General features: G+C 54.6%; 3 protein-coding genes and 2 long non-coding RNA genes across 14 annotated transcripts in view; 2 read left to right on the top strand and 3 right to left on the bottom strand.

Annotated features, from left to right (window-relative positions):
* Positions 1–5,664, bottom strand: part of Ccdc34 (coiled-coil domain containing 34) — an 11,711-nt gene extending 6,047 nt beyond the window's left edge. The window contains exons 1-3 of the mRNA XM_003464995.4: positions 5,291–5,664; positions 2,785–2,917; positions 897–1,004 (exon numbers count right to left, since the gene is read on the bottom strand). Of these exons, the coding sequence (XP_003465043.3) occupies positions 897–1,004; positions 2,785–2,917; positions 5,291–5,646 (597 nt within the window). The 5' untranslated portion in view covers positions 5,647–5,664. The remainder of the gene's footprint in view (positions 1–896; positions 1,005–2,784; positions 2,918–5,290) is intronic.
* A 3,513-nt stretch (positions 5,665–9,177) lies between these two features.
* Positions 9,178–40,687, bottom strand: Lgr4 (leucine rich repeat containing G protein-coupled receptor 4). 3 transcript variants are annotated; one of them, XM_063256761.1, is made up of 18 exons: positions 40,425–40,686; positions 28,448–28,519; positions 25,349–25,420; positions 24,433–24,504; positions 21,870–22,085; positions 21,293–21,364; positions 19,884–19,952; positions 19,383–19,454; positions 19,218–19,289; positions 18,670–18,738; positions 18,380–18,451; positions 17,439–17,504; positions 16,712–16,783; positions 15,131–15,202; positions 14,762–14,887; positions 13,862–13,977; positions 13,634–13,717; positions 9,178–12,531 (listed from the first exon to the last, which is right to left on the bottom strand). In XM_063256761.1, exons 1-18 carry the CDS (start codon positions 40,604–40,606, stop codon positions 11,204–11,206), a joined length of 2,904 nt encoding a protein of 967 aa, XP_063112831.1. In that variant the 5' UTR covers positions 40,607–40,686; the 3' UTR covers positions 9,178–11,203. The 3 variants fall into 3 exon arrangements, with proteins under 3 accessions (XP_063112831.1, XP_063112834.1, XP_063112833.1); XM_063256764.1 differs by lacking the exon at positions 40,425–40,686 and adding an exon at positions 31,837–32,311; XM_063256763.1 differs by lacking the exon at positions 17,439–17,504 and having other exon boundaries at positions 40,425–40,687.
* Positions 40,688–40,933: 246 nt separating this feature from the next.
* LOC106026523 (uncharacterized) lies at positions 40,934–46,528 on the top strand. 8 transcript variants are annotated; one of them, XR_001200158.3, is made up of 5 exons: positions 40,934–41,277; positions 41,663–41,776; positions 42,041–43,516; positions 43,737–43,973; positions 44,391–46,528. It is a non-coding gene; the product is annotated as an uncharacterized LOC106026523 (long non-coding RNA). The 8 variants fall into 8 exon arrangements; XR_010049903.1 differs by having other exon boundaries at positions 40,934–41,776; positions 42,041–42,155; positions 42,528–43,516; XR_010049900.1 differs by having other exon boundaries at positions 41,663–43,516.
* Positions 45,322–51,647, bottom strand: Lin7c (lin-7 homolog C, crumbs cell polarity complex component). Its single transcript, XM_003465007.4, has 5 exons — positions 51,533–51,647; positions 48,545–48,663; positions 48,177–48,248; positions 47,419–47,628; positions 45,322–47,032 (listed from the first exon to the last, which is right to left on the bottom strand). The coding sequence occupies exons 1-5, from the start codon at positions 51,567–51,569 to the stop codon at positions 46,877–46,879; spliced, it is 594 nt and encodes a 197-aa protein (XP_003465055.1). The 5' UTR covers positions 51,570–51,647; the 3' UTR covers positions 45,322–46,876.
* LOC106026524 (uncharacterized) lies at positions 50,589–61,550 on the top strand. The gene is made up of 4 exons (XR_001200161.3): positions 50,589–51,361; positions 59,952–60,035; positions 60,897–61,000; positions 61,088–61,550. It is a non-coding gene; the product is annotated as an uncharacterized LOC106026524 (long non-coding RNA).
* The last annotated feature ends 6,845 nt before the right edge of the window (positions 61,551–68,395 follow it).

The raw sequence follows: 68,395 nt of genomic DNA, 5'->3' as shown, positions 1-68,395 counted from the left end.
CCGGCTCCTAATAAAAACTAAAACCAACAACTGGGGACGCAGTGACAGCTCTGGGTTCAACCCCAGTACCCCAGTGTGTGTGTGAGAGAGAGAGAGACAGAGACACAGAAACAGTAGTACTCTCCCAGGGTCTCAGCAACACCGGGACCCTGGGTCCGGGCCATGCGAGGCAGAAGTGAAGCCTGCAGCAAATCTGTTCCCATCTGGGAAACCCCAGGAATTGCAGGCTGGGTTCAGCTCGCAGGTGCAGAACCAGCCCAGCACATGCAAGGCCCTGGGCTGGAATCTCAGCAACACCAAAAATAAAGAGCAAAGGTACACTCCCCTCCGTCACCAGCCCGTGCTTATTTTCCTGTCAAAATGGATGTGTTTTCCTCTTGTGATTCTCCACGGAGAGGGACATGGCATGGAGCCAGGGAGCCCTGGGGTCTGCTGCACATTCTGGAGGGACGCACTGCCAGGGACAGAGGGACCAGAGGCACTGGGGCTGTCAGGTGACTCCTCCCTCGGAAGGAGGAGCCTGGCCGGGAGACCCCAGGGGGTTGGGAGGGAGAGGGCTGAGGCACTTCTGGGGTCTCAGAGTGGCTGAGAAGCCACACAGGGCGCTGGAGAGTCTGGGGGACCTGCGTACCTGTGCCAAGTGTGGGACCAGAAGGAGTGTGGTGATGTGGTGGGCGAGGAAAGGGGGCCGTGGGCATAGGGGCACCACGGGGGCTGAAACTCCCAGGGCTCAAGGACTGTGCTGGCACTGGTGCTGTGGGCACCATGGGGAGAACAGGGAGCCGAGTGGAGGGGATGGCCACAGTGGGCAGGGAAAGAAGCTTCACACTGAGCACTGCAGGCCACGAGAGGAGCCGGGCGGCTGGGGCAGGGGCCCGTGGGCTGTGGGGCCTCACCTGTGCGTCCTTGCCCCGCAGCCACTCCCGGCGCTTCTCCGCTGCTGCCACCTTCCTCCGCTCCCACTCCTCGCTCGCCCTCCGCCTCTCCAGCTGTTCACTCAACTCCTGTGGGTTTGCGTGAAACAAAAGACATCACTTAACACATGCACCCAAGCGCTCTCTCCATGGGGCCAAGCTTCACGGAGTGGACTGGGGAGCCCTGTCCCAGAGCGATGCTGAAGGACGGCACTTGAACACAGCCCCCAGTAAAACCCTGAACCCATTTCCGCTGAGGGAGACCCAGAAAGAGTCACTCTGCAGTTTTCTCCCTGATTTTACAGCTGCTGGGGCAGAGGACACAGCGCCGTCCCACCGCAGCTTATTCCACCCTCTCCAGCTGGGGCAGCCAGGCTGGGGTGCTTCTTCCGGAGGCCCAGTGATGCCTGGGGCACCACTGTTACTCGGGCTGAGTCGCAGGGAGCTGGCAGGGGGAGCCGTGCCCCTCCCACTTCCCTGTGCTGCCCGGCCCAGGTGATCCAGGACCGGGCCCAGGACCACTTCTCGACTTGGTGCTGGGGCCCGGGGCTGCACTGCAGGCCCTCTGTCCTGAACTCACTGCCCAGCGCTGACACCTGTACCCCACAAGTCCAGGAGACGGTGCCTCCTCCAACAAGCACCTGTGGGGAGCCAGCGAGGGCCTGGGTGCAGCCCCGGGAGCCTGCAGAGCCTGGTGCTTCATCAGCTGCTTCCCTTTTGCACCTTGTGGAAGACAGGAGGGGAGGGAGGGAAGGGAGAAGAGGACAGGCCAGGAGCAGGAACACCCAGAGTTGGGAATGGACGTCAATCCCACCCTATCATGGTCCTGGGAAGAGAGGGTCTGGGAGGCCACGGCTGCGGGGCCGGGAATGGGGCACAGGAAATGAGGGTGCCATGCCAATTCCCTCTATAGGGAAGAAAGTTTTTTTAAGCCCAACACTGAACTCCATGAAGTGAGAAAACAGTGACAGGAAAGAGACAAAGACACAGGCCGATCATTCCAACACAAATGAGGCTGAGGCAGGAGGGTCACCGTGGGCTTGAGGTCAGTCTGGTTTACCTAGTGAGTTCATGGCCAGTGGGGCACAGTTACTAGAGGGGACTAGACCCTGTGCTCAGGGAGACCTGGGAGGGAACTAGATGGAGGTGGGCGGGTACATTCTGTCTCCACAGGTCTCTGTGGTGACAAGACCCGAGTCCTTGTGGGCACTCCTGTGCTGTCCACAGCCCCTCATAGTAACCTTTGTGCGTTGTGTGCTCTTACGATTTGCTATTTAGAACCTAGCAACAACTACATTTGTGCAATGTGGTACCTTGAAGCTCAGGATCTAAGCTCACAGTCTCAATTCCTTGTTGGTGTCTCTGAGGTTCAGGCTGGCCTTGAACTTCCTATACAGACCAGACTGACCTTGACTCACGGTGACCCTCCCGCCTCAGCCTCACTTGTGGTAGAATGACAGGCATGCATGTGGCCCCCGTGCCAGCTGCGTCCCCCTCTGAACACTGCCCAGCCCATGCGCAGGTCTGCCCCGGAGGTACGCAGGGAACCAAGCCGGATTCCCAGCAGCTGCACGCAGTGTTCAGAGGGCCATGAAGTCGATGTAGCCTGGAGCTACATCTCAGCAACACCACCTCACCTCCCCCAGGACCTCAGGACCTCGGCACCTGCAGTTGAGGGCTCTGGGGAGGCTCAGAGTAGGGGCGCAGCAGCGTGGGGTGATGGGTTTGCTGCTTAGTCCACAGGGCAGGAGCATGGAAGACAGTCCGCTAAGACCGTGGGGGGTGGAGTTCCCATAGAGCATGCCCGCGCACGCACCCAAATGTGGCTCAGCCCCCTCCCCCATGGCTCTCGGAGCAGCCTCTTCCTCACCTCCAGTGCACGGCGCTGCAGCCGCTCACGCTCTTCCTTCTCTTTGCCCACGAACCACAGCTCCCACGGGGTCAGGTGCCCGTTGGCCACACGCGCTGCCGCCCACTCTTCCTGCCCCTCTTCGGGGTCGGAGCTGCCCGAAAGAGAAGGCAGGCGTTTCAACCACTGCGAGCTTTACCAGGTTGTGGGCCTGACAGACCCTGAGGAGGAAGCCCATTGGGTGGCTCCATTATACAGCTGGCTGTGTATTTAGCTCCACATGGCATAGTACTAGGCTGGGCCCTGCAGTGCACGTCTGTAATCCCAGCACTCAGGGGGCTGATGCAGGAGGATTGCCACAGTGTGGAGGCCAGCCTGGACTCCAGAGAAAGTTACAGACCAGCCTAAAATACAAAGTGAGACCCTAGCTCAAAAGTAAGCAAATAAATTTAAGAGGCAAAAGCCTCCCAATCAGCATCAGAAAGCGAGGCTGTCAGCCCCACAGAACACTGCAAAGCGCTTATCACACAGGTTGGCCCTTGTGGCAAGCAACTGCCTCATGGCTGCTCTGCACAAGTTTTTCTACCTTAAAAATTCACTCTCTTCATTTTTTCCCACTGCTGCTATTCACTCATTCACTCATGTCCTTGTGGAATTTCTATTCTAGTGGGAAAGAGACACTGCCCATGTCTTATTTCTGCTTTCCTTCTTGTTCTTCCCTGTATTAGAGATAAACTCAGGGCTTTTGTACTGAGCTCTATCCCTAAGCCTTTTGTATTTTGAGAAAGGCTGGATTTGAACTTGAGATCTTCCTGCCTCTGCCTCCCAGAATGCCAGGATTCCAGGCATGCACTGTCATGCTGGGCTAGAATGCCTGTTAGGGTTTGTGTCTGGCTGTTCCCCCAAAAGCCTCCTAGTCACAGGGGCAGGCTTCTGGAGTTTGTGATTGATTCGAGGCCCAATGCTGGCCTTATGGGTGTGAGTGGTTATACCTGCCCTGGGGCAAGTAGCTTGCTACAATATGAGGGACTGAGGGAGTCTTCTCTCCATCCTCCTATTTTGCTCTTGTTGCATTTGCTGCTTCTGCTGCCACGAACTGCTGACCCTGTACCATGTGCCACCCTGTCATGGAGCTGGCCGATTAGGGACTGAAACCTCCACACACTGTGAGCTGAATAAACCTTTCCTTCCTTCATGTTGAGTGTCGGGTGTTTTGTCCCAGCAACTACAGAAAAGTAACTGAGTCAGTGCTCTCATCTATTCCCCCAGCCCTGATTTGTACTCCAGGTGAAGCAGGCTAGCTCAGTAACTTCCGACCAGACCTCCATCTTGAGCTCCAGACTCCGAATTCCAACCACTCCGCAGGCCAGGCGCTCAGCTAGCAAGCTCACCTGTGTGGCCATAGCCCAATCTGTGCCAAGAACACCAACCAAGTGCCTGAGGCTGGAGAGAAGACACCAGGCCCATACAACTCACGCCCTGCTCCCACCAAGGACTGCTGGCAGCCCCAAACAATGTGAGCCCCAATGTGAGCTGTGACCCTGCCCTGCCCTTCCCTCACCCCCAGCAGCTGGGCACCAAAGCTCAGGAGCAGGGAGGAGTCAGGGCATTTGCTGAGAGGAGGGGACTGTGAGCAAGGCTCTGAGGCATTGGCATTAGGCTCCCTTCTCAGGGAGGCAGTAAGGGATTCAGCAACACATATTTACCAAGCATCACGCATCCGCACCAGCCACCACAAGGTCTGCAAGTTCCTCTCATCTCTGCTAAGCCACCTCCTAGAGCCCTGATTCAGGGATGGGGTAAGGAAGGTGACTTCTGCCCAGGGCACTGACCAGGGCTTTGGGGAATCGAGACACAGGCACACTGCATGGTCACACAGTAACACATTTAGTTCTGTCCCACAAGGCTGCAGCTGTTGGCTCAGAAGCTCACGCAAGTTCCTCATAGCTGGCTCTGTACCCTTCAGGCTGTCCAACCATGTTCATATGTAAAGCTTCTCCAAGTCCCTGAAATGCACTTTAAAAGTAGCCGGGATTCTTTCAGAACTGAAGACTCTCTCTAGAAAGGCTCAGACGAAGGACTCCTGAAGCCCAGGACCTCTCCCTGTGGCTACCACTCCGTGGACCAGTGCCTTCCTGATCTCCAATCCCACTCATGTGCTTATTTCTGCCCGTCTTTGAAAAGCTTACGCTTGTAAGCATGGACTCCATCACTTCATAGGATTCAGCCTCCCCTTCCTTCCCTCTCCTATGAGTGCCCTACACTAACGGAGCTCCTGCCATGTACAGATATTGCTATAATCCCAGCACCCTGGAGGCTGAGGCTGGAGGATCACCGCGAGTTGGAAACCAGACGACTACAATGTTTTCAAAAAACCCTTTTTCAAAAAACCAAAAATCCCAAACAAAACAAAACTGACCAAGAATCCTGGTTGTGTGTGGATAGGACTGGTCCCGGGTGCAGGGAGGCCCGCAGAGAGATCACAGGTACAGAAGGGCCTTGGGACGCGGCCCCGGCCTCAGTTTACCTGCCGCGGCCCGGCGCCTCCACGTCGCCTGCCTCGTCCTCGCCGTCGCTGTCCTCGCCGTCGTAGTCCTCGCTGTGGTCCTCATCGTCGTAGTCCTCGCCGTCGTCGAACGGGAAGCCCGGGCGGCCGAGGGGCGACAGCAGCGACAGGGTGGAGTCGCTGTAGCTTGGGGGCGGGGAGGGCGAGCTCCCCACCGCCAGGTCCTGGGCGGGTGAGCTGAGGCCGAGGCTGGCGCCCGAGCCAGGCCCGGGGGTGGCAGAGGAGCGGATACGGCGAAGGGGCGACGCCACCCGACACCGTCCCGCCGCCTCCATCGCGCCCGCGTTCAAACCGGTAGCGCTGACGGCAGCGGCCATGCCCCTTCCCGGCGGGCCCCGCGCGCCGCGCCTGGCCAATCCGGGCCGCCGTAGGCCACATCGCCATGGCGACGCCTGGACGCCGCGAGGCTTCGCTTCGGGCGGCAGAGAGTAGCGTCCCCCCGCTACCCCGCCGTTTCTGGGCTGCGCCTCCGTCCCGAGGTCCTGTCCCCGCCGGCGACGTGGACGCGAGTGTGAGTGTTTTTTGTGTGCCCAGGAGCGCGTGCCTCGCTCTTCTGAGACAACGGCGTGGTCTGAGCGTGTTTGGGCCTCAACTCAGGGGTCCTCCTGTGACAAGCCCCCGGGGCAGGTGATGCCCTTGTGTCCCTCGCTCTTTTGGGGAGGAAAAAAAAAAATCACATTTGAAATATGCCGCCATATGCATTTTGTGAGTAAAGAAAAAAATTGGGGGTGGGGGGAATCATGGGGACGCTTTTCAGAGTTGGGAAGGGAATAAAGATAACAAGAGAAGGGCGACGGATGTTTAACCATGCTGACAAAATTGTGTCGTTTTACACCAACAAGGCTTTTGTCTAGTTCACGGTGTCAGCTCGTGGTAGAAATATTGAGAAGTTGAATTGGACAGTGGCAAAGCAGCACACAAAACTGGTTACTGATGGAAGAGTGACAGAGTCTTTGATTAAATTTAAGTCTTCCAAATTTAGCTTCGGACAATCAGGGTAGAAACAGTAGCAACCAAGGACAGAACAAGCTGAAGCTTTAATGAAATGAGACACCGTAGCTGTAGCTCAGCGTCAGAACACTTGCCTAGCATGTGCCACGGCCCCGGATCCAATCCTCAGCCAGAGGGAGAAAAAAAGACACTACTTGAACGGAGTATTTTATTAAAATTTCAGTAGAAACAATGGAAGAAAATTGGAACGATCCAAGAGTAATAAAATAAATCAAAACTGACAGGCTTTTTGTCTTTTTTTTTTTTTTTTTTTTTTTTTTTGGTACTGTGGGTCAAACTGGACAACCTTACACTTGCCAAGCAGTCGCTTATGCCACTGAGCTAAATCCCTGAGCCAAAACTGACAGTGTTTTACTCTCTCCCAGTTATTCAGCAGGGACCAGTCCAGTTAAAAACTTCCATTAGAACATCTCTAGGGTTAGTGATAATATCAAAGGGACCCGGCTCCTTTAAGGCTTCCCCTAGAGAAAAGCTTGTAGCAGACCTTGTGGGCACATGCTTGCGATCCCAGCACTCTGAGGCTGAGGCTGGAGGATTGTAAATTCAAACTCATTTTGGGCAACTTAAGACCCTGTCTCAAAATTTAAAATAAATCTCTGGGACTATAGTTCATTGTGAAAACCCAGGAGGTTTGATCCCTAGTACTGTTAAAAGAGGAGAGGGGTTCTGAGGCAAGTTTCTGATAGATATAACTGAACTGGGGTTCAGCAGGAAAAAAATACAGGTTTTAGTGTAAACAGATTTGGACTTGAATCAGTGGTTCGATTTGATAGATTCACCCAAATAAACTGTTTCAAGCCTTACTCCTCTATAAACCGGGAAAAGAATCTGCCTCAGCCATTTACCTCATTAATCCTCAAGGCTTCCAGCTCGGGACCTGAGGGCCTGATGGTGAACAGTGCCACTTAAATTCCCAAGCTTTCCCATTTGGGTCTAGTGTCACACTTGTTTTCCTCATTACAATATTTACTAGACAACAGATGCCCTTTCTTTGATGCTTCAAGGTCACCATGGCCAACAATGGTGTCACCTGCATTGATACTGAAGCCCGAAGGGCTAAAGCAGGTACCCGGTGCTGGCCCCAAACATGGGTGAGTCCTGTGGTCTCGTACTGCACCCTTCCTACAGTGGCTGAGCAGCCAGCATCAAGACAGGTAGAACTCTACTCAGGTGCATACATGAGTCTCTTAATTTTTGTCTTTTTGGGACAGGGTCTTGATATGCATGCAGTTCAGGAAGTTCAGGCTGAGCTCACTTTGTAGCCCAGGGTGGTCTCGAACTTGCAAAGATCCTTCTGCCTCAGCCTCCTTAGTAATGGAATTACAGGAGTGCACCGCCATGCCTGGCAGTCAAAGTTTTGGAGACAGGGTCTCCATGTGTAATTCAGACTGGCCTTGAACTTGCTGCATAGCTCTGGCTGGGCTCAAACTCATAGAAACCCTCCTGCCTCAGCCCTGAGTGCTGGGATCACAGGTGTACACCACCATGCCCAGTGAGTCTCCCCTTAAATTTTACAGAATAGACTTAGTAACACATTCTATTACTGCTCACTCACTTTAACTTCTGTGATACAGCTATTTTGATCTAGTTCTGTGGCTGCTGGGAAGTGACCTTTACCCTAAAATTCGTGTCTGAGAGGCTGTGGCACAAAGATCACAAGTTGGAAAAACTCTGGGCCACACAGACCCTGTAAAGTTTTAGAAAAAGTTTTTAAGATCTGAGGATACAGCTGAGTGCAAAGGCATTGGGTTTAACCCCAAGTTCCTCAAGAAGAAAAAGTGGTAGCATACTAGGGCTGGGGATTTAGCTCAGGGGCACAAGTGCCTGCCTGGCAAGTATGAGCTCATGAGTTTGATCCCAGTACCAAAAACAAAACAAAACAAAACAAAACAAAAAAAAAGAAACAAAAGAAGAGAAAGTGGAAGTGGAGGGAAGGAGACAAAGGACCACATTCTCCAGAAGTTTTCAAACAAGAATGTGTAGTCCTGTGGCCATGACCACACAGCACTGAAAAATGAGTCCCTTGGATGTGGGGGCACTCACATGGGCAATCCCTGTACAATCTGAGCAGGAAGCAGGTGTGTGTGTGTGTGTGTGTGTGTGTGTGTGTGTGTGTGTGTGTCGGGATTCGCTGCACGCTGTGAACACTGTCAGCGCAGGTGGGACATGACAGGGACTGTTCTGTGGCTGACATTTCAGATAGTAATGAAACCTGGGTGGAACTCCAAGGAATTGGGTGCTGGTCCAGGTCTTCTTTGAAGGAACAGTGTTTCTCTTCACTTCCTCAAACTCTTTGCTTTCTCCTTCATAAACCTAGGACTCCAGGACTGTGGACACCGAGGGGCAGGTGACGACCTTGCAGATCAAGCAAGGGAAAGGGGTTGATTGTCTTTGAGACAAGTCTCTCTGTGTAGTTGAGCCCACAAACCTGCCTCAGGCTCTGGAGTGCTGGGCACCACCATTCTGGGCTTACACAGGTTTTAAATATATGTTTTTTTGGGGGGGAGGGGTACTGGGAATCGAACTCAGGACCTTCTGTCTGCCAGGCAGGTGCTTGTGGTGCCAAGCTGCACCCCTGACCCCAACCATCGAGTTTTAAAGAAAAATGTCATTGATGGGATTCTCTTCAGTTTCAAGATGTTTCTCAAGGTTTAGACTTAGAGTAAGAACTTGTAAAACATCGGCAGTGTTCTTAAATATTTATAGATGAGCATCAAAATACTGTCTTTTATAGTCATTTCCAACATTTCTTCTAATACTTTTTACAATTTTAATTTGATCACATATTATTAAGTAAATTCGTCAACATACCTCATTACATATTTAGGCAAAATAGATTGCTTTCTAGAAACTTTAATAATTCAAAACACTGAGTACAATATTGCATATGATACCATATGTGTAGCAAAAGTTACCACATATCTAATGGATCTGCTATTCTATTTTTTAAATGAAAAGAAATCAAGTTTCTAGTAACCTGCAGGTTGGGGAAAACAACTTTTCATTACGACTTTCTTACCAAAGTATGATTTAATATTGATCATATGTGTCAATATACAAACAAGATAGCAACTTTTAAAACTTGGAACTAGCTATCCTTACAAAATTACATCACACTGTAAATAAACCCCTCCCCCACATTTTATACAAACTACATGATTTTGATATACAAAGATTCTGTTTTAATTACACTGACAATATACAATCAGGATTATTTACAATACCAAAAAGTCGATGAACCACAGCTGAACATCCTGCTACTGGCAGCCACTATACTTCAGGAGGTAGCTTTAGTGAAACGAAAGGAAGAGGCCACGGTTCCCAGCTTGTGTTCTAGAACTAATTTACAGAACGTAACAATTCATTCTATGCACATATGTACAGTTTCCTTACTGAACTGCAATCCAGATTCTGTGTCTGAAGACATGCAGGAGAACCAGTGTGGCAGAGGCTTAGCACTGTTCACAGATGCACTGAAAAATCAGAATGTCAGACTCCACATGGTAACATCCGAAGCCCGTAATTAAGGATCAAATAAAGTTTAATTTTTAAAGACATTGGGCTCTATGTTATTCCCTCTTCCCCCACCATGACGTATCTGCCTTGTTTAACTACAGCTTAGTATCTGAGCATTGGGGATTTTAGGGAGGGGTTTGTTTTGTAACCCAGACTGGCCTTCAACTCACAGGAATCTACCTGCCTCAGTCTCCTGAGGCCTGGGATTACATGCGTGAGCCACCATGTCTAGCATAAGCCAATATCAGGTAGTTTGCTCTGAAATCAAAGCATGGGGAAAATGTGTGGAAGTCTGCATATAAGGGAAATCTTAAGGTCAGTCTGGCTCACTAAGAAATAAATGCTTTGGGTTTTAATTACTCATTTCTTCCAATTATACAAGATTATTTACGCTGGCACTTTGAACTCTTAAGAGGTGTCGTACCGACATCTGGAGAAGATCGGAAAGCGTTTATGACTGGGCCTGGTACAGGCCGCCAGGCCTCGCAGGTGCCAGTACAGATCTTCACCTACAGTCTGCGAACCCAGACGGCCCCCATCTTCCCGCTTCCTCTTAGTGACTGCCAGACAGGAGGGGGAATTAGGAGGGGAATTAGGAAATACAGGGGCCCAAAACAAATGTTCTATGAAAATAAAAACCCTCAACAGCTGTTAATGTTTTAGAAATGCGCTGAGGTCTACACTGATCAACCCCGTGAGCGGGATCTGCAACTCTTCTGTGCAGGGCACAAACGCCTAGCTGGGGGCAGTGTCCTGTGCTCTCAGCAGGGCTCACAGCAGCCCTGCAGCCAGGTATCCTGAGAGTAACGGTGAAACTTTAGATGGAATCAGCAAGACTTTTCTCCAGTTGCATAAAATCCTATTTTAAAAGTTTTTAAGCTGGGTATGGCAACACATGCCTCTTATCCCAGCACTGGGGAGGCTGAGGCAGGGGGATCGGTATGAGATCAAGGCCAGTGTGGGCTCCAGTGTGAGTTCAAGCACAGCCTGGACTACACAGCAAGACCCTGTCTTACCCACCACCTCCCAACAATGGCAGCTTTTAAGAAATATTTAACAGCTGTTGTATCTTGTGCTTAACTCTGAAATACTGCAGACTTGCTCCTTAGGGACCAGGAAAGCCCACTGTTTCGCACTGTTCCTAACATGCGGAGTCCTTTGCAAGACGCATTTGTTTCCAGCATACCCACCGCTGATGGTTGCTGTGTCTGTCATCAGCTGACAACTCCGGCACCAGTTCTCCAGAGGTATCTGCACAGAGAACGAAACTGCCCCATTCCTCCCTGGGAGGCCGGCCCGGGAGCCATTGTGGGCTTTTTCGGGTTCAGGAGTAGGGCCCCCGGCGGCTCAGTCCCGGGCCCTGGGCAGATTGTAGGCATAGCGCACCAGCGGGAAGCCGCGGCTTTGGTAGAAGCAGGCGCGCCCGCAGGCCTGCACCTGCTCCGAGCTGTCTGAGACAAACGAGTCCTCCTCGTCCGCGCAGTCTGAGGGTGCCGACTGCGCGCCGCTGCACTCGAACCAGGAGCCCTCGGGCCTGTGGCAGGCACCGGCAGCCAGGGCCGGGCAGCTGTGCGCGCGGAGCAGGTGTCTGCAGGCCGGCAGGGGCGGGGGCCGGGCCAGCAGCAGTGCCTCGCAGCAGCCGCAGGCGCACACGGCTGGCAGCGCCCGCTGGGGGCAGCAGGTGGTGCAGGCCGGGAGCGGAGTGCGCTCCCCCAAGAGGCTCCCCGCGGCCGGGGGTCCCTGCAGGCCTGGCCCCATGCCCCCCACGGCTCTCCCACCTCCGGCGGCCCGGGCCAGGCGCCTCCGAAGCAGGGCCCAGTCCTCCCGGAACTGCGGGCTAAAGAAGACGTAGAGCACCGGGTTGAGGCAGGCAGGCAGTGGGAAGAAGATGAGTGTGACCGACTTGGCGATCTCGGGGCTGACAGGCACAGCGGAGACGAGTGGTGCGAAGGAGAAGAAGGCGAGCGGGCAGAAGAGCAGGCAGTCGGCGAAGATGAGCCAGGCCACGTGCTGTACTGCGCCGGTGCGCGCGCGCCCCAGCTCGGCCTTGCCCAGCGCGCAGTAGAGGCGCGTGTAGGCAGCGGCAGCCAGCAGGAAGGCCAGCGCGCCCAGCAGCACCAGCGCTGCAGCAAACCCCAGCGCCGGCGCCTCGGCCGCGGGGAACGGCAGACACAGTGGCGACGCCGGCAAGGGCCCGCTGCGCACCAGGGGCACGCAGCCCGCCGCCGCCGCACCCAGGAAGGCCAGGCCTGCGGCTGCCCGCACCCGTGCCCGCGCCCGCCGCCGGCTCTTGCGGCTCCGCACTGGGCCCCGTGCCGCCAGGCTGCGCTCCACGGCCGCCAGCGCCAGCAGCAGCACGGCGCTCTCGGAGGAGAAGATACCCAGGAAGCCGGCCGCGCGGCAGCCGCTGCCTGTCTCCCACCAGACGCCGAAGTCGGCGAAGCGGCCCCAGGACACGGCGTCCAGCAGGCTGAGCATGCCGGTGTAGACGCCAGTGAGCAGGTTGGCTACGGCCAGCAGGCCCACCAGCAGCTTGGAGGACGAGGGCGCCACGCCGCACGCGAAGGTGGTGACAATGACCAGCAGGTTGGCGAGCAGGGCCACCAGGAAGATGAACCAGACGGTGAGGCGGATCATCCAGCTGCCCAGCAGGTACTCGCAAGGCTTAAAGGCGCCTGCGAGGTGTATGGAAACAGAATGGCTTGGGAGAGCCCACACTGCTTCGGTCCAGAGTGGTCCCACCCGCCCCAGGTGGCACCGCGACCAGAAGGGCACCAAAGCCTCCTGCCCACCCCTTACCCATCTGCGGACTACCGAGGTGCTGAGTTCCCCATTCAGATAGTACACACGCAGCCCTGGGGAGTGCACACCGCAGCGGACTAGTGAACTGCCTGGCACGATTCTTAGTTTTGATTTTTGAGACAGATCTTGTTATGTAGTACACATTGGCTTTAAACTCACAGTGATCTTCCTGCCTCAGCTTCCTGAGTGCTGCAGACACAGGTGTACCCTGCCAGGCGGGCTGACATTGGGGACTCTGAGTTATAAAACTAAGGCTCAGCGCCTCCTGTGGCACCTACTAACAAGGGCAGCTGGTTTGCAGCTTAGCATAGTTTAGCCACAACAGTCCTTTACTTAGTGACCTGTCTTGCCTAGAATACCAGGCAGATGGTGGCGTGGGCATCACAGTCCAACCAGCTCAGTAACTTCCAAGACTAGGTCCAAGGTAGTAAGTCAGAAAGGAAAGGAAAGAAAGCATGAAAAACAACAACAAAATAACAAAAAGCATTCAAAGCCATTATAGGCTGGTAGCAAAAATTAGTCTTAAAGAGTTAAAAGACCAGTTGGGCATGGTGGTGCATGCCTGTAATCTCAGCAATGGGGAGGCTGAGGTAGGCAGATGACTCCCAGTTTGGGGCCTATCCGGGCTACATAGTGAGTTCAGTAAGCCAGAACTGCATAGAAAGACCCCTCTCAAAAAATCAAAAACGAAACTAATCAAAAATGGAAAAGCAGCATTCAGAAAGCCTCTCTCCCATCACAGGACCCCCCCCCCCCCACCTGCCCCGGCCCTGAAAGCCTGTGAATACAGATGTGGCCTCTAGGAGTCCGGCCCTGTGATTTTTGCGGGATGTGGCCCAGCTGTGGGGCCCAAGTACACTTTTGGAGGCAAAGCAGCTCCTTGGGCTCCACCCAGGGCTCCACTGGGCAGTGCGGGACAGGGCAGCGCGGCAGAGGGCGTGCACGCGCATCTGCACGGAGCAGCACAGTGCATACCTGTGGGCGGTGTGCAGTGGATGATGATCTGGCCATGCTCCTGGTGCTCTGCGCTGTCTGTGCTGTTCCCCACGCTCGCAGCAGCTGAACAGAGGGTACAGGTGCAGTCACACTTCCCTCCCGCCCCCTTAGCCCGGGAAGGAGTGCGCATGCCAGCTCGGGAAGGCCTGGGGACCCACAGGTCACCTGCCCGGAGCGGTGCGCCTACCCCGCCACCTGAAGGCCTACCTTTCTCCTCGCCTGCACCGTGGTCCTGCAGGCTGCTGTCCTCCGTGTGTAAGCTTGCGTAGGAGTCACAGCCCCAGAACGCGCAGCACTGGTAAGCATACGGGACGGAGAGAGACCTGGGGAGAAGTCAGAGAACCCGCTGTAAAACCTCCCGTGCTCCCCACGGCAGCCGTCTCCTCCCCAGCCAGGCCTCGGTTTCCCAGCCGGGAAAGCGCTCTGGAAAGCGCCAGGGACGATCTCAAAGGTCCACCGTGTGTCTCCCCTTCCTGTTCTCATTTGGACTCCAATGCAGCCCTGTTTAAAATTTCCTGGCAGCACTGCAGTTACAAGAAAATTGCCATGCTCAGTGTTAGAGGGAACTGGTGGCTTCATTTGAAGTCAGTATCCTAGGTCACTGTGACTGTGCCGTGAAGGAAGTGACTTTGTTCACAGTGGTGCATTTATCTCCTTTCCCTTCAACAGTATTTGCCAGGTTTTCTCTACTACATTTAGTGAGGTCTCCAACGTCCCTCTGAAGTAGTACGGCTGGATTACACGTGTGTGCCACCATGACCGGCTTCGCACTGTGTTAGTGTTCTGCAGGTTCACATTTATGTGGCTTCAGACATCTCTTAGGTAGTGACAAGTTCATGACAAGTTCACGATGTGATAAATTTCTGTGATCAGTTACATGATTTCTGTGACAGCAGGGAGGATTTCAGTGCATGTTCTCAACAGCTATGGAGGAATGCTCACGTTCTGCTTTTTACCAAATTTGCAAGGACAGAGACAGAAAGCATTCTTAAATTACAGCCTCCCAGAAAAGGGCACTACAGCAAAAAACCCCAGGACACGCTATAATTTGAGAGCCTACCCTAACTTTAACAGCAGCAACAAAAAGACAGGTAATCAGAGACACACCTGAGATTCACGAAGTCTTTGGGTGCCAAGGCCCCCTTCATTTCCACGTTGCCCACCAGTTTTAGCTGATTCAGCCCGCTCAGGCCCTCCGTGGGAAAGGAGGTCAGGGCGTTGAAACTGAGGTCTCTGAAATGCCAAGGGGACTTGGGGTGAACTTCTCACAATGCGACTGCCTGAAAAGCATCTGTAAACTAAGCGTTACTCCCTATGTGGGGTTCAGAAGGGCTGAGGCGACAGATGCAAGGTGCATCTTGCCATTCGAGAAGCCTGGCACCTTCCCATTGATGCCGGGGAACAGCAGAGTAGACACACACTTTGACCCCTCCGAGGTCACTGTTTACTGAGCTCCCCAGAGGTCTGTCCACTTACAGGTTAGTGATCGCCCCGAGCCTGGCAAAAGCACTGTTGTGAATTTCATGGATCTGGTTTCTGCTCAGATCCCTGCAATGTAAGAGCAGCACGTTAACCTTCCCACAGAAACGCTGAACACAGCTCATTACTTAGGCTACGCTGTAAAGCTGAGGCAGTGACACAGCGGCCTTGCTGCCAGAGCCCTGTGGGCCGCCCTTCTGCTGTGATTAGCGAGGGCCTTTCCCTGACCACTACTTGTCTCCTAGATTGCACTCTGAGCACCGATGCTGGGCTGGCGTCCATCAGAACAGGTGTGACTTTTTTCCATCTTATCATTCTAGTACCAGTTCAAAAACAAAAATGATATGCAGTAACCTTTGGTCCCGTGAGCTAGGCAAGAGGGACCCGGCTTTAGAAAAAGCTGCAAATAAAAATGGGTTTCCTATTATTTGCCTTCTCAAAGGTTAGCGATAGGGCCAGCCCTGAGGGAAGACAAACAGTCAATAAGCAAACAAGTGAATTCCAGGAGGCCTCAGATAGCACTTTCTGGCAGGCGGGAAGTGGAAAGCTGTCAGCCAGGCTCAGACCCAGAGCCTGCAGTGGGGTAGGGTGCTCACCCAGACCCCACAGATGGGCCTCTGTTGGGGTGCAAATCAAAGCCGAGGTCTTCATTGTCATCAGTGATCTGGGAGGATGCTGGTAGAAGCCAGGGCTTCCCACTGGTACCCTAACCCAGACCACTAGTCCTAAACCGAAACTCTAAAGCATAACCCTAACCTGTACTGTAACCAAACATTAACCATAATCGCTAACCTTAACCCCCACAACCATAACCCAAACCCCTAACTGTAACCCTAAGCCCCAAACTGTAACACAAAGCACTAACCATAACTTTGCCCCCAAACCATAACCCTAGCCCCTATGTAAGCCCCAAATGGTAGTCCAAGCCCCTAACCATAATCCTGACCCCTAAACTGTAACCCGAACCCCAATGCTACCTTCATCCTAACTATGACCCTAAACCCAAGAAAGACCCAGAAAGCTCACAGCCAGCATGGTCTAGCGCAGTGTCCTGCTGTCGACTGTTTCCTCCCTATCCCCTGCCCTGTTCCCCTCCAGGATGGGATCACCCAGAGCCCACACAGCAACACGCCAGCCTGCTTGTTTCCTCACGGGGAACCCCTTGGAAAAGCAGATCCCACCTCTGTCGCCGTGCGCACATGAGATTTCAGTGCTCCCTTCCACTGAGTTGTCGGAGCTTGGGCCTCCGTGTGCTGGGTCTCCTAGTCCCCCATCTCCCACTGCTGCCTGGGACAGACCCAAGCTCAGATAGAGGTCTGCACAGGCCCAGCCACGCTGCCCAGGAGGGATGGCCCTGCCTGCGCCCCAGACCTTGGGAACCTCAGAGTGCAGCCATGCCACGCAACAGCACTGGCAGTGTCACCCGAGCACGGTGAAGGCTCTGTGAAGCTTGGAGCGGGAAGGCCCCGCTGCGGTGTCCTGTGACGGAGACCTTGCTAAGGACAGCTACTAACAGGAAGGTTGTCACACGGCCCGATTCATACTCGGAAGAACACTCTGCTCTCATGGGTGACTTACAGGAGCCTCAGGGACACCAGGCCTCGGAAAGTATCTTCTCCTATTTGGTAGATCTGATTGCGTTGCAGTGAACTAAGAAAGAAGAGAGGGCGGGGAGGGGGAGAGGATGAGCCGCACTCTGTGTCCCCAAGCTTTCTGTCCATCTAAGACCCCACCGCGGGAAGCAGCAGTTAAGGAGAGGCCTGGAGGTCCTCAAAGGCTCTGTGTGCGGACTCCCTGGTGTGGGAGGGGGAGGGGACACAGAGAGACAGGGCCCGAGACATCAAGAGCAGGGCAAGGAGCACAGGCGCTGGTGGCACCCCTGTCACCCCAGCACTGGGAAGCTGAGGTGGGAGGACTGCCTTGAGCTTGAGGCCAGGCTGGGCTACACAGTGAGTTCAAGTCCAACCTGAACTGCACAATAAGACCCTATGTCAGAGAAATAAAAATAAAAGATGTGTGTGTGGGTTCACACGGCGCCGGTCACCTCCCATGTGACTCCTAGCAAGGCTGTCCTGTGGCGGGTGGGGCGGGGAGGGGAGGCAGTATTCTCCCTGGTCCCCTCTACAGCCAGGACCGATGTTCTTTGCACGGCTCCCCACCCTGGATGGCTGTCAGCAGAGGGCTCAGTGGGCAGAGCCAGAGGCCAGCTTTCTGCCCCTGGAAGCCCTGTGCTTAGCAAGGCCATATGTCCTGACCCAAGAAGCACCCATCCTAGACAGGAACTGCTCAGTGAAGCCCAACTTACATCTCCTCCAGGGCATGGCAGCCATCAAAGCTGGGAAGGTCCCTGATGCTGTTGTAAGACAAGTCCCTGGAAGCATTGAGGGTTCATGTGTTAATGTCACATTATCAGAAATTGCTTTTGGTTCTTCTTGAGATAGGGTCTCTCGCCAGTCAGCTCAGGCTGGCCTCACACTCCAGACCGTTCTGCCTGGGCCTCCTGAGTGCCGGAACGGGGTGTGTGCCACTTTGTGGGTTTGACTTGCGTCTTTGAAAACATTTATGTTAAATATGAGAACAGTAATTAAAACTGGGTTTCACTTCAGTTTATCCTCAAAAACATGGTCCCCCCCCCCCCAGGCTGGAGGCCACTGCACCGTTTAATTACTGCTCTGTTAATCAGTCACTCATCCTGTTACTTATCTCCTTCAAGGGATACTTATTAACCACTGACTCACTTAACTGTCTTAGTGACACTTTTCAACCATTATTTACACCAGACACCTAGGCTGGCTTAAAGGTTTTTTTTCGTTTTTATCGGTACCAGGGATCGAACTCCCGACTACCTGCTTGCAAGGCAGGCACTTAAGGTTTTAAAACACCAATGTCCCTTTCTTAGGCCATTCCTGGGTCAAGAACATTGCTACACTGGACATCCCAGCACTTGGGAGGCTGAGGCAGGAGTTGTTCCACGCCAGTGTGGGTTAAATAGTGAGATCCTGTCTCAAAACAAAAACGACAAGGAAAGCTAAGCAAAGAGAGCCTCCAAGGCAGCCGGAGGCTCTGCTCAGGTCACGGAAGAGGAAGAGGGAGGAGTCCGGGGACACAGCCCTGTCGGGGAACCGGTCAGAGGATGGGGCTGAGAAAGAGCAGAAGCAACCAGGCTTGGCTTTGTTCTTGCTTGAAAAGTAAGGCTGGGGACCCCGCAGACCCAGAAAACCCAGCCCCGGACAGCTGGCAACTCACAGGGTCCTCAGTGCGCGCTGCTCCAGGCACAGGTGCTGGGGGACACTGCTGATCCTCGTGCCTGTCAGGGTCCTGCAGGGATGGCACTGGCTGAGGATGCCCATGGGTGCTGCCCGCTCTCCCACCCTCGGGATGCCCAGCACTGCCTGAGCGCTTGGCCTGGCCCCTGGTACCTTCGCCGACCTCTGTGGCCGCCTTGCCTGACAACCCAACCCAGCCCTGTGGCTCCATGCAGGACGTCCTCAGAGAGGGGCGTCCCCCCAGTGTCATCAGGTCCCGGTCACACTCACAGGCTTTCCAGGCGGATGGTACCCGTCAGGTTGGGGAAATTCTGCACCATGCTCGCACCTCGGATGACTCTGAGGAATTGGACAGATGGAGTCCCTGGCTATAGATCCTATTTTCATCCTTTTTCCTTTTGCTGTTTGTTTCTCCTTTGTTTTTGAGACAGAGTCTCAGGCTGAGTCTCAGACAGAGTCTCAGACAGAGTCTCAGGCTGGCTTGGAACTGCAGTGATCCTCCTGCCTCAGCCTCCCCAAGAGCTGGGGTCACAGGCATGCTTCACTGCACTAGCTGTCATTTTATCTTCTAAACAAAGTTAGCACCAGTGGCACTAAAACTAAAGCTCTCCTGTTCCTGGCAGCACAAGAAGGTGGGATAACTGGGCCAAGTGCTCCTTGAGTACAAACCACCCATTTCCCGTCCTTTAAACCCTATCCTGGCTCGGGGGAGGGGGTATAAGAGATTTGTTTCCTGAACCTCAAATAGTAAATTCTAGTTTTCACTAAAAGAAATGTACACATATTTGAGCATCTTTTTGAACCTGCTTCACACTTACAGGGAATGGAGATCGGATAGATTGTGAAACGCTGAGTTCCCCACGAAAGATAAAGGGTTGTCATATAAATGTCTGTAAAAATATTTTCAAAAAAGTCAGCTTGTACAGGTCCCTGGCCCCGCCCCTCCGAGGCCCCGCCCCACCCCTCCAGAGCCCGGGGCTCACATGGTCCTCAGCAGGGGGTTGCCGCTGAAAGCTCCATCTGGGATGACAGAGATGGAGTTGCTGTGGAAGCCCCTGCGGAGACAGCAAAGGAGGAAAGGCTGCGACCTGGCTGATCACCTGGCAGCTGCAGGCCCCAGCTGCAGGTCCCTGGCAGCACTGAGCTGGATTCCGCGAGGGCCCGAGCCTCAGCCCTCAGCCCGTGCATGTCACACAGCTGGCAGTCAGCCGTGACAAGTCTCCCCTGCACCCTGTGCCTTTCCCCCAGCCCAGAGTGACCCGACTCCTGGCGACCCTCGCCTCATGGGGTTGGAATGAGAAGCGTGGTGCCAGTGCACCCCACAGTTTCCACCTAGAAACACTGACTGTGTCCGCAGCCTGAGAGGGAGGCTGTCCCAAACATAAGCCCGTGCTCAAGATCCCCGCCTCCTCTCCCGCACACAAATGCACAGAAGTGGTGAGGGGTAGGGGCTGGGAAGGCGGAAGGGGCAGAGTGCCACTCACAGCTCCTTCAGGCTGGGAAGCGCCTTGATGGCCTCGGGGAACTCTTCCAGGTTATTGTAATTCAAGTCCCTGGGAAACAAACCAGAAGACAGGAAAGGTGAGGACACACGTGGCACTTAGGTACAGACACGTGAGCGGAGGTCACGTCTTTTGTTGGACATCCATTGGCCACGGGGATATGGCTCAGGGGCATAGCCCCTGCCTGGCAAGCACAGGGTCCTGAGTTTCCCTCCTGGTACAAAAAACAACCTACCAAAATTACCCCTTTCTTTCAGTACTGAATTAAACAAAATTAAACAAAATTTAAAGTGCTTACTATACACATTTACGGGGGGCAAAGAATGCTCAAGATAACGTATCACCAGAAGATCACACAACCTACTAAATGGAGTTTCTCGGGAGGGTGGCTGAAAGCTCAAGGCCAACCTGGGTTATGTGGCGAGACCCTGTCTCAGGAAAAAAAAATTAAAAACAAAACACCAAGTAAACTCAAGGCCGGGCTAAACTGTATAGTGAGATCCTGTCTCAAAACGACTAACAACAAACTGAATTTTCTCCCCACAGAAATGGCGGGACAGGATGTGACTGCACGGTGGCCTAAAAGCATCGTGGACCGGGGAGGTTGGTGAGGAGGCGAGGCCTGCTGTGCAGCTCTGGGCCACGGCGGCCACTGTGGTGTGACGCCGCTGACCCTGAGGCCTGTATGGTACCCCTCGCAGGTGTCACAGGGGCTGTGGGTCCTGTCCTGTGCGGCTGGGAGTCACTGAGAGCTGCAGGCCCCAAAAGTCCCAGGAAACCAGAACCAAACCTCCCACTGCACCAAACCCACATTCCCAGCCACTCCCTGCACCCCCAGCACACACTGAGCATCACAAAGAAGGCTGCCTACCCCCAAGACACCCTGTGGCCAGGGGTCCCCAAGCCTCCTCAGAGACCACAGAGTGTGGCAGGGCCACCTGTCAGCAGCACACAGCCCCTGAGCACATTCCAACAACAAGACAACCACAGGCCCTGCAGGATGGCCCACGTGTACCATCAGCCCAGAGCTCAGGAGGCTGAGGCAGGAAGATCACTGCGAGATCCTGCAACCTGTGCTGCCTTGTGAGGTCAAGGCTGGCCTGAACTAGAGAGAGACCCTGTCTCAACAACGATGACACAACAGGACCCCCCAGAATTCCTCAGGGAGGCTACAGAACAGCCACCCATTTAACAAAGCCAGTGTCTGAACAACAGTAAGATCTCTGTGGTTGAGCAGCTTTGGGGGCGCACTAGGGGAGGAAGGACACACAGGAGCAGCTTCTGGTCACTTCAGGCCTGCACGTGTACCTGGTGACCTGACACCACAAGCTGGGGGCAGCAGCTCCCGCCCTGCAACACCAAGACTGCCCAGGAGATGATGAAGTACTCACAAGGTCTCTAAGTTATCCAGGCCATCGAAGCAGTGCTGACTCAGCTTCCGGATCTTATTGTTATGAAGATGCCTGTGGGAAGAGAAGCCCCACGGTACTGCCATCACTGCCTTCAGTGCCGAGGTCCTTCTGTGTGTTTTTTTTTTGAGACACGGTCTAGGCTGGCTAGAAACTTGCTACACTCCTCCTGCCTCAGCCTCCTGAGTGTTGGGATGACATGTGCACACCACCACACCTGGCTAAGATCACTTCCTGCACACTCAGCTCCAAACAACTTCTCCGATTGGCTTTGTATTTTTTTATTCATTCATTTATTGATTAGTACCTGGTATTGAACTCACCACTTTGCACTTGCCAGGCAGGCCCTGTGCTGCTAAGCTCAATCCTGGCCCTTAGCTCTGAGAGTTTATATGACACAAAACTCTGAAGAGAACCAGGCTCAGTGGAGCTCACCTGGGATCCCACACTCGGTAGGCTGAGGCAGGAGGACTGCAGTGAGTCTGAACCCAGCTACTAAGGAGACCCCATCTGCAGACCTGTGTACCAGGTACCCATAGGTGGGTGGGGGGTTGCTTACAGCACGACCAGGCTGGACAGGTTGGTGAAGGCGAAGTCGGGGATGCTAGAGATGTTGTTGAGGGCAAGTGTGAGCGCCTGCAGTGTGGGCAGGTTGCTGAGTGGCCGCACGGGCACCTCCGTCAGCCTGTTGTCATCCAGCCACAGGTGCCGCAGCTGCAGGAGGCCCTCAAAACTGTCCTCGGGCACAGAGGTGATATGGTTGGCATCCAGGCGCCTGCAGAGCGGAGTGGGGCCAAACTCAGTATGGGGCTCCGAATGCAAAGGAGCTGAGGACCGGCCACAGCTCAGGAGCCTCAGGAGGCTGAGGCAGGAGGGTCATCAGAGTGTGAGGCCAGCCTGGGCCACAGTAGCAGGGATAGGGATGTTACAGGGAAACTGAGGACCAAGGAACAGTGCCAAGGATCCTGAAGGACTTGTTTTAAAGGACCAGAGTCTCGCTGGGCACGCAGGGGCTGGCCTGTCATCCCCGCACTGCAGAGGCTGAGGCAAGAGGACGTTGCCCGCTTCAGGTGACATGGACTTCACAGGGAGTCCGGCTCAGAAAATAAAACCCAGTAAGATGAAATTAGGTGAAGAGGGTCAGCTGTGCCTGTGTCCTCTGCATGCTGTGGGCACACTCATGTGAATTCGATGCCATCCCCCCTGATAGAAGGGGCAGCCTCACTCAATCAGAACCCGGGGTCCCTGAGGCTATGAATCTGTGGCCAGGTAGGTGGGTGCGGCCCACAGGGAGCAGGATGGTGGCAGGCGGGAACTCCATGACCCCTGCCCTTCCTGGTGTGCTGGGCAGTCACACCCAGCAGGTGCAGTGACCCAGCCCTCAGCGAGGCCCCAAGACACCTGAGTCACACCCAGGCTGGGCCAGGCCAGCCCCATGCCTGCCCACCCTGTAGGAGATGGCTCAGGCCGCCTCCGGGCTTCTGCTGCCTGCTTGCGATAAGGTCTCCACATGCAGCCCAGACGGGCCACGAATGTGCAGTGAGCCTCCTGCCTCAGCCTCCTGAGTGCCGGGACCAGAGGCACGCACTCCATGCCCAGGAAAGGACTACTATGTTTCAATGCAGCCATACAATACCGAGCATGATACAGTGCTGACTGCATTCCTGTTTCAGTCTCGAGAAGCCGCTTCCATTTCCTGTCTTCAAAAGCCTAGCTTACATCTGAGACACATATTATTTTTAATTTCTTACCATAAATAACATTGTAACAACACAATTAACACTCTGCTGCTAATTACTGTTGCAAGTCTCTTCTGTCCTGCTGGGCATGGTAGCACAAGCCCGTCATCCCAGCACTCAGGAGGCTGAGGCAGGAAGATCACCACAGGTTCAAGGCCAGCCTGGGCTCCGGAGCAAGTTCTAGGTCTGCATTCCCTAACATCCTGGCTCAGGGGGCTGAGGTTTAGCTGAGTGGCATAAGTGCCACCTGGCCACACAGAGCTCCATACCCAGTACCAAAAAAAAAAAAAGACTGTCCCAAAACAATCAAAAGCGAACCAAAAACCCTCTATGCTATCAATACACAATAAGCACTGTGTAATCAACTTGCCCTCTGAGCTGCCCCTCGTCCTTTATAAAAATATTTCAGCTTTGAGGCCAGGGTTGTGTCGATAAATTACCCAGGCTGGGCTTGAACTAGTCACTGCCCCACCTCAGCCTCCTCAGGAAGGGATTACAGGCCCTCCCCCTCCCAGCTTCTACCCTAAACTTCCAGCTGGACCAGAAATTCCCCGCAGGCACCCTGGCTACTCCCTGTTTACAGCTGCAATTTAAAGTTTAACTTTTACAGTTCGTGCTTTACTCGAACACATTTTAATTTTCACACCGGCTTCCTATTTAACGGCTGGAATTTCTCAGATCTGCAGCTAATGGGAGCTGCGAAACAGGTCCGTCTGGTTTGCAGGCCACAGCTGCCCTTCCTGGGTGTAGGCTGCTGGGCGAGCTGTTTAAAATCCCGGTGGTCACGGCTCCCACTCTCCCCACCCTGAAACCTAAGTCTTGCGCACAGAGGGTTATGCAGAGAATCCGTGCTTTGTATCAGAAAAAGGCAGCAAAGAGCCATCCATGGTCAGGGTTTCTGACAACTGCACAGCACAGAGGCTGAGAGTTAAAACCTTGTGTGTGCTGCACATGATCAAACCTGCTTCAGAAAAGAACAGCACACGTCTGTCATGTAGCTGCACTTAGGAGGCTGAGGCAGGCAGATTGCTGTGAGGTCAGCTGGAGGCACAGAGGACTCCAAGGTTGGCCTGAGCCACACAGCAGAGCCCATCTCAGATAAGCAGCCATGGACAGACAGGCAAGGACCAAGGCCACGGCCAGGTGCTGAGTGACCCCAGCACACCCTCGTGTATGTGAAGCAGTGGGAAGCCATTTGTTCTCAGTGTGCCAGACCAGGAGAGCACGGGCCACCTTGCACGGGTCCTCAAGGCACAGCCAGGAGGTGGTTCTCTCCCCAGCCCAGGGACAATGATCCCAGCAGCTCCTGGCCCCTGGGGCAGGCAGGACTCAAACACAACCCTTTGGAGGATGGGACCCGAACCCTCCCACCCCCCTACTCACAGGGACTGCAGCGCGCTCAGGCCCCGCATGGCCTGGCTGGGGACGGTCCGCAGCTGGTTGTTCTGTAGGGTGCTGCAAGGGAACGTGTGCTCAGTGATTCCTGGACTGCAGCTGCTGGGTTTCCCTCTCTCCTTAGGCGAACACAAAGCCTTTCATTTTCCCTGAACATTTCCAAAGGCAAGCGGTGGGGCAGCAGTGGAAAACACCCAGGTGCTAAGCCGCACAGCCCCAAAGAAGACTTCAGCCGCTGCCCTGTGGGCTCCTAACCCGACCCCCAGCCAGGCTCTCTGGGGTTTTCCTTGCTTTTTTTTTCCTTTGCTGTTTTTTGACAGGGTCTCACTAGGTATTTTAGGCTGGTCCTGAACTCACTAGGTAGCCCTGCCTGGCTCTGAACTTATAGTGATCCTCCTGCCTTAGCCTCCCAAATGCTGGGATCACAGGTGTGCGCCACCATGCCCGGCTTCCTGCGCAATGCTGAGGTTCACATGGGGGATCAAGCAGGGGCTACTGGGGAAAAGGGGCAGGGGTCAGCAGGGTCCAGTGGGCCAGGATGGGGGTAGGGGGGAGAGGACAGAGCCCTTCATAGTCCCAGGAAGCACTTGGGCCGGGTCTGCTTTTGGGGCAAAGCCTTTGCTCTCTGTTGACAAAACACTGGGCCAGAAGCCTGGGGCAGGGCGGGGTCAGACCGCCCCTCTGGTGACCCTGTCCCGGCGGTGACCTTGTGCAGCCTGGCCAGGGTGCTTGCAAAGTTGGGCCAGGTCATGGGGAGGCTCCTCCCTGCCAGAGGTCCTGTGTCAGCTCCTTGACTGGCTCTGGGGCTGACAGGCCTGACCTGGGTCATTGGGACCGGGGCTCCCACTCTGGGGCTGCCCCCAGATCTTCCTGACCGCGAGGAAAGCAGTCCCACCGCACTCACAGGACTCTCAGCTCCTTCAGCCCAGACAGGGCCTTCGGGTGGATGAAGGAGAGGTCGTTGCCGGCCAGCTGTCTGGGGGAAAAGGAGTGACAAGATCAGCAACTCAGACTTCCGCCCGCCCACCTCCCCTCTCAGGTGGGCACTTGGTACCACCCCACCCACACCGGTATCCCAGTCTCCTTGAACTCCCAGTGCAGGGCAGGGTGCACAGGGCCAGGCCATGCTCGGGGCAGGTACGGCCTCCAGAAGCCGGGTTCTCCCAGCTCCTGACTGAGGCCTCCCACAGCTGCCCAGCTTGTTTCTGCAGATTAAGCACAGCCCTCGGAGTGGAACTTTAGAGGGCCCTGCCACATGTTTTGTTTTGAGATGGGCTCTTGATATTTAGAGGCTCAGCCGGTCTTGACCTCGAGTCGATCCTCCTGCCTCGGCCTCCCCAGGGCTGGGATGGCAGGCGTGTGCCTGGCTTGGTTTGGTTCCTAACTGGTAACAAATAGGAGCTGCTGTCCCCATGCGCTGGTGGAGGCCTGAGGCACAGCTTGGAACAAGAGGCTGGGCCAAGCATCCCAGGGGAAGCAAAGAGTGGACATGGGGCCCAACGCTGGCTACCAGGAGGTCATCTCTGGGGCGATGAAGAAGGCACTGAGCTCCTTCCTCCCCTACTTGGCATCCTTCGTAAGGCTGAGCCCACAGCCAGGCCACATCTGTGATCTCGGCCCTTGGGAGGCTGAGGCAGGGGGATCGTGGTGAATTTGAGGCCAGCCTGGGCTACACAGTGAGACTCTGTCTCTAAAAATCCCCCAAAGCAGGATGACTGAAAAGATGCAGGGCTGCATGTGGACCGCTGCGTAGCTCTGGTCCTGGGTGAGGACAGCGGGGAGCTCCGCCCAGCCAGGCGTGGACACAGCCTACATCCTTGGTTCCCTTGCATCTGGCCCTCACCTTGCTCCAGACTGCAGGAGGGCTGTACCTCTGGGAGCTGCGGCTCGCCTGGCTCCTCCATCCTTCACATGGTCTCCCCTCTTCCACCTCTGGCCCCCTTTGCAAAAGATCCACCTCCCTACTCCCATTGGCTACCTTTTATTTTGCTTTTACTGATCCTTTGGGTTTCTCACAGAAGAGAAACCTCCTATGCGGAAGCTTTCTGTGTGTCTGATTTACTTAATACTCTGGCACCGAGGTGCACCCACTTTCCTGCAGATGACAAGGCCCACCCTTCTTCAGGGCAGCGTAGCACTCCTAGGTAGAAATGCTCCCTTCTCTATCCATTCGTCCTCAGACCACAGAGGGGCTGGGTCGCATCTGGGTTCAGCTGTTAGGGGCTGCGCCATGAGCACTTCAGTCCGGAAGGGGAACTGCGGGCGGGGTGGGGTTTCCAGTCTCAGTTTCCAGGGGCTCTCCATGGGGCTGGGAGGTTCTCGGTCTCTGCTACAGCACAGCCCAGTGCCCCATGGCTCCCCTGCCCGTGCCTGGCCCTGGTCCGTGGCTGCTGGCTCCCTGCTCCCCAGGCTTGCTCGAGTCCCCAGCCCTGTCACTGTCCTCCTGCTGCGCCCCAGCCCTGTTCAGTGGGGTCCTCACTTTGGGTGAGGATGCTGGGTTCCTGAACTTCTTGGTCCAGAGCTGCTGTCCCGGCTCAGCTGGAACCAGGGGAGACCCCTCCCCAGACGTAGACCCCAGAACCCCCAGGCCCCTCAGCCCCTCTTGCCTGCCCAGTGACAACCAGAAACCACAGTAGGAAGCCCCCCAGACCAGCCGGCCAACCGAACCCTGCTGATCCTCCTGACTGAACGCCTGCTCTTCCTGTGTCTCTAATGTTCGCAAAGCCCACTGGACCCCAGGGCACCTCAAAATGCAGCACTGCACACGTGGCCCCTACTCTGAGCTGAGATGGCTTCTGCTTTACTCCAGACTGCTGCGAAGACAGGTGTATACCACCATGTCTACTTTAGTAGTCTACACGGCTACTTTCTATTTTTCTTTTACTGTACTGGGGTGGACCTAGGACAAGAGATCTACCACCTGGCCCCATCCCAGCTCGCCCCAATTTAAAATTTTAAAAAAGCATTATTCAACAATGCTCATTATAGAAAAAATACAGAGCAGAAACGCAATGCAAGGTGTGCTCAGCGCCCGCACCGGATGGAGCTCTGCACTCCTGCAGCAGTGAAATGGACACGAGCCGGATTTACATAAGGCTCCGGTCACACACCCTTCCATTCCCTACAAGGAGGGTGGTTATTATCCTCGCTTTCCAGCCAAAAAAAGAAACAAAGCATTGAGCAGAGAAAAGCAAAGTAATTTGACCCAATTCACAAGCTTGCCAGTGGCCAATAATCCTCCCTGAGCTTTGGCCATGGGCACTGGACTCCGCAGAGCAGCGTGGGAAGGGAATCCGTCCTTCGCCACACTGAGCCCCACTGCCGGTCCTGTCCCAGCAGGGCAGGGGCAGGGAACTCGGCTTGCGCCTTGCTGTGTTGTCTTGGGCCCCTTTCTGCCTGGGGGAGGAGCTGAGCTAAGATGGGACTACAAGGAACATCTGGAACAGGAATTGTTTTGTTTTGTTGTCTGAGATCAGCGTGATCCCCCAGCCTTGGACTCTCGAGAGCTGGGAGCCATCCTGTGCCCCCAGCCCTGGGTGCAGTGTGAACCGGGAACGCTGGTGCCATCCTGCTTGGATGTTTTCAGTATCCAACTGCCACTTTGCTCCTTCCTGCACTGGGGAGCCCAGGCCACCTGGGGACCCACAGGGTGTTATCCCTCCGACAGTTCCAGAGACAGGGTTCCCCCTCCCCAGCCTGTCATGAACCGGAAGTGACAATTCTTGGCCTTAAATCAGGCTGGAAGCTGGGTCCACAGTGTACCCTGTGCCACAGACACACAGCGCCCGACCCAATCGGGCCCTATGTCCCTTGCAGCCCAGCCACCAGGCACCATTAGGAACACAGTGCTGCTAGGCTCCTCCTGGGGTTCCAGCCTGGACGCCCACTCAGTGACCGCACCAGCCCCGCCCACGCCCCACACCAGGCTCCTGTGCACCAGGACCAGACACAAGACATCAGGACACAGGATGGCACTGTCCAAAGGGGCCCAAGGTGAACTTACAGCTCCTCCAGGAACGGGAAGTCCTTGAAGGCGTCCTCCGGCAACTGAGTGATGTTGTTCATGCTGATGTCCCTGCAAGACACCGGCGGGCACGGCTGTCAGGGGAAGACTGTCCTCACGCTTCGTTTTGCTTCCCTTTGCTTCTCTGGCTTGGTTTTTGTTTTTTCCTTTTGGGTTTTCTGGGACAGGGGCTCACCATGGAGCCCAGCCTGGCCTCTAACTCAGGACGAAGACCTTCCTGCTTCAGCCTCCTGAGCACTCGGGTTACAGGCGCACAGTTCTTTACTCCAGCAGAAAAGCCATGAGTCACACTGAGGGGCTGCGCCACAGGCAGAGGGAGGATGAGCAGTGAAGGTGTAGCCTGTGGTCACTCACAGTCCCTACACATACAGCGTGCTTAGGACGCAGCAGTGGCTGCCTCAGTCTCTGCTCCTCAATCGTGTGCTGCAACCGCCCTGACTCCTTCCTTGCTCCCCACTGGGAGTCCCCCCCGCCCCCCCACTGGAGAGGATGCAGCCCCGGGAAGTCCGAAACACTGGCTGTGGCCGCGCCTCGACCCCGGAAGCACCACTTTCCCAGTACAGGTCAGGCACTATGGCACTTGCCTGTCACCCCATCTCGGGAGGCTGAGGCAGGAGAATCACTGAGTTTGACGCCAGAGAGGGCTACATGGCAACCCTGTCTCACACACACAAGCACACGCATGCACAAAATGACAAGGTCAAGAGCACTGATGCTGAGGAATCGAGAGTTACGGACAGGGAACTTCTAGAAAAACATGATGATTCCGAAAACCTTAAGACTACTGCAGGCAGCTGAGCCACAATGTCAGGGCCAGGGCCAGGGCCAGGGCCAGGGCCGGGGCCGGGGCCGGGGCTGGGGCTGGGGCCAGAGCTGGTGCAGGAGCAGGATTGGGGAACTCTGCCAGACATACCGATCCCCCTGCAGCTAAGCCTCTCCAGGCACCTGGGGGTCAGAAGCATGTGGCCTGAGGGTGCACATTCCCCAGGCCCGAAGCAGCTAGCTAATACTAACATTCCCCTTGGGCATGGTGGGGCAGGCCTGTAATCCTAGCACTCTGTGAGGCTGAGGCAGGAGGGTCATAAATTCCGAGCCAGCCCAGGCAGATGATTGACTTAGTGATGCCCATCACAGGAAAAAAAAAAAAAACAGGGGCCGTAGCTCAGGGTAAGGCCTGGTTCCACTGCCAGGTAAGGACACAAAATAAACTGTGAGTCTCCTGTTGGCCACGCCCTCCGTTCTGAGGTCCCATAAACTCCATACTGTAGTCCTGCAGGTGAGGATCGTGTTGTGACAGGCGCCTCCAAACCTCCACAGGACTTTCCCCGAGGTCCCGCCTGTTTGTGGAAGGCAGACAGCGCCTCTGTGCCCGCCCTCCTGCCCACAGCCGCTGAATTCCCACTGCACCACCCGCAGCTGGGAGAAGCCCTGGCTGTTGGCTTTTTGTTTGTTTTTGTGAGATGTCGTCTAGCTGTATAGTTTAGGCTGGCCTCAGACTCACAGCAATCCTCCTGCCTCGGCCTCCCGAGGGCTGGGATCACGGGTGTGCGTTAGATAAACCTGTGCAGCCGCTGCGGTGTTGTGTGTAGGACTCACATACCACCTGTCAGTTTAGACAGGCATTCAGGTACACAGGCTCTGGGGACAGCAAAGTTCTCCAAAAGGACAGTGACCTTCAATTCCCAAGCCTCACTGGAGGTTGACCCGGAACACCCCGCCCCTGCTACCTCGTGACTGTGACCACAGGCTTGGGAAGCCAGCAGGAATGCAGCTAAGTTGCAGGCCAGGTCTTTACAGCACTGCAGAAACTGAAAGCAAACCCCCTCTGGGGAGCACCTCCAGGCTAAGTGGGGTGTGGTAGTACAGACCTGGTATCCCAGCACAGGGCAAGACTGAGGCAGGAGAATCTCTATGAGTTCCAAACCAGTTACATATACAGCCAGAGTCTGTCTCAAAAACCAAACCAAAACAAAACAATAAAGTGGTCCCAGCAGAACAAGTGGGAAGGGAAGGTAGTTCCATTTGCCTGTCATCCCAGCACTCAGGAGGCTGAGGCAGGAGATCACTGCGAACTCCAAGACCAGTGTGAGCTACAGAGCAAGACCCTATCTCCAAAAAGACCAAGCCGAAGCAAAGCTCAGGCTGTTCCTCAGACAGCCCAGCAGGGGCAGCCGCAGAGGCCCTCCCTGCAGCCCCTGCCAAAACTGGATGGAGCATCAACTCCATCCAGACTGGGGGGAGGGGGGGGAGGAGGCGTGCACGTGTGCGCCTGTGAGGTTTTCTTTAAACACAAGTTTTCAGATGTAAAAATAGCCTGGGAGGAGCAACCTAAAAGTGGATTTCAGTAAAACTAACTCTCCTTCCTCAAAATCTCAAAAATACAGGCTTTGTCCTATAAATAGCAAGTCTGGAGCCCAGGAGCTGGAAATCACAGAGGTCACCACTACAGAGGCCAGGCCAACGCAGTGGGTCCTCCTGGGGCAGGACAGCCTCGCACAGGACGGCTCCACCTCCACCTGACCCTGCCAGCCCAGAACACAGCCCCACGAGGTTGGCTGGCTCAAGATCAGGTGCTACCAGCCAAACCCACGTGTGGGGCCGGGGAGATGCACTGCTGGCTGCATCCTCCTGAGAGCTGAGATCCTCAGGGCCACGGTCAGAATCGGCTGAACCTGCCCTCCGAGTCCACGAGCCAGCAGCACAGGACAGCACTGCCAGGGGTAGGGGCACACTGGGGAGGCTGAGGCAGGAGGATGGCCCTGAGTTCCAGGCCAGCCTGGCTCCAGGATGAGCAGTCCTTTGGCCTCCTCCACTGGTAGTTGCCTGTGTCACTCCCAGCACAAAGGTCCCCCACGGATGCCCAGGCACCCCAGCCCCGGGAAGAAAGGCACACTCCCAGGCCTGGATACAGTCTTGGGTGACTTGGGACCGCCGTGTATCTGTGCTGTCCCCTGGGTGACAGTGGCTTCCCTTTCTCTCTCTTTTTTCTCCTGACTTTTGAGACAGGGTCTTGCCATGTAGCCCAAGCTGACCTTGGGCTCTCAGTGATCCTCCTGCCTCAGTGATCCTCCTGCCTCAGCCTCCAAAGTGCAGGCCATCACGCCTGGCTTGCTTAGCTTTTACCAGTCTGAACCTGGCCTTTCTGTGCTCTGTGCAGTGAGCCCCTGTGGTCCCTGCACTGCTCTGCACAGAAGGCTGAGGTCCTGACAGCCAGCACTGAAGCCCACACTCAGCAGGGACCGGGTCACCATCTCCAGGACACCCAAGGAGCAACTTGAGCTGCCTGTCGGGAGCTCTGGGACAGTCTTTCCTGGTGGACGGGACCAGGGCTCTGGACCCTGCATCAAGCCAGTGTCTACCCCACTCACCACTGACCACTTCTCAGGCAAGCACGTCTACGAAACAGCTCCTTGGCCAGCCCTGGTGGTGTGCACCTGTCAACCCAGCATCCAGGAGGCTGAGGCAGGAGGATCACCTACAATTCAAGGCCAGTCTGAATTGCCCACCATGATCCTCCCTGTCTCAAAAGGAAAAAAGAAAAAGTTCAAAATCACTCAACCAAAAAATTTGTCTCATCAGGGTGGGTATTTCGTTTGGTTGGATAGAGAGTGAACTGTGGATTTTGTGTTTTTCATTACAGTTTTTCACCATGTACAAGGCCTGATAAAACACCTGCTGCTTAAATTTTAGAAACTGTTACAGAGCAAGACCCAGGGCTATGAGTGCCCTGAGCGTGGTGCCGGGTTCACACGCTCAACCACCCACCACCTTCTGCAGCTCTGCGGTCCCCTCCTGTGTGCTTCCCAAGAGGCCATCTCAAACCCAATGACAGCGAGGTGAAAACAGGACGCCAGGCCTTGTCCTTGTCCCCTCCACCCCAGGCTGCCGCCCCCCCCCCCCCCCCGGGGCCCTGCATACGTGATCCTGACCTTCCTGCTCGCCTCCATCACCTCGCCCTCCAGCCCTGGCCATGCTCCATTTTTTTTCCATGACTAGCTATTTTGAAAAATCGTGATTCTCCAATGCATGAGGGACGGAGCAGTGACGCGCAGGGTCCCGGCAGGGACAGAGGTGCAAACAGACACTTGGAAGCAGTTGCTGGAGGAGCCGGCGCCCAGGAGCCTCTGCAAGGTGGTTCAAACCTGGGAGGCCAGCCTGGCTTCAGAGAGGACTACAGACAGACAGGCAGACAGGAAGACAGGCAGACAGAGGCACTCAGGCACCTCTACAGAAGACTCACAGGGCCCAGGCAATTTCACGCCTGGCCTGTCTCCAAACAACAGGAACAGAAAACACAACAGAAAGCCAAGACACAGCCCAGCCATCTGCTAGTCACTCTGCAAGCGGAGGGAGGCCGTGGGGCAGGCAGGCTGGGGCAAGGAGGGTGATGGTGGGCTCGAGGAGCCCTCTGGGCCTGGGCTGAGATGTGTCCCGTGCAGCTGAGCTGACGCCACCACCACAGCCCTGGCCCGGCCGTCCCACCCCGCGGCAGCTGCACAGCTTCGCCGCCCAATAATTGGCTTCTTTCACCTCTGTTAATCACGAACAAAAGCGGCATTCAGTCCCCAAATGGACAAAACGCTGCGCGGCGGCCGGGAGCGGCTGGGCCGGGATGACACCCCCTGCCGGCCCCTTGGAGCCCTAATTAAGCCCGGCACAAAGGCCCCCCGCTGGGGCCCTCAATCGGCATTACACGCCTGTTTTCTTGTATTTAAAGAAAAAAAATAGCGGGATTTTCTGCTAGGCATTAAACAGAATACACAATTTCCATTTATTTGCAACTGAAATACTGTTAAAATTTCCGAGCTCACATAGGACCTGGACAAAGCAGCCTGGCCTGGCCGCGGCTCAGCTCAGGCTGGGGGAGTCCGGTGGATGGATGAGGGTCGGGTGTGAGGAGGGGAGTGGCTGGGAGGAGGAGGAACAGGGCTGCGAAGCAGCCCAGGAAGGACCAGGCAGCAGGAGCCAGGCAAGGCCAGACCTGCTGCCTGCACCCCTGCTGTGGGAGGAGAGGGGACCCCAACCTCCCTGAGTGGGGGCAGCACGTGAGACCACCCTGCCAATGACAGCAACAGCCCGGGCAGACTTTGTGGGTACTCTGGGCTCCGAGGGGCAGGGGTAGGGGCAGTGGCTGGGCAGAACTGCGACCCAATGACTGGCTCTGCCACCCTTCACCCAGGGCCAGCTGCCAAGGCCACGCTCAGGCCAGCATGGGAGAGGGCCTGGGTTCAGACCCCTATGGGAAACAATCAACCTGGAGGCTGGTGCTAAGGGGCACATCGGTCACCCCAGCCCTTGGGAGGCTGAGGCGGGAGGATCGCCACAGGAGCCAGGCCAGCACCTGTGTGTGTGTGTGTGTGTGTGTGTGTGTGTGCGCGCGTGTGTGAGGCCAGCCTGTAGCGCACAGCCAAACCCTGTCTCAAAAAACAATGAAAAAGATAATCTGAGTCAGGAAAAAATGTGTAGCAAAACCCCTTCATTTCACAACGCTCCTTTCAGAGGCTCCCAGTTAAAGGCAGGAACCCTTGATTCAACGTAACAAATCCAGGCAGCCTTGACCCCGACAGGCCCAACCTCAGTGACACTCTGTACTAAATTAAACAAATCATCTGGGGTTTCTGCTGTGCGGCTGAAAAGAGCATGGAACATGGTGATGTGGCCCCACGTTTGTTCCTTGTCTGAGTTGTTGGGTCAAAAACCCTGATAGCATGACAGTCAGCACTAAAGGTACTGACGGACGTTTGCACTTGAAACTGTCAGGCTGAGCAAGACTCAGAAACGGTCCTTCAGCAGCGCATGCTCTGACACTAGTCCCCAGGAGGCTGAGGTAGGAGGATCACCCAGTTCAAGGCCACCCTGGGCTACATGCTTAGACCCTGTCTAAAAAATCAATGCAGTAATAAAAACAGTTGACATTATTATTATTAAGATGAGAGATGGGGACCTCACAACAAAAATGCTTAACTTGTAGTGCTGAAAAAATCACTAAGTCATGTTCCACAAACTGTGCTGGCGTGGGTCAAACACCCCGGGGTGGAACGACTACTCTCAGCTCCTCCAGGCAGAGAATGTACCCACCTGCTCCCACCTGGAAAAGCACACACCGGCACCTGGAAGGCCACTGTCCTACAGATTAAAACCCTCAGGAAACTTCCCCCAACTCTGTCCTTGCTCCTGGGCTGAGAACGGCTATACTTTGAAGCCAAGCAAAGTAAAACAAGCACAGCTCCCCTTCCAGGCGCCTCCCCACGGGCCTGGTCTTCCGGGTCACAGGAGCCAGCTCTTGGCAGGGCAGTAATGACCCAGGGCTTCGGCCACCCAGCAGCAGCACTTGCTAGGCCTGTTTGGTTTTTCTGAGACAGACTCTCACTGTACAGCCTGGCCTGGCCTTGAGCCCCAGGAGAACCTCCTGCCTCAGCCTCCGGAGTGCTGGGACTACAGGTGTGCACCACTGCGCCAGGCAAAAGCATGGTTTCTTGTTCTAAAGCTAAAGTGCTTTTCAAAGACTTCAGCTGAATAAGGCCCTGTGGGGTTTTAAGATTGCAAGCACCAGAGAGCCGTGGAGGGCCACTGTTGCTGTGTCTAGCGGCCACCGGGCCCCAGGCCCCACTCCGGCCACCAGGGCTCATCCTGGGAAGCTGACGCCAGCTGCTCTGCCATGGGGATGCTGAGCACTCACACACACGTGCGAGCACATGTGCAAGCCGGCCTTGGGGCAGGCAGAAAGCTGCACTTACCATCCCTCCAAGACCAAGAGAACAAACGAAAACAGGCAGGACAGGCCTGTCTTCCTGACCTGCTGGGAGGCCAAGGCAGAAAGATGGCTGCAGGTTCAGGCTGGGCTAGACTGCACTGTGGAGCGCGAGTCTGGGAGAAAAGCCTGCTGCCACCTGGAAGCAAAGCAATGCTGAGCCTCAGGACCCAACGTCTGCCTCCAAGCGCAACTGGACCCGAGAGGCCTCCTGTGCTGGGTGCTGTGGCTCTGCCTGCCTCTAAGACAAGGTTGAGGCCTGGAGCGCAGATGGGCTCCAAGCTTGACACCTTCCTGCCTCAGCCTCCCCAATGCTAAGCTGACAGGCGTGTGCTGCTCCGCCCTCACTGAGGCCAGACCTCACTGGGGCACCCAGGTCGGGCTCCTCACCACCGCAAGGAAGGCCCCTCCTACAACAAAGAGCCAGCGCAGGGCCTGATGCTGGATGCCTCAATCCCAGTGCTCGGAGGCTGAGGCAGAGCAATCCCAAGGAGTTCAAGGCCTGCCTGGGCTACAGAGCAAGACCCTGTCTGAAAAAACACTAAAAAAGTAAAACAACAGTCACCCGAGCAGGGCAGTGCCAGGGCCAAGCTCGTGGAACCCCAGAGCGAGCCCTGAGAGGCAGGTGACGCCCCAGTCACACCTGTGCCCTCAGCCTCCATGCTGCTCAGAGGACCTCTCAGGGCCCACAGTAACACAGGCCAGCTGACCTCCCAGGACTGGCAGGGCCTACACATCGCTCAGTTTTTGGTTTTCGGAGATAGTCTCTGAAACTCGCGGTGAGCCTCCTGTCTCAGCCTCCCAAGTTGCTGGTGTGCGCCACCACGCCTGGCTGGTCTCCTGACAAGCCAGCACCACAACCTCTGTGCGGCCACAGAACTCGGCAAGCGCTGCTCACGCACACGTGTGTACCTGTGTGTGCACACCCACATACTACTTGTGGGGCAGCCTAGGAAACCCCTTTCGTACTCAGACAGCGCTGAGCCTGGAGCAAAGCGGGGTTCGCAGTGCATGCGGGACAATGAGGATGCTCCACGCCCTTCCCGTGGGCCGTGCAGCCCACATGTGCGGAACCCAGGACACCAAGGCCCTAATGGGAAAGAAAGAGACCTGGGTGGAAGAGGCGGTGGTGGGGCCTCTGCGCCTCGCTGGGGCTTTGGTGAACCCCTTTGCAAGATTCCTTGCTGCAAAACGTGCTTGCCGGTCCTGAGCCGGCTCTGCAGTGCTTGGCACCAGCACCAGGCTCGGGTGCAGGGGTGCAGGTGAGAAGGAGAGGAGCCGCTGGGGAAGGGCAGATGTCAGCAGAGGGATTTTCAGAGGGGTGTGTGGGCTCTCTGGGAGGCTGAGGCGGGAGGATCAAAGTTCTAGACAAGCCCAGGTGACTGGGCAACACAGCAGGAACCTACTTCAGAAAGAAGCAGTAGAGCAGCGCCCCCCAGGGCAGGACTTGAGGCCTGTGGTTATTTTAAGAGAGTAGGCTTCTTTTCCCATGAAACAGGGGCACCATTCTTGAATGTGCTGCACTGAAGCCCTCTGAGCATCTGAACAAGGTGATGTAAAGAAATGAACCGGGCCAGGCGTGGTGGCTCGCGCCTGTAACCCCAGCACTCAGGAGGCTGAGGTAGGAGGATCGTTGCAAGTTTGAGACCAGCCTGGGCTACAAAGGGAGCTCAAGGCCAGCCTGAAATGCATAGTGAGACCCTGTTTCAAAAAAGACCAAATAAATAAATAAATAAATAAAAATAAAAAATGAACTGAACTAAACCATGCCTGGTAGCACACACTTGCATTCCCAGCCCTCGGGAGGCTGAGGCAGGAAATCACCATGAGCTAGAGGCCGCACTGTGCTACACAGTGAGTTCGCCATCCAGAACTACACAGAGAGACTCTGTCTCAAACAACCAAAACAAGAGAAATATATGTATGTTCATGTCATATATTACACCATACACATACATTCTGGCCTCAAACTCAGGGTGATCCTCTTGCCTCAGCCTCCTGAGTGCTAGGATGACGGGCATGAGCTCCTACACTTGGCTTAAATGTTCATTTCTTGACCGAGACTATTCACGGGCCATGTCCCTAACCTCGGCCCCCAGCACATACCCCTAAGCCGACCTGCTGACCCCAGGTATGAGGCAAGGCAGCAGCGCAGTTTTGGAGCAAAGCGCCACGGTACAAAAGCATGTTTACGGCAGGAGGGGCAATGTGCACCTGTAAGCCCAGTACTCCTGTAGGCCGAGGCAGGAGGACACCTAGTTCAAGCCCAGGCCGGGCAGCTCTGTGACCTGGCGGAAGCCTGTCTGAAATTAACCACAGTGAAAGGGGCTGGGGGTTCGGCTGAGGGCGAAGGCCCTGGTCTCGAGGCCCAGCACAGGGGAAAAATGTGCTGGATGCTAAAAACAATGGAGCCGAACCTCTGGAGTGTCAACAGCCTGGAGAGAGTGTCTGTGTGCCCATCCTGCTGGACACAGGACCAGGGTCTACGTCACACAGGATTCGGGGGCTGCCGGAGCACACAGCGGGCGCAGGAAACCTGGGGTCCATGTTGCAGACTGAACACACAAGCTCGCCAGGGGCCCTTAGGCTGGATCCCTCACAGTTCTCAGAGTCCAAGGCGCTGTGCGGCCTGGGCTGGCCTCTAATGTGCAGCCATCCTCCTGCCTCAGCCTCCTGGGTGCAGGCTGGGAAGCCTGGGAGTGCCATCACTTGGGGCCTGACAGGACATGGGGAAGGTTTGAGAGGGAGCCTGTGAACCCCTGATGATTCTGCTCACTGCCACTGTCCATGCTGTGCGGAAGAGGCAGGGGCACCCCTGGCCAGATGGAAGAGGACAGGAACAGGGCAGGCAGCAGGGAGAGCAGCCACCCAGGCCAGCTCGGGCAGGGGGAGAGAAGGTGCGGAACCTGCTGTCTACACCCCCGAGAGACCACGCTGTCAGCACTGCTGGCAAATGCTAGCAGGGGACCTGTGGCAGCTCCTCAGCCCTGCCGGGGGCCACAGAGACCCTGTGGGAACACAGCCAGCCCCAGTGGACAGGGCTCCTGCTCAAAAGTCATGCAGGGTGTGGCAGCACTTGCCTGTCATCCCAGCCAGTGCCCAGGAGGCTGAGGCGGGAGGATCACTATGAGATGGAACCAGCCTGCACTGCACTGTCTCAAACAAACCAAAGACAGAAAGAAAAGGAGGAAAGAAACTTAAAGATCCAACAGAAAGGAATGCTCATCCTGAAAATTGGTGATTCCTTGATACAGATGAGCAAACCAAGGCATGATAAAGGCTGATTCTTGGAAAATACTGACAGATAGGGACCGGGAAGGGAACAGGGACAGCTCTGAGAAGATACTTGCTCCACACTGCCTGGACTCAGCGTCTCAGGGCCACAGTGCTAGCAGCCCTACGGAGATGCGTGTGTCCTCCTGTGCACAAGGCTGTGTGCACACGTGCGTGAACAGCTCATCTCGGGGAGCACTGGTGTCCAGAGCTCAGAACTCGAGGGCTTCAGACTGTGGGAGTAGCCTATACCACAATCCCTGTGCCGGGGAGGCTGAGACGGGAGGATTGCTGCGACAGCTCAAGGCTATCCAGGGCTACAAGGCCAGTCAAGGCCAGACTTCACCACACAGATATCGAGACTCGGTCAGGAAAGGAAACGAAACAAAACAGGAGGAGACAAAGTCCCAGGCTGGCTAGAAACCCTGCAGGCCGGGTTGCTGCCCTTGTTACCAGGAGCTGTGCCTTGGGATACGGAACCACATGCACACGCACACACACTTACACTCACACACATGCATCAGGACTCCTCAAGGCCATGACCCTATCACCAGAGGTGGGGAGCTGTACGACCCAGACCTAGCCAGACCCACGCTTCTGGAAGCCACTGGTAAGGCTCTAAAGGTAAACTGGGGCCTGTGGTCACTGCAGCCCCAGGCAGTAACACATGCACACCCCCTACTGTGGGCTCAGACCAAGCCTCACCAGCACTGGACAAGGCAGCTCTGGCACTGTCACGGCAGAGTCTCGTGGACCTGCAGGCCCACTCCTGCTCCTGGATGGCAGTTCTGAGCCCGCATCACAGTCTACCATGTCTAGGGTGACCCTGTGGTCTCCGCACTCAGGAGGCTGAGGCAGAAGGATCACCTGTAGTTCAAGGCCAGACAGGGCCATAGGATGAGACCTGTCTCATGCAGCCAGTAACCCTGATTATGGGCAGCCACAGCCCCCTCTGACAAACATGCTGGGCCCAGAATGACCCCATGAGATGGCAGCAGAGTGGCCAGAATGACCGGGGCTCCTCCCACAGGGTACAGATGTCACCAATCCCCTCCACCTCTGCTGCCACTGCCCTTAGGACCGCGGTGCCACCAGCCAGAGCACAAGGCGGGCCAGTGACAGCTTGGGGCCAAAGCCGCACCCTCGGTGGGGCCCCAGGACAGTGCTGGGGCCCAGGTGACACCCAGGAGTCCTGACACTTGAATACAGCCCTGAGCCTCCAGCTGAGTAGCCAGCGACAGGCTGGGGAGAGGCAAAGCAGGAGGGGACCGGAGAGCCCAAGGACAGAGGTGCACTGCCCACCGGGGGGCCGCTGGTACCAACCCCGCACTCAGGGAGGCTGTGGCGGGAGGAACCCAAGTTCCAGCCCGGCTAGCCCCAAGTGAGAACTAAAGGGGCCAGAGCTGCAGCGCAGTGCGGAGGCCCTGGGGTGCCGCGTGTGTGCACACAATCACACACACGCACACATGCGCTAGCACACTTTCTGAGCTAAACCCTCCCCGGGCAAAGTTACAGCGGAGGACGACGGCCTCGGCCGCAGAACCGACACCGACCGGCCGGGCCGACCCCCCCCCCTCCCGGCTTCCGGCTCTGCTGCGGGGCGAGGCCTGGCGTCCCGAGGGCCGCTGCGGGCACCCGGCCAGGCCCATGCCGAGGGCAGCGGCGGCCGAACCCCGGCCCGGCCCCTGTCCCCGGTACTCGGAGTCCCAGCCCGGCCCGCAGCGCGCGGCTACAGTAGCGTCCCGCTCCACCCCGCCACCACCTCCTGCCTCGGCCTCCGGGGGTGCCGACCGCGCCCGCCCCGCATTCCCCTCCTGGCCGGGCCCCGCGGACGCAGGTGTCCGGGCCTCGCGTCCAGAGCCCCGCGGGCCCGTGCCCCGGCCCGCCGAGGAGGCCGAGGCAGGAGAGTCGCGTCCGGAGCCCCGTACTCACAGCGCTCGCGTGAACGCGCCCAGCCCCGCAGGCACGGCCGCCAGCGCGCGCCCCGCGCAGTCCACGCGCCGGTCGCCGTCGCCGTGGCAGCCGCAGGGCGCGGGGCACAGGGGCGCGCGGGCCCGGGCGGCGCCGAGCAGCGCCAGCGCCAGCGCGCACAGCAGGCGGCGCGGGCCGCGCATGGCGGTGCTCTCAGCGGTCCGCCGGCGCCCCGGCCATGCCGCCCTCGCGTCCGCACCGCCTCCGCCCTCCGCCCTCCACCCTCCACCCGCTGCCGCCGCCGCCGCCGCGGCCGAACGGCGGCCGCATGCAAATCGCCGGCCGCGTCGCCCGCGCCATTGGCCGGAGCGGGTCTCGAGCTCATTACTATGCGGCCGGCGCCGTCGCCATTGGCCGAGAGTGGGGTGGGGCGTGTCTATCCGTGTGAGTGACAAGGGGGCGGCGGCCTAGGTGGTCGGTGGTGGCGCTGCGGGCGGGCGGGCCTGTGGGCGGGGTGGGGCGGGGTCGCCGGTCCGAGCCGAGCCGGGCCGAGCCGGGCCGAGCCGAGCCGAGCCGGGCCGAGCCGAGCCGAGCCGAGCCGAGCCGGGCGGAGCCGAGCCGAGCAGGGGCTTCAGGACTGGAAAAGCTGGCGGCGGGCGCCCTCTACGGATTCCGCGGAGCCCAGCGTCGCAGCCCGCTCTGGGGCGGCAGCGCGCGTCCGTGGATTAAGGCGCGCGCAAATCAGGGTCCACGCGTCGCGGAGTACTACTCGGCCGCGAAGAAGATGTGGCGCAAATCTTCTGCAGGACAACAGCCGCAGCTCGAGCCCTCGTGGCTACCTGAAGCGGTCAGGCCCCGAGACCCAAGCGAAATGGTACGAGGCCCGCGGGGCCCTTGGCGACTCCCGGGGAGCTCTGCCGCCCAGACTCGGGGAGAAAAGGGAGGAGAAAAACTCCAGGGGGACGCAGGGACGCGGGTCCCGGGCGGCAGGGATCCGACAGTATAGCGGCCTGCCCGATCTACGGGGCCGGTCCCCAGCGGCCGCGCAGAGCTCTGCTGCCCTCCTGTGGTGAAGCGGGTCGTGCGCGTGTAACACCGGGCACGACTCACCTGAGCAGGCAGGAAAGTGTGCATGTGTGCGTGCAAAGGTGTGCGTGCAAAGGTGTGCGTTCTTCCCCGCTGAGCTTCCGAAGAAAAATATTCATACTAAAAATCATCTCACGTTTTTAAAAACTGTTTTGCTACTATTTGCACGAAAGGTGATTTTGGCAGTATTTTATGCTGGGCGTGATGGCACCCACGTGTAATCCCAGCAATTCAGGAGGCCGAGGCAGGAGGATCACCGCGAGTCTGAGGCCAGCCTGGAATGCAAAGTGAGACCCTGTTTTAAAATAAAGCAGTTAAAAATGTGAATTCTGCTTGCAGCTCAGCTGCTGAGGAAATTGTGTGCCCTCGCTCTGTCTGACCTGGCTGCTGAGCTGGGACTTGCTGGCTTTTCCTTGCTGCGCTGGCTGCGGCTCCTGGACACGCTCTTGGCGATGAGCGCTGGTGTTTGGGGAGGGCCTGGTTGGAGGTGGTCCTGGGGGTCAGGACCCAGAAGGGCATTCGCAGCGCTGTTCTCCTCTGTTCCCGGCCAGCATGCTGCCAGTGGTTCCACCTAGGAGCCCCCGATCCGGACGGAAGCCCTGGAGCCGTGAGCCGCTGTCCCTCCAGGCCGCAACGATGGCGCTGACCCCGGCACAGGCTGTCTGTGTGAGCTGGAGCTGGGGCCCGGCTAGTGCACCAGGAGGGGAGCGGGCAAGGCCCTGGGCCACGGAATACCGTGGCCGGAGAAGCCCGTGCCCAGCCACTTCCTGCCTGTCCCTGGTAGCCCAGTTTGACAGACGCCGTGATGGCTGCTGGGCGTGCAGTAGGTGCAGGGGCATCGGTGCGTGGCAGAGCCCGGGGGAGATGCCCACTTGGTGGCCAGCGTGAGAAGGGGCGGCAAGTGGCAGGGCAGCACCCTGGGCCCCCTGGGCCTTGAGTCTCAGTTCTGCCCTCCAGGGCTGCCAGCTGTCAATTCCGTGGTTAGTTCCTTTGCTACCCTTCAGTAATAACTTGTTTTTGTTTCATTCGTGGATACAGGGTCTTGATGTGTAGCCCAGCCGGCCCCAAAGTCACAGCAGTTCTCCTGCCTCAGCCTCCCGAGCGTCACACCCAGCCAACTCTTTTGCGCCAAACCCAGCCAACTCTTTTTAAAGTTCTGTGGGATTTTTTGCTATGGATATATTTTGCTTCTCCTGGTTTTACTTTCTGTAGCTTAATAGCTTGCAATGTTATTCGTATTTACACTTGTTATTCGTGGTTTGATGACAGAGGAAGCTGACAGGAGGAAACGGTACGTGTGTCTCTCAGTGGCTGGGCTCGGTCCATGGATAATGAGGCAGTGTCTTCAGTTCTGGGGCACTAGGAAGGCTCCAGGCCTCTGCACGCCCGGCCGCTTCTCTGTGTTTAAATTTGGAGACAGGGCCACACCTGTGATGCCTGACCAGGTGGCACAGACCTGTCATCTCAGTAACACAGAAGGCTGAGGCAGGAGGTTAACACATTAGAGGTTAGTCTGCACACCTTAGTGAGCCCCTATCCCAAAATAAAACAGGCCGGGACGCATCTCGGTAGAGAACTCGCCCAGCAAGCACGAAGCCCTGGGCTCAGTCCAGGGACAACCTTTAAAAAACTGCGATTCAGGAAAAACAGTTCCATCCCGACTGTGTGAAGTGTGGGTGCCACCACCAGGCTGAGCTCTCAGGGTCAGGCTGGGGCGCCAGGTGGCCAGCTAGGGGCCGCCGGCATGGGCACCAGTGTTCCTGACCCTATGGCAACAGCAACCAAAGCAAATGACAGAATCATGGATGCCCATAGACAAACACCCAGGGGAGCTGCTGGGTTGAGCGACCCTGTAGATGTCTGCAAGTGGGGGGCAGATCCTCTAGTTTTGGATGTAAGCTTGTTTTTTTGCCTTTTTTGCAGACTATGAATAACTGTCTGGATTTCTGCAGCTCTCGGCAGCAGCTGCCGGCTGTGGCCCTGTGCATGCCAGTTCTGCTTTAGCCTCTGAGCAGCTGGATCCCCAGGTGAGCAGGACCACTTGGTTGTTCTTCACTATGGTTTACAATCCCAGGGCTGCAGCCGGTAGGTAGCTTCCGCGTGGAAGGCGGGTGCTCAAACAAACTTGTGACCCTCCTGCCTCAGCCTCCCTGATGGTTCAGATTTTGGCCTGTACTGTGTCTGACTCCTCATGAAAAGCCCCAGCCATGCCTGGCATCCTGGTCACCATCTTCTTCGTTGTGTCAGGTTAGGCTTCACTGTGGAGTGCTGACCTAAAGTCTGATGCGCAGCAGCACCCTCTTCCTGTACCCTTGAATGGTGGCCAGCGAGCCAGGAGAGGATGCCCCGGCCTGGATGCCTGTCCCTGAGGCTGGGCCATCTACTCAGGAACTGCTTCTGCTGCATGGATGCTTTTGGAAGCGGCCTTAGCCTGCACCCCCTAAACCTCCACCCGCCAAGTCCCAGAGCTCCCCAGGCTCCAAGGTCAGTCCCTGCAGCCTCAGGGAAGGGATGGAAAGTGTCCCCTGCAGCGCGGGCCCACAGCGGTGACACCAGCGCTGTGGCTGCAGAGATGCGGGTCAGCTGGGTTCCAGGCCAGGGCAGGGCTCGGGGAACCTCAGTCCTGTCTGCACTCCACTCATGGGAGGGAAGCTGGGCCTCGGGGCCTCCCCCCAGGCCCTGCTGCCCTCCAGGTCCCTTGGCTCTCGGCTCCATGGGTGCAGCCAGGAGCTGTCTGCAGTGTGGAAGCGTGCTTTTCAAATCATAAACTGTTTTATTTGTTGTTGTAAATTTTAAAAGCAAAGGGGACAGAGATATGAAATGTCAATATTTCATATCTATTCATTTTTAAGCCACTGGCAGATTTTAGGTTTTTAAAAAGGTGCATGTATTATTTTTCAGATGAGGACCACCAGGTCATTTTTATTCCAGAGATTTCTGCCAAACCAGTCCTGAAGGGGCTGCAAACTGAATGCTTCTCTCCTGACCTTAGGAAAGCGGCGTCCAGAGTAAGTAATGAGACCATTAGAGAAAGGAGAACCAGCAGTTCTCAGTCTTGGAACCATGTTTAAGCAGAGTGAGTCCAACCCAGCTGTTACCGCGGGAGGAGACCAAGGAGCAGAATGCTTTCAGCTTGGGGCCAGGACGGAGCACAGCAGTGTAAGTGACTGCCTGGCAAACTCAAGTCCTGGGTTTGATTCCTGGTACCAAAAATAACTGCTTCCAGCTCTGCAGGGTGCTGTGGTTCAGAGCCAGGCTCAGAAGCCCCGAGTCAACTCATCCTATACTAGGAAGGAAATACACCCAAACGGGAAAGGGGGAGGGGAAGGGAGAGGAGAGGAAAGGAAAGGGTGGGGCGTTAGACTGGAGCACCTGGTTCCATGATGAGCCGTCTCTGTAGAAGCGGTGAATCCCTTGGCTGGCTCTCACCCCAGATGGGCGACCTGCTGCCCCAGCTCCCAGTCCTGAGGCTGTTGCCTCCGGGATACCTTGGCAGCTGCTGCCGCTTGAGCTCCCGGCACCGAGGTAAACAGCTGCACCTAGTTCCTGGTGGTGACGCCTGCTTTAGGGATTAGAAACAGGTGCCAACTGCACAGGGCACCGACGGTGGATCCCTGCAGGAAAAAAATCTCTCACTCCACACACTGAGGGTCACCACCACCACGTGGGGACTTGGCCGAGGGCTCCCCAGCCGCTCTGAACCCTACAGCTGTAGCTGCCCTACAGTGACACGTGTGGTAACTGTGGTAACCCAAGCTGTGTACGCAGAGAGCCTCCGGGTGCCCCCCTCTCCCGGGACCCAAGAACACAAGCACCACAGTGACAGCATGGGTTTCATGTGCACCGATACCTCTTTAATATAGAGAGCTCTACAACAGATACCTCTAGGAACTTTACAATTAAATTAGGTCCATAATTCCTCTATGCTACTTTGGTCTCTATATTTGAACAGCACAGCAATTAATTCTGAAGATACACAATCAAACAACAGGATCCCATTTACAACAAGCACATTGCATAGCAGACTAAAGACACATTCAACCATGCAGTCCAGTGTCAATACCTAAACGATAAATAATGCTTTTATTCCAAAACATCTCTGAAAACCGGAATAAGCTTTTAAGACTCAGTGCTCACAAACATGCAGAAAAAGGGGTACATTTCCATTCTTCCTGAAGGAATGTTACAGAATGCCCGCTTTTTTTTAAACACAGGATGGGTAATTACACCAAATTCTAGTATTTTTCACTGCTCTGCCTGCCTTCCAGTGTCTGTCATCAGCCTGCCCCACAGCACCAGTGTCCTGCCGGCTGGGAGGGGAAGGGACATGGGCTCTCTCCATGTGGCACTGGACACCACTGGGCCGAGCAACCGTCCCCAGTGGAAGAGCGACCCCCAGTGGACCAGGGTCACTAGGCCCAGCTCAGCCCAAGTCTGTCGAGGCCTGTGGCCGCATCCTCACACTTACCTAGGCACCGTCCCCTTCTTCCCGCTTACGACACTCTCTGTGGGCTCTGGAGGATGCAGAGACTGAGGCTGGAGGGGCCAGAGGTGGTGTGGCTGCTTCTCTGTCTTGGCCCTTCCTGGCCAGGGCTGGCATCCAGGCCAGGCAGACGCACATGCCTGCAGAAGGGCGACCCCAGAGCTCTGCCAGCACCAGCCTTTGGGGCTCTCAGTCGGGGCTGAAGGTGCACAGGGCTGCACCCATGAGCAGGGAGCGCCCAGCCACAGCTAAGGCCGTGCTGCTCACCACGGAGGGTGCACGTTCCAGCAAGGACCACTGCAGTGTCTGAAAATGCACGCTTAAAAATCAGTCTGAATGTGTGGCTACGCACGTTATGGTCAAGAGTAAAAACCTCGGCTGCACGAGCGCTGCCCTGTGTGATGTGAACACTCACAGCACGGAACGTAGCCCAGTGATGGTGCCAAGGCTGACTGTTACTGAGCCCCAGGGGCGAGGCTACTACGTGTAACTGCTTGGAAAACTGGAAAGAAATTTCACAGGTTAAAAAAAATAAATTAAAAAAAGAAAAAAAAAATTGGAAAAGTGTTACTTTAATAAGTAGCCAAATGAGAGCTGTTTTTTAAAAAAAGATTAAGAATGTAAAAGTACATCTTAATATTTAAAAAGCAGTTTTAAAAATCTATAACAACTTTATGACAAAAATCTGTGTCTGAAAAAGGCCTGTAAAAACAGCAGGACGGAACTGTCCTCGTCCCCACGGACTTTTCCTTGTCACAAAGCGTGTGCATCTTGGGACCCACACGTGAGGTGGAAATAGGTGTCTATAAAATGGGAGGAGGCTGTGGAGTCCGCTGGCTTCTCACTGTGGCCGGCCTGGCTGCAACGGGGCAACACCGTGGGCTGGGCCGGGCCGGGCCGGGCACTAGGTCTGCTGCCTGCGCTTGGCCGACCGCATCTTCTCGAAGCGCGACTCCATCTCCTCCAGCACCTTGGGCGTGTAGCGCACCACCAGCTTCACCTTGCCCTGGGCGGCCTTCAGCAGCTCCACAGCCTTCTCGTGGTGCTCGCCCTCAACGCTCTGGGGGAAGAGGGGGTACTGCTCAGGGCAGGGAACATGGGAGCTGACTGCTAACCCTGGTGGCAACACTGCCTGAGTAACAGCCCCATCCCCCGCGCCCTGGTTACCACACAGCAGGGACAGCATATCCTGCACTCCCCTGCAGGGCATAGCTCCAGTGCCAGAGCCCGCTGCAGGTCATGCAGGGCGCAGAGACCACTCAGCACCCAAGTCGCCTCTGCGGCACAAGTCCCAGCTGAAGCGTCTTAACAAGATTGCAGGGCCAGGACTTGACAGCACCCCCAGGCCTGGAGTCAGGGCTCCAGCCCTCCCTCCCCACAGCTCCTTCCTCTCGCTCACACGCGCCCCCACGTGGCCACCACGCGCCACTGCAGCGCGACACTCACCACTCCGTTCACAGAGAGCAGCTGGTCTCCCCGCTTGAGGCCCCCGTGGCGGTCAGCGATCCCACCTGGGATGATCCGGGAGATGTAGATGGGCGAGTTCTGCTCCTTGCCCCCCATGATGTTGAAGCCAAGCCCCTCCTCCGTCTTTGGCAGCTCCACCACGCGAGGGTGCGAATGACCCTCGCTGGCCGCAAAGGCAGCCACGGTCGCCTGAGAGGAAGCTTGGGGTTAACCACGTCCCTGTTCACTGTGGCTTTTTTGTCTTTGGAAAATACTCCACCTGCTCATAACCTATCCCAGTATGACTTGTGGGCCACTAAACTACAGGGCCCAGGCCCGGCCCAGTCAGAGCGTCTGCCTTTGGATGGATGTGCAATGTGCCCGCCTGAGCCAGGGCCGACGCGGTTTCAGTTGCCATCTCTCCACCCTGCAGGGCTGGCCGGGCTGAACCAGGAGCTCTCGGCCAGCGTTCATCCTCTCTGTGTCCCAGGCGAGCACGTGCGTCTAGGTGCCCCAGTCAGCTGCAGAGCTGTGGACACTGACATGGACGTCGGGCATGACGCAGACCTGACAGCGCACTGCCGGCGGAGGACGCCTCCCTGCCCTCGCTACACTGCATGAGGAACATTATGAAGCCTGTAAAAACACCCACTGTGCACACAAGTAACGGAGTTTGAAAGATCCCTGTGTTAGTTTTTGAAACCCACCCACTGTGTGTAGGACCAGCTTCTCCTCCACAGGGAACCCCAGCTGCTTACCTTGGCGGTGGCATTGGCTCGAACCTCGGGGCTGCTGCTGATGTCTACCGTCTCGTACACGTGCTCGTACACCTGCAGGGCAGAGGTCAGCATGTGTCAGGCCAAGCTCCCTGGGATGTCAGTGAGTGGCAAAGGTGTGCATCTTGGTGAAGCTGTTTTCATATTTGCTATTTATATTTCCTTTGTGAAAATTACTGATATTTAATAAAAGTTTAATTAAAAAGCCAAACGTTTTCCTATGAAAATTTCCCAAACAAGAGAGGAACATGGTCCAGTGCTCCTCCGAGGCCTGCTCTCTCAGGTGTCCCGAGCCCCAGAGCTGTGCCAGACCTGTCTTGCCCGCCCCAGAGGCCCCGCTCATGCCTCACCTCACGCACGGCGCTGCAGAACTCGCTCTGCAGGACCCTTTGCAGTGCCTGCAGCTTCTGTGGTGGCACCTCCCCGCTGCGCTGCAGCTTCTCCAGCAGCTCGATAGCTCTGCAGATATCTAGGGACCCAGGAACAGGACTGACTGAGCAGGGACCTCTCCGGGGTAACACAGCAGCCGCGAGAGTTCCTGGCCCCAGACATGCAGGAGGTGGAAAAATGGGGCAGGGTGGGGGGGACCGGTGTTCACAGGTGTGCACTTGCATGGACAATGGGAGTGCAAAGTCAAAGCATGCCAAGTTTTACAGATTAGAAAATGATACTGGCATTAGAGACGTGCAGGCCCTGAAAGACAATCTGAGAGCCACCTGGGAATTGACTGAGACACCAAATGGCACAGGAAAGGCCCGGGGCTCAAGCATGGCACAAAGCAACCTGGGCTGCAGTATCCAAGCAACTATCAGCCAACAAACATTTACTTAACGAACGTACATACGTCACAGGTGCCACAGCCCTTAACCCTGCCAGAGACTGTTCCTTTCCCAAAGGGACATTCAATTCACTTGCAGGTAGGAATTGGCCAGCCACTGGGGTGGCCAGTGGCCAGCACGCAATTAGCAGCGGTATACATGAGTGAGATTAGCTGGTCCGTTTCAGCCCAGGATAGCTGACAGTGTTTCTAATTCAGACAGCTCAATCAAACACTTGTTCACGAGTTAGAACACAGAAACAATCAGCTGGTCAGTGTGGCCCCAGCGCCAGCCGTGAGTGCTGAGCGAGCCATTCCCCACGTCTTAGCGCTGAGGAGCAACAGCGGCTGTCCTCTAAGGGATGCTCAGACTAAAGCAAGGGCTATGTGGACGGGGTCCTGGCACCACTGACTCTAGATGACAAGAGGCTGCACACACTTAAACCCATGTGTCGGGTATGGTACATGACTATTGCTGTGAGGATATGTTCTAGGAGTTAAGAACCACAGAAGACTCCCTCACGCTACCATCCTATTCATTTTTCCCCCTATTTTCATACCACAGGGTGCTTAGTACACCTACTAATCTATTCCTGGACCTCTGACTTCAGTGGAAGGCATTCCTACACATTATAATAATAAGCTGTACCCAGTGTATTCAATTTCAGGTAACAAAAACCAAAGCTGAACGCTAATCAAATGTGACAGAAATGGACCTTTCCCATTCCAATTTCCCACAAGCAGAATGGCTGGCAAATGAGGCTACGGGTCCATCAGTTACTTTTATATCACAATATGAAAGCTGTAGGAAACATTTGTTCAACAGAACCGGGGGTGGGGTGTAGCTCAGTGGTAGAGCACTTGTCCATCATGTACAAAGCCCTGGATTTCCTCCACAGCATCTCAAATAAGTATGTCAATAAAATGAAATTCAATTCACAAAAGATGAAAAAAGTAAAATGCTCTTTACCAAATCTAAACTGTACCCAATGTGTACTCAAACTGTTTCAATGAACTTTGATGATTTAAGATCTCATTTAAAATGCAGGATTGTCGGGAGTATTTGTTAAAAGAGTCTCTTAGAATCCTGAGCAAGAATCAGGATTCTTGCTGCAATCCGACCTTTTTATCCAGCTGAACGCCCTCACTGGTGCCTCATCTTTCCCAGGGTGCAGAAGAGTCTTTAGAGGACCTGAGAAAACTCTCTAATGGCAAAATACAAAGCTGTGACTTTCAAAGCTAATGCCACAGGGTGAAGTTTCACATTCTGTGCACCATTTAAAAACTATAAAAGCCTGCCAACACATCAGAATCCTACAGCTCCGGTTTCAATGAGAAAACACCTACTCCTGTTCACACTCGTCACTATTGTCTAAGTCTGAGAAAGCCCATGTCACAGTCTTAAGCCTAACTTAGCAAGCCTCCCAAGCAGCCTCTCTTCTGCTGTAAGATGATACTTTCATCAGTGACCTGGTGGGCTGGAGAGAAACAATCTCTGTTATAAAAAACGTTTCCAAATGGTGAACACCATAAGGAGTATGTTAACAATCCAAAGTGCACATTTGTCTGTGGGAAGGCATGAGGAGAGAGGTTGCTCTATGTAGAAAAATTCTAAAAATGTATTTCCTTTTTAAAAACATTAATATTCAGACTGTAACTGCATATGTTCATAACTACATATGTGCAAAGTAACTTCAATCTCTGTGCTAAACTTTGCTTACCGATAGTGCTGAGAGTGTTTCCTTGGGACCTGTTGACAATCATCAATGATTGCTAACGCTGATGTCAAAAACACGCTTTAACTGTTTAAGGACGTAGGGAGAACTAAGTGGAAGGCCAGACTCTAACAAGGACCCCTGCGAAGGGCGCGGCCAGGTATTTCCACAGGCTTCTCGCTATCTGTACAGGTTTGCTCTTCCTGACTATCTGGCTCCAGGAAGCCATCAACCAACCACAGTCTGCAACTCTGGATTTGTAAAAAAGTGTCAATGCGTTCGCAAGTGTTTTGCAATCAGCCAGTATCCTGGTGAATTACGTAATCTCGGCTTTACGATCAGGTCCGCGGGATCTTCTGAAAGCGGACTTTCCATTCCCGGGAGGGGCACCGGAACTAGGAAATACCTCTCGAGCCAAGTGCAGGTGGGTGCCGGGGACGGTCCTACAGGTGCGAGCTCAGAGAGACAGCAGCGGAGCTGCGTTGCCGCGGGCCACGCGTCCGGGAAGTGTGTGGCACCCCGGGTTGCCCGAGATTGGGTACAGCGTGACATCTGCTCGTCAGACTCGTGGGTCCCCCTGGGAAGTGGTCGCCCCTGGCATCACCCCCCAGGACTGTCACTCCGTGCGATCGCAGGTGAGCCTGGCTCTCCACAGAAGTCCAGCAGGCAGGCGCCCTGCCCAGGCCGACCAGACGAGCTGCGGAGGCGGCCGGCTCCCGGCAGCCCAGCAGCCCCCTCCCCTCTGCTTTCCTTCTCACCGGCGACCCGGCTATTTCCCGTTTGGGCGCCGACCCGGCCGCACTCACCCCTCTCCAGCCGCACAGGTTCTCCCAGCGCCGCCATCTTCCCTGTCCGCGACTAAGGCCCACCGGAAATGACGACTGGGCGAAGGCGGGGCGGCACCCGCAGAGACCGGAAGTTCTCTGGGTGAAGTATCGCGAGAACTCAGGCAGGGGCGCTAGGCTTCTTGTATGTCAACTTCCGGTTCCGCTTCCGGCTTCTGAGTTTTTTTTTTTTTTTTTTTTTTAAAGGCTATTTTCTCCCGTTCTTGTTCGGCCCCTGGATTTGTGCGCCGTTGCTTGTGGGCTGGGTCCTTTGCTCACTGCAGAAGAGTCGGGCAGCTTGATTCTTGGCAGCTTTCTGACCCTAGTTTTCTACTGAACCACCCTTGCTTCAGTTTCCCTATCTGTACCGCGGGAAGACGGGCTCTGAAGTCCTTTAAATTATTATGAGTTTGCGGGTCACGGGGCTTGGACTCGGACCCTTCACACACAGTTACATCTGCAGCCCTTGTTTATTTTTTAAATTTTGAGACGGGTTGCCTCTCCAAGTTGCCCTAGCTGGCTTCAGATTTCTGACCTTCATGCCTCAGCCTACGAGAGCACCTAGTCTTCTAAATTCCTAAACTCTAGGGTCAGGTGGGAGTTAAGCGTGGGGATGACATAGCGTATATACTAGTTTTGGGTCTCTGCTCAGTCTGGAGTAGGTGTTGGAGACAGAGACTGTGAAAGGGAAGTTCCCGGGGTGCGGCACAGGCGTTTGGGGCTCGATCTTAAGGTCCTCCTGCCTCAGCCTCGCCGAGTCCTGGTATTACAGTTATGTGACACAATCCATGCCAGAAGGAGGTAGAACTCAGGGGCAGCCTACCACCAGGCTACACCCACAGCCCTCTACATTGCACTGAGACACGGGCTTGTCCTGGAGGGACTTGAACTTGTGGTCCAGCCCCCTTGGCTTTGCTCGGAATTGGGACCCAATGCCCAGTGTAATCTTTCTCCAATTTTACAAGCCCTGCCGAACTCGCTTTTCTGGTTCCTGGTGAAAAGCTTTGCTTTCCCCCATTGTTGCTTTCTCCTCTGGCGGCCAGCTTCCCTGCTCTAGTACACAGGACATGGTTAGCCCTTGTCCCAATACATCTGTGCGCAGCCAGTGTTTGTTAAAGGACTGCAGGTTTGCTGGCAATACCACATGGAGCAAGATGAATGCAGAGATCGTCCTTTTGGTTCAAATCTTTCCCTTCCCAGTCTCACTGCAGTCCTTGGTTGGCCCCCGGAGCTGTGTACATGTGTGTCCGCCCACATGACTTTACCTCGCAGCTCACTTTTGCTCTGTATTTTTTTCAAGCTTTTCTTGTAGGTGTTGTGGATAATACTAGTGCCTGTGCCTTTACGTTCACTACTTTGCTTTTTCAATATCGAATAGTCTCTTACTCCCCTGCAGTTCTTCTCACACCTTGGAAATTTATCTCTAGTAGTTTGGTTTAGGAGTGTGTGTGTGTGTGTGTGTGTGTGTTACATTTTCCAACTCTTAACCTCCTCAGTCTTTCCTATAGCTACTTAAACATACAGAATAAAATGTAATTTTAATGTCTATAGGTGCTAGTTCTATCATTGGTACTACTTCTGGTATTTTTCTGACTGGTTTCCTTACGGGCTCACGGTTTCCTGCTTCTTGCATACCTGCTAATGTTTTTTAATAGAATGTCAGCCACTGTGAAATTTACTCTTTTGCAAATAATTTTGTCATTTTGAGGCTTGAGTTTAATCTTGGGTGGAACCAGTCTGACCTTTTGTGTAGGGCTCAGTGAATCCCAGTACTATGGCAGTAGAGTACTCTTAAATTCTACCCACTGTCCCTAGTAACTATATGGCTTTTCTACTCTAGTAGGAATAGGAACTATTCTTATAAATTTGGAGTTGTGGATTTTTAAATTTTTCTCCTTTTGAGTAGCTTCTTTTCCCGGTTACTTACCACATAATCATGAAATTTCAGAGTTCCAGGGATAAATAGAAGATCCTGAAGTTTTCCGCATAGAATGACAGGGTGTGTTCTGAGGACAGGGGATCAGAACTCTGTATGCTTTCTCACCAGCATTGAAAGCTAGGACACAGCTATCACATATGTGGGAAAAAAATTACAGGGTAGAATTTTATATCTAGCTGTATCATCCTTCTAGGACTACCATAAGAAAATATGGCTTTAAAACATACCAGGTATTTATTGTGTCACATTTTTGAAAGCTAGGAATCAGAAATCGGGATATCAAGGCCCTCTGAAACTGAGGCCCAGGCTGAGAGCAAAGCCCTGAGAAGCAGAAGCACTGAGGGCAGAAGACAAAGGCCTCAGCTTCACTAGCAAGAGCAGACTCTGCTTCCTCTGCTTTCTGTTCTAACCAGGCCCTCCGGGGCTGGGTTAGATGGTGTGTTCCCAGTCTTCTTGACTTGGTTCCCCCATGCAGGTGAATTCCTGCTGTAGAAACACTGTCGCTGACCTGCTCAGACACAGTGTTTTACCAGCTCAGCATCCCTTAGCCCGGTGAAGACGACCTCTCAAATTCACCACTGGCAAACCATGTGGGGCCCAGGAAGAGAGAAGCCAGTTCACCCTTCCCGTGAGCCAACCAGCAGCGCACAGGCAGAGAATCAAGAAGCACCCCCTCACACACACACTGTAAGCAACCAGCTGGTTCGGAAACAAGCTGAGCTGGTAGCAACCGAATGCTTGTATTGTTTGGTTGATTTTGCAGGCGTAAGGCCAGTAGTCTGAGCATCTATTAGGATAACAATATGCAATATAGAATTATGGGGAACTCATCTGTCTTGTTTTTGAAATCCAATTTTGTTCTCACCACTTTGTTGTGTTCTTTTTTTTTTTTTATTTTATTCAGTGTTCTGTTTAGATTGGTTTTATTCTGTTTTGTATTGATTTTACTGTATCTGAGGGAATGGACAACTATTATGAAGATAAGAGATATTATGGTAGCCATTGTAGATTTCCTATTATCCTGCTTCCAAGTTCTGTACTACGTTTAATGTTTTGTTTTGATTGGCTTTATTCTGTTTTATTTTGTTAGGTTTTATTCTCTCTCTCTCTCTTTTTTTTTTTTTTTTTGGTACCGGGATCAAAGTCACAACCTCACTCTTGCTAGGCAGGTGCTTATGCTACTGAGCTAAAAATAAAATTCACCACGGCAGTCCTGAGGAGTAGCCATGTCACAGACCTGCAGGGCAAGTCACCCTCACAATGTCACAGGCACGTGGACAGCTGAGCAAATGGAAGGAAACCAAGCTGTTCTTGGAAGAACCAAAAAGTCCTCCAAGAAAAAAAACAGTGGGGTGTAAAAGGGTGCACTGCATGTGGCCTAAGTGGGTTTCTTGGCTATAAACCACACAACATGTGTAACACTGACTTTTTAAAAAGATGTATCTCATTAAAATGAAAATTAGATAACCATAAATAGTAATCAGAATAGTAAGATAACTATATTGTGCATTATTTCAGAATCTTTATGTTAACCTCATGGTTTCATGGCTAACCTGACTGCAGATGCTGCCCGCTTGAAAAGCAGGGATGCCTTGGAAGCGGTCATTAGTTGGGTGACTTTCCCTAGCTGGGGCTGTGATCTGTGTCCCCCGAGCTGCTCTCCCGCTGTCCCCCATCAGATGCCCAGGCCTGGCTCAGTCAGCTCTGCCTCAGGAAGTAGGGGTGATGGTTTACCAAGGACTGGACAGGGCTGGGGCTGACACTGGCCTGGTCCATAGAGGGCTGGGGTGGTGACCAGGCTGCAGGTGCCCAGGAGCCCCGCACTGGCCCCTCTGCCTCTGCCAGGGCACTGAGCTGCTGCGCCTGCACGCAGAGGTCACGCATCTCTGCACAGGCGGCCACGTAAGCACTGGCTTCATTCAGCACCATTGAACCTGGGGGACTCACTAAGCCAGAGGCTTAGGGAGAAGTTTCTGGGGCTCCTCCTCCTCCTGCTCCTCTTCCTCCTCTTGCTCCTCCTCCTCCTGCTCCTCCTCCTCCTTCTCCTCTTGCTTCTCCTGCTCCTCCTCCTCCTTCTCCTCTTGCTCCTCCTCCTCCCCTTTCTCCTCTTCCTCCTCCTCTTCCAGTTTCTCTTCTTCCTGTTTGTCCTCTTCTTCCTTCTCCTGCTCCTCCTCCTCTTCCAGTTTCTCCTCTTCTTCCTGTTTCTCCTCTTCTTCCTCCTCCTCCTCCTGCTCCTCCTCTTCCTCCTGCTCCTCCTCCTTCTTCTCTTCTTGCTCCTCCTACTTTTCCTCCTGCTCCTCCTACTCCTCCTCCTCTTGCTCCTCCTCCTCCTCCTCTTCCTCCTCTTCCTCCTCCTGCTCCTCCTTCTCCTGCTCCTCCTCTTCCTCCTGCTACTCCTCCTCCCCCCACCCTGCTGGGAATTGAACCCAGCCCATGGTCATCGTGAGTTTAGCAGAATCTACCTTGTGAATTCTCCAGTGATTCTAATGCAGCCTGTTTGGAGGGTCTGGAAGAGTATTTTTAGGGCTTTTAACATCTAAAATTCTGTTTCTCTACAAAGAAACAGGTAAATTTTTGCATTATTTTCATTATAAAAGAATACAGTGCTTTTGAGCCACTTGTCATCCCAGCTCCAGGGCGGCTAAGGCAAGAGGATGGTGAATTTGAGGCCATCTGGGTTATAAAGTGGGACTTTGGCTGGGTCTGGTGGCACACGCCTGAGATCACAGCATTCGGGAGCCTGAGGCAGGAGGATCACTGGATATTCAAGGCCAGTCTGGCCTACACAGTGAGTTTAAGACTGGCCTATACTACATAGGGAGACCTTGTCACAAATAAACAAATAAGGGGATTTTAAACAAAACAAAACAAATTAACAAGGGCAATCGTTGTAGCTGATTTTAAAATTAATTTTAAATAATCTGAGGCATGCTTAAGGAACAGAAAAATGTTAGAAGGTGCTTCCAAGGGGGGCAAATGTGATTCCCAATAATCAAAACAGGCAAAGTGGGGAGTTCTTTCCTAAGGAGCCCCTGTGTGTCCCTCTGAAATCAGTAACGACCACCTGCGATGGGAGGGGCCTGGCGTCTAACCCTGTTCAGTGGAGAGGAGAAGCTGACCTGGCGCCCCCCCACCCTGCCCTCTCGTGAAAGAGGCCCCCCTTCCAGGGCTGCTGCCAGTGATGTCCGGCCCTGGGAATGCGGGGGATTTACAATTAGAACAGGAAGTCTGGGCCCGAACAAATCCCAGTGAGAGCTGCACTCTGCAAAATCAGGGTTTGCATGGCAGCCGGAGGCCCAAGTGGCCACTGGGGCGGAGAACTTGCCCGGCCCAAAAGGAAGTGGACACTGCGTGTGAGAGGCTCGGCAGGAGGAGCAGGCTGGCCGGGGCAGGGGCCACCTTGGATTGGAGAAAGTGGAGCGGAGGACCCGCTGGCAAGCTGCTCTGATAGGGCCGCAGAACCCAGAACAGCAGGGAACAGGCCCTGCACGCGAATCTGCAGGAGGCCGCGAGCGCTGTGCATGCGGGTGGCAGCCTGGGGAGCCCACTCTTGGGTGAAGGGGCTGCGTAGGGCTTCGCCAGTACAGTGACAGCCCAGATGGCTCCCTTTTCCCGCGCTGGTTCTGTAACCTATACATCGGGAGCACTGGCTTCCTCTGTTTGATGGAAATGACACCAGCCTGTGTAAAATAAACACACCTGCACCTAAATTAATATATAAAGGTACTTGGCGTGAGGCTGAGGACCAGCCTGATGCAGCACAAGCAGACAACGCTTAATACGGGTAAATAGGCATAAGAAAAGTTGGCCTGGGCCGACACGGCTTGTGGCAAAGCCTGTGGCAGGGTCAGGACAGGTTAATCTCGCTGTCTTTTTATTTTTTGGTACTGGGACTCGAACTCAGGACCTTGCGCCTGCCAGAGTGCAGCAGAGTTCCATCCGCACCCTGGGACAGGTTAATCTTTAAGCCAACAGCCAAAGCCAAGGCCAGCAAACCAACCATGAAGTTCCGGTACCTCAAGGAGAGATAGCTTGGCCACCAAGGACTGACACACACACATTCCGTCCAGCTCAGGAGTCCACTCAGCCCTCAGGTCAGCAGCTACCCCTGACCCCTGGCTGATTTCCCAAAAACACATTCTTGAACCTCAGCTGCGTCATTAGTTCACCCCACTGCTTCCTGAGCCCCCCAGCTACCCCACAATCATGCTGTACTCCGGTAAAGGCCAAGGACACGAGCCTCGGGGTCTCAGCCCGTTGTCAGGCTTTGAGCCTTCTGGCGCCCTCATAGCTAAAATCTGTGTTGTCTGTGTTTCATTCAGTCATCAGCCCGAGCAGGAGCTCAGTGGTCCTAGGTCTGGACCCCAATGGTCTGACCCGAATAGGATGACCATATGGGGCAGTCTCCCTCTGAATGCCTTGGAAGGAAAAGTGCACCCAATATCTTACATGAGACCCCCCAAGCCCCACTTCGGGCTCCCAGAGACCTACAGGGAGCCCGCTTCTCCTCCCTGGGGTGAGTTCCCTGTGGCGACGAGGTGGAGGAGCCGCTCTTTGAATGTCAGCTGTTTCGTCATCGCAACGGAGAGGCACAGGTTGCTGTGCTTTTTTGGCAGCCTCCTGACGCACCCTTGCCCTAAATAAATCTGTGTGCCAGGATCTCGTCGCTTAAATTAGCCACCTCAAGCTCCCGGTCCTGCCAGTGCGAGAGACCGTGCCAACGTTCCCAGCATCTCCTGGCAGGGGAGCTGTAGCCTTCTCTTTGGCTTTCCGAGAGTGCCCAGGGCCCATCCTTCCTTCACGGGACAGGGGCTGGGCCTGGGTTTCTCCAAGGAAGGCAAGGGGCTGCTCAGGCTGCTCCACATTTGACCTGTGCTGTGTGTTTCCAGTGGGCACAGTTTCTAGTGCCCGCACTCGCAGATTGGCAAAGCCACCTGCCAGCGATGAGAACCTTTGAAGTTGTTGTCAAACGTCATCAAATATGTTCCGTGATTAATTCTGTGGGCACAGGCTGGTTTTTGCATGGAGTCCAAGATTTGGGATCTGTCACAGTGACTAAATGGCAGCGCATGCTGAATGAATTTGGAATTTGTTTTGTCAAGTGTGGGAACAGGCACAGGGATGGGCCCGGGTCCAGGGGTGTTGCTTGGAATTCTCATTATAGCGATGATGTCGCTTGTCACATGGAGCTGGTGACACTCGTGCCAACTTATGGAAACTCAAGGTGGCCGGGGGAGTACACAGGCCAGGAAAGAAAGGGCGCAGGGACACAGAAAGTGGACGCTGCTAGCTGACTTTACTTAGAGGACATGCGGGTCCCTTAGGGCTGTGAACATCGTGTGTCATGGAAGCAGAGAGTGAGGGAAATGTGCAGCCCTTTCCACGAGGACCAGGAAACCCAGGAGGTCTCCGCGTCTCCAGGAAGGTACAGGAAAACAAGCACATCGTGATTTTTAGAGTTTAGACCCATGATTTTCAGATTACCCCTTAAAAGAAATCTCTGAGCAACAAGAGAATCTCTTTACAATATCCAAGCAAACCCATGCCAAGATGCCAGCTTTGTCTACACAGGAGCTCAGCAGCAGAGCTCGAGTATGGAAAAAACACACAAAATCCCTGGAACTGCAGAGCAACTGAGCACAAGGCTGCCTGGTGTGCACGGCAGGATTCCCCATGGCCTCTGCACCGCATCCCGATGCGGCCAAAGCAGCACATGGGGTAGATTCATAGCTTGCAGCACTGGGGTCCAGAGAGAGCTGCTCAAACCTGCAGTGGGGCTCTGTGTGTTCAGAGGCTGGAAAAAGAGTAGCAGTCAAGAAACTACAATGTCACAATGGAGGGAATGCACGAGCCAAAATCTGGTTTTTTGCAAAGATCAACCCAAATCTTTACCTTTACCTCAACAGACCAAGGAATGAGAGAGAGAGAGAGAGAGAGAGAGAGAGAGAGAGAGAGAGATTATTAAAGTCTGGAATGTCTTAAAGAAGCATTAATATCAGCCTTGAAGGAATAAAAAGGAATATAGAGAAATACTGCTGAAATCAGATAATCAGCCATACTTTCTCATGAGTGTGTGGTACTACTTACCATCTGAGTCATCCAACTTTGTTTTTCAGAGCAGAATATATTTATTGAGAGAATGAAAGCTTCTCTGGGAGAGAGACAGGAGGGGTCCCAAGTGGGTTGCTGAAGTCTCTGTCTTTTCTAGAGACTTTTAGAGCAAAACCACGAGGTGAGACGGGTCCAAGGTGGGGAAACATGGGAACTCGCAAGGTGGGCACGAGGTGGGACAGAACTCTGGGATTGTTCAGGCTAAGTCACCTAATCATTGACATATAGAATTGCATAAATAAATCTGACCGAGGGCTCACCATGTGAATTTTGACCCCAAAGCTCTCACATATAGTGTAAGCATTTGTATTTTCTAAAATCTGTGATTTTTTTTTTTTTTTTTGTGACAAGAGCTCCCAGCTGAGAACTACTAGCCTAGCACCCAGGAGGCGTGGAACAACACTCTTGAATAATGATCCGACACCTATCTGTCAGGTAGGAAGCACACCTACACACAAGCATGAAAGTCCAGAACAACAGTGCATGGGGAGTGAGAAAGAGAAACCCAGAGTCAGGGAATTTAGCACGAGTGTGACAGCCATTCAGGGCCATTTGGGGACTCCGGTTTCTGTGACAACATGTCACTGTGACAGGATATGGCTTCTATAGTCAAAGTCACTCATGTGCTGAGGTGGCTGCAGTGGCACTAGCCATCACATTTGAGTGCACACTGGCAAAAAATGAAAATAAACTGCAGAAGGGTAAACATGCCAGCATCTTTTTCACACTGTTCAGAAGTTCACCTAATATTTTGGCTTTTAGCAACCAAGATGTGAATTCAGTCTGCAGATGAACCTGGAATAAATAAACCTTAAATCTTCTTCCAGGTCCAGCAAACTCCTGTTCATCCTTCAAGACCCTCTTCAAATGTTCCACTCTGTGTTGCAGTTGATACAAGTCATGAATACTGTGTTGTGTTTACAAAAGTGTCTACTTTTCCCAGATACAGAAGAAACCCCTCAGGGATAAGGAGGCATTTGATTAGTCCCTCTGACCCTCTGCATGTAACAAGGTGTTCGATATTTCAGCCCTGCTTAGGGATACCTGCCAGACAGGGTGTGGGTTAGGACAAGGCCCTGGGCCCACACAGCCACAAGCTGAGTGTGGTAAATTAATTTCATATTTTAAGCTTCATCTCTGTGCCTGACTGTCTCCTTCTGAGAGATGACACACTATCAGAAAAGGACAAACCAGATTTGGTGCTGAGCCTCCAATGCAGGGCGGAAATTGTGTCTGAGATGCTTTTAGGGTGTTATTAATTTAACATTGACCTGCTTATTACGGCTCCATCCTTAGGAACCACGTCGCAGCACTGAGGGATTTCCGCAGACCTTAGCCCCGGTCTCCTCTTGCTTCTGCTCAGTTAACCTGACCTGAACCTCCCTCCTCATGAACAGCTGGTAAAATTTTATAGTTTTCTCATCAGTAGCAAAGCACCTCTATCCTCGGGTTGATTTTGTCACATTTGCTTTTGTTTTTTGAGACAGGGTCTCTCTGTGTAATTCAGCCCAGCCCAGCGCGGCAGCCGGGACCAGCAACAAACTGAGGCGGAGAGATAATTCTGCATTTTCTATCAGCCAATCAAATTCGAAAAGCAGGACGAGCTAGATTACTTTTAACAACTTACTTTATTGGAGCCAATTATCAGTCTCTCGAACATGACCACATGTAATCAAGATAAATGATCGGTAGCCACTCACTGGACAGCACAGCTCTGGCATGAGACCTCGAGTCCCTCGAAAGTCCGGGTGAGTTAGAGGCCACTAGGCAGCTGCGAGGAGGTGACACGAGCCCCTTTCCATAACTGCTCAGCCGCATTGTTGCAAACAGACTACGTGGGAAAGGAAAGGACAGAAGAGGCTAGTATGGGGGGGCAGAGAGAGAGTCATGGTTTAGATACAAACGTCCATGTCCACTGTTAAAGTAAATAAACGCTCACATGTATGTAGATATCTGTGTCTGTCTGTCAGTCCGTCCATGTGAGAGTTGCTTTGGGAGTGGTTACATCTGACCAGTAGGGCAAGTACAGCTTCGGGATGATTTTACAGGAAGGAGGCGTCCATGTGGCCGATTCCTGGGCTGGAGCGGCGTCACCCTCGGTGAGCAGGAGGCTGGAAGGCAGAGCCGTTTGCAGCCCAGCAGCAGACTGTGAGGCTGGTCAGATTAGGGTTTTTCTATGAATCCAACCTGCAGAAAGAAAGATGGTGTTGTTGGACAGTGACGAGCCGCCTGCCCCAGGACTCGGTCCCTAGGAACATCCATCACCATGGGCCTCTCTGAAGGACACGGATGGCGGATGAAGAAACCAAGTAGCCGAGGAGAGGGCATGTGGCAGCTCAGGGGGCCGGAAGCCAGCAGGAGCCTGAGGAACGCGTTCCTGGGAACACACCATCTCCTGACCCCTCCTGCTGCTCCATGGGGACAGAGAGCAGAGGAGAGGCGGGGACACTTTCTCCTTCCTGACCTTCTGTCTCCACAGCTCTTCCCATCTTGCCTCGGCCACTGTCTGGATTCCAAGGGACAGGAATCCTGAGTCCCTGAGCCCAGGGTCCTGCTACAGACCCTGTGCTGTCCCTGTGACCCGCCCAGGGCAGGGCTGTCCCTAAGTGGGCAGCAAGCTCTCCTGATCCAGGCTCCAGCCATGTGGCTTCCCATGGTTACCCGTGCTAGGCTGTGCCGAAGGCCACCTCCCCGCACCGTACCCCTGTCCCTCTGCATACACTGTAGATTATGAGTCCTACAGTGAAGGTGCCAGATGAGTTCTCTGGAGCAGGGCGATGCCTGGCTTCCCAGAGGCAGCAGAGAGGCTTTGGCCCATGGGCCTGCAAGCAGGACAGGCTGAGGCAGGACGGCAGGGACTGCCTTCCCTTCCAGGACAACCAGGGCCGGCCTGGCCTCTGCTGGAGCTTGGCCTCGGGCCGCCTGGTTCTGCACATCCCTCCCATGGGAAGGCCCATGTAGCTGGGTCATCCTGGCTCCTAATCCATCACCCAAAGCCTTCATTAAAGAGTGCTTTTCTCTTCACTGACGCCCACAGGAATTTGCCAGCCAGGACGCCTTCACCAGGGCTCCACTGACGTCGGGCTGCAAGTCCCAGCACAACTGAGGGTGGCGGGTGGCAGGCTGAGCCCAGGCTCTCTGCCACTCCTTGCCTGTGAGTGGAACAGATGTCCTTGGCCCTCAGAGCAAAGGGCTGGGCCTGGGCGGTGTGCTCTGCGTTGGACTGTAGTTTCATTCTGTCCGAAGATGTCTGCGGCCGGGTGATGACATTTGGCACCAGGAAAATAACCCGGCTGTCTGGCTTCAGGTCTCTGCAGTGGTCTAAAATCCATCACCGGCCCAGTGCCTCTGGAAGCGGGATCTGTGCCTGTCTTGGGTACCCTGCTGGATGGACCACCACACTGGGCATCCGACAAGGCTCCTCCCTCATCTCCCTGAGGCCTTGGTCCAGCTTGCAGGCACTAGGCTGCTGACATTGACTCTGGGCTGCTCCAGTGGTCTCCCCTCCCTTTCATGCTGCACTGTGGGACACAAGGTCAGGTCCCGTCCCGGGGCCTCGGGATGGGGCCGGGAAGCCAGCGCATCTCTGTCATCTTTCTGTAAGCTTTGGATAATCTGCTTTGATAGTCACCAAAATAAGCCCAGTTGGTGACAGAGTTTCCTCTGTTCTTACCCCTGATGCATGCGTGAGGTCTGAAGGGCGGTGCCAGGTCGAATCGCATTGCTTGTGCTCCTGTAATTCGGTGCAGAAAAAACCAGGGAGCCCAGAGAAGATGGCCTGCACCAGGGCGTCTTACTTCATCTGCTCCTCGACCACCCAAATACGGCATGGTCGCCCCACTCCTGTGAAACACAGCTGCCACTCTCGGGTCAGTCCCTCCTGTGGGGGATGCCGGCCTGACCGCTGCAGTGCGGGCTCCTGTCCTTGTCTCTGTCTGCAGCAGCTGCACCTCGGGTCCTGCCTGGTTGCATTTCCAGCACAGAGGCCTGGTGCTCCCTGTGCGCTGGGCACCCGCTCCGAGCCCCAGGAAAATGGCAGGAAATGAACCAAAACCTGGGCACTGTGCTGGGGAGCAGTTCACCCCACTCTCCACGTTGTTTACACCATGTCCTCCAGATGCGGGCTGACGGCCGAGCTAAAAGACAGCGACCCGTCTTGAGGTGATCAAGGGTTTCCATCCAAATTTGATGCAAAAATTTGATTTTCTCTTGAGTTTTCCACAAAAGGATGCCCCTGCTCGTGACCCATTCTAACTAGACAGCGAGAGGAACGCTGGACATTACACATAGCTGCTTTCACGGCAGAAGGAATTTTGGGAGCGAGGACTTGGGGCCTTGTTGTTCCTTGATTTCCTGATTTTATCCCTGCCAGGAAACGGGCCCCGCAGTGCCGAGCTCTCTGCGGCCACTGTGGTACCGCTCCCTGGCTGTGATCGATCCCTACCTCTTTCTTTCTCCTTTGCACATTTAAGGTATTTTCTGTAAACTATACAGCCAATTCCTCAGCCAGCCTGAACTTATGGTTTTCAGAGGGGATTTTAATTAATATTTGGTGAGTCCACCTTACATCTCAGAGGGCTGAGGGCAGCCAGCTTGAAGGTCCTCTCCAAATCCGCGGGATGAAGTTCACATCTTTTCACAGAATCTTTGCAGAGATCCTGAGAGTTATCTGACATCCTCCTTGCTTTAATGACAATTATACTGAGGCTGAGACGTTACAGCGTCAGGACTGGAGCAATCTGTGCCACCTCCCTATAAAACACTCTGTTTACTACCCGTTCTGGTAGACAGCATTTGCATTTCTCAGAATGTGCTCTTTCTAAAGTTACAGGTACTTCCCCCAACCTGCCAGAGCCCACCGTCTTTGACTTTGAAAAGGAGGTGCATCATCTACCTGCAAAGTCCTGAGCTGCCTTCCATGTGCAGTGCTTCCACACCCAACGGTCCCACTTCAGGACGGCAGGAACGCGGGCCATATTCTGTAGAGACCGGTCTTACTTGGAGTCTCCATCTTTTCCCAGGGCCAGTGCCACATGGCACAAGGCCCCAGCATTGGGCCAGGGAGCACAGCCAGCATGGACCAAGGGTCGGCAAGGCAGGCAGCGCCCCTGCAGGGACCAGGCTGCTGAGCCCCCGAGGTCAGCGGCTTGGATCTAGGAAACGCAGGTGGTCAGCGTTTTTCTTTTTGTTAGTCTGTGTCTGCAAATGAGTACAAATTCATCACAGGGAACTGGCACACACACACACACACACACACACACACACACATTCATTTCTCTCACACTTCCGATGGAAGATATTCTCAAGTTATCATGGGGTTATGGCACTGTAACCCCACCCCAGCCAAGGATCAGCTATATTGGAAAAGTGAAATATAAATCTGCTACTGTGCTAAAAATGTGACTAATTTACTCATATTTTGTTCAAATACAGAGATATCAGTCCAGTGAGTACCTCATTTTATGCAGATTCGATGACTTTCTTAGTTATGACTTAGACTTCAGTTGTGGATGCACTTTTCAAAAACGAACATTAACTCACATTAATGCACCCATGAGTGACTTTCACTGTGATGCTGCTGTACAAGCATGGGTTAGGCTTCAGTTACAACCACCCACCCGACGGCCCCTTCCACGGCCCTTTCCCTTCCCTGACAGTTCTTTCTCACTTTCAGGCTATTTTTCTTCCTCTTAGTTTCCATGGATGACAGCAAACCTGTGATACCTGCCCCTCTGTGTCCAGCTCATTCCACTTAGCGACATGTCCTCCAGTTTCCTACATTTTCCAGTGAACGACATGATGACACTTTTCTTAATGGCCAAGTAATACTCCACAGTGGGCATCGCTGGCCTCACATACACTGTGTATGCTTTGCCCACACATCTGTTGGTGAGTGTTTGCTACTGCGATCCTAATAAATATCTTTTTTGCATGTAGATTTCCTGTAATAATTTTTATTTAAGAATTTTCTTAGTGATGATTTACATTAAATACATCCAGTTGCATTGTGTGGTTAAAACAGAATGAGCATGTAAATAGAGTCTCTCCTTGTCACGTATATAATATATGTTGTAAAATATGTGTTATACATAATCTAACTCTGCTGGATTATGGACTCACTATTGAGCCCAGGCTGTCCTCGGACTTGTGGCGTTCCTCCTGCACTGTCCTTTCTGTTAAAGACTCTCCCTTCTGTGAAAGATCATGTGGGTGCAGATTCTCGCCAGCCACACCCTGAAGAAAAAGCCCAGCGTAAACACAGAAATGGTTCCCTGCTCTATGACTTTGGTCAGAGAACCTGCCTGAGCCCGGAGGAGCCTCTCTGCGGGTGGGAAGTTGTGTCATTTTCCCACAATGGACCCCAGACAGGACCAAAGCCGCCATGACATCGGTGCTAGTTTGGCAGCCAAATCTGCACCGCTTAAAAATCAAACAGTGCCCGGGATGCAGTGCTGTTACTTCCAGATGGAAGGAGCACTGGAGAGGCCGAGGAGCAGACGAAGCCTTGTGAACCGCGCTTCCTTCCACAGCCAGGGAAGCAGACGACTGTCCCTGGACACAGGCCTTACAAAGGTGACGTCTCACGAAGGAGCCTCCAGGCAGACATCATCTGCAGCCATGAGGATGCACTGGGACTCCCCTGGGCAGCCTGGCGGCCCTGGTTTGGGGATAGTGGAGTATGTTCTCCACGCAGAGCCACCTGGTCACTCTGAGGGCCTTTAAAAAGCTGGAAACCCAGAACCCTTGTGGATGGTGTCAAACTCCCAGGTTGGTATGGATGGGCCTTTCACTAATTTGTCTTGCTTTCCTCTGTCCGCTGCAAGGTAGAGCTCCTTCCAGAAGGCCAGGCCCCAGCTCCCAGTTGACTCTACTGGGAGTCAGGGCTGCCTTGGTCCCTGATGCTCCAGAGTAAATGGGGACAAATAAGGACCACATGGTGTGAGGTCCCCCAGGACAACTCCCCGCCGAGCAGTCTGTCCCAGGGCTGAGAGGGTCGTGCCTCTGGAGGCGCCAGGATCCTGAAATGTGACAGCAGGGACCATCGGGGGCACAGGTCTGAAGCTGGCCAGGAGCTGGCCAGGAGCACACCTTGGGCACTGGGTGAAAGGGCACCCCGATCCATAAGAATCCCAGTGCTGGGAAAGCCTCCAGGCTCCCGGCCACACCGTGCTGGGCTCCTGACTCTGGCAGCAGAGCTGTGGCCGAGTCGGCAGTCCTGGCTCTTCTGGTCCCCTGTGCGGTCTCTCCTCTCTGCACCCCTCTTCAAATGGAAACAGACCTTGGGGTCCCCCCTTGCTAGCCAGAAGGCTGCTGGAGCAGAGAAGAGGACACGGGGAGCCAGGAGCTGGGCCCCCCTGCAAACACACTTGGGGGGAGGCAGAGGATCTCGGAGATCTCGGGGATACAGTGCGAGGTGGGGCACTGTGAATAAGAACACAGCTCAGCCACATCGCCCCCCCCCCGCCTTTTTTTTTTTAAGGCAGACCTCAATCTTGCAAACTTCCTGACTCAGCCTCTTGAGTACTGGGATGACAGGTGTTGCCCCCAGGCTTGGCTTCCAGCTTTGTTTTAGGTGTGGACACTGTGAAGATAAACCAGTTCCCCACAAAAACGCAGGCAAGGACAGTGCTGGCCTAATGCCCGCAGCCTTAGGCTGACTCACTGGGGTCCTCAAATCCGGCTCCGGCCAGCAGGGCTGGGAAGGCCGCAAAGCAGTAGGGTCTCTCCTGCCCTCATCCCCTCCGTGGCTCGGATTCCACAGGCCTGGAGGGAAGCTCAGGAAATCTATAATTTTTTAAAAATTTGTTTATTTTGGACTAGGGCTTGAATGCAGGGCCCGGGCAGCCAGCTATATTTCCAGCACTTTTCGTTCTTTTAAAATTTAGAAACAGGGTATCACTAGGTGGCCCAGTTGGGACCTGAACCTACAACCCATCTGCCTCAGCTTCCCAATGTGTTGGGATTACAGATAGGAGCCAGCAGCCCCAGCTGGGAGATCTGTGGGAGCTGCAGTGGGTCTGAGGTGACATCCTGACCTGGGGAGGGTTCAAATAATTCTGCGTTCACAGGACTCTCTAGGGTGGGGACCCGGCATCGAGTTTATAAAATCCTCAGAGACTCCTATGCACAACGAGGCCGAGAGACATTTTCCAGCGTTTCAGCACAGCCAGCGGGGAAGATGGTGCAGGTGGCGAGCGAGAGAAGCAGGTTTGGGCCCTGGCTCTGCCTCTCAGCATGAATCGGGTCAGCTCTCTGAGCCTCGAGCTCTTCTATTTGATGAAAGTTCTGAGTGCTCAGACCTGGGGCCGCTCTAAGACAAGCTTGGATCCTGTGCAGAGACAACCCCACAGCCAACGCAGCCTGGGACCTGGAGCTCTGACTCCTGGCCACTTCTCCGGTGCTGCTGGCCCATTCGGCCCTTGAGCCCCGAGGCCCAGGCAGCCGCTGGTTGCTAAGTGCTGCTCCAAAATGTGATCAGCTGAGCTTCAGAGGGACCTGCTCTCCCCAAAGCATCTTTAGCTCCCCACCACCTCCAGCAAATGGAGCAAAATTTTGGGCCACAACTCTTCTTCCGGAGATGCTGAGCACTCAGTATCCCTGCCTGCCGGTGCCGTCCCTGCCTGACAATGCGTACTGCGAGTGTGGACAGAACCTTCCTCTAACGGGAGGAGGAGGGCGGCACTCGGGCGATCCGCAACCACAAACACTGCCAGAGCGACTGCGCAGTTCTGGATAACTCGCTGTCAGGGTCACACTGAAATCAACTCCCGCAACCCCAGGGCGACCAGACCGGG

The sequence above is a fragment of the Cavia porcellus genome, unplaced genomic scaffold (genome assembly GCF_034190915.1).
Source record: "Cavia porcellus strain 051 isolate PalLab524CR breed Dunkin Hartley unplaced genomic scaffold, mCavPor4.1 scaffold_9, whole genome shotgun sequence".
Classification (NCBI taxonomy): Eukaryota; Metazoa; Chordata; class Mammalia; order Rodentia; family Caviidae; genus Cavia; species Cavia porcellus.
This window is presented reverse-complemented; position numbering and strand designations above follow the sequence as displayed.

What these genes read in the sequence shown, in the direction of transcription:
- Lgr4 (XM_063256761.1), bottom strand. Translation starts at nt 40,606, where the DNA reads ATGCGCGGCCCGCGCCGCCTGCTGTGCGCGCTGGCGCTGGCGCTGCTC. An exon ending in GGCGCGTTCACGCGAGCGCT is followed by an intron (nt 28,520 to 40,424) that starts GTGAGTACGGGG and finishes GGTGTCTTGCAG; the next exon opens with GGACATCAGCATGAACAACA. An exon ending in ACCATCCGCCTGGAAAGCCT is followed by an intron (nt 18,452 to 18,669) that starts GTGAGTGTGACC and finishes CCATCCCTGCAG; the next exon opens with GACCCTGACAGGCACGAGGA.
- Lin7c (XM_003465007.4), bottom strand. Translation starts at nt 51,569, where the DNA reads ATGGCGGCGCTGGGAGAACCTGTGCGGCTGGAGAGGG. An exon ending in TCTGCAGCGCCGTGCGTGAG is followed by an intron (nt 48,249 to 48,544) that starts GTGAGGCATGAG and finishes TCTGCCCTGCAG; the next exon opens with GTGTACGAGCACGTGTACGA. An exon ending in GAGCCAATGCCACCGCCAAG is followed by an intron (nt 47,629 to 48,176) that starts GTAAGCAGCTGG and finishes GCTTCCTCTCAG; the next exon opens with GCGACCGTGGCTGCCTTTGC.